Here is a 69,862-nt window from a genome sequence, read left to right on the forward strand (position 1 = left end):
CGTTATTGCTCCAAATTCCTCTAAATTGAAGCCAGAATCTCACCACGAATGACACAGACAATTACAGACCCGATTGTAAGAATAAAAATGCATAAAAAGAACATTGGGCTCTTATAAATCGACTGAATTAAAGCAGTAATTGCTAAGCCAATTATTGAAACATCAAATGAGAAAACACCAAATGTTCATAATACAGTGTACAAATCGCACTAGAACTCTAAATTGATGTTTGAAAACAAAAATTAGGATATAACAATTGATGTTTAAATTAATTTTCAACATTTAAAAATTAATTCCAATTCCTTAAGATCCTAAGTTTGCATGCAACTTTTTATTATAGGTTGACAGTTACTAAATATTACAAAATAATCATTAGCCCTAATCATGCTTTCTATGGTTTATTAATCAACAATCAAATTCTAATTAATAAAAAAATCATATTACATTCATTTCACAACTTTGATATAACAATTATATTAAACTATCGATGTGTCATGCTCAATGCAAATTGATTTTCAACTTTATTAATATAACATTTATATCAATCAATTCATGAAAATAAAACAAGCATACACAAGACATTAATAAATATAATTCTTTATATTTACCTAGGTAATGTCATGCATCTTGCTTTTCCAACTTTGTATATTTAACATAACAAAATACATTAAATAACTCATGAAATCATATATCATGCATTAATACCATACATTTTAACTCATATAATATATTAAAATGCATGAACATGCTTAACCTATGGTGGGATTTATCTAAATGACGTCCATAAAAACATTTAAACGACAAATGGACCGATAATTTGGCCCCTAGGATAAAATTTATCCTAGAAACAACTTATGTCGTTCTAAAATTGAACCAGACCAACCCGAATTGCTTCGACAAAACCTCAAAACCATGAACCGAATCAAGCCAACCCAGCATAAAACTGAACCCAACCAGCTTAAGCCACTCGATTCGGACTAAACCATCCTGGATCGCAGCTGAACCAGATGCATTTCGTTGGCCCTCATGAAATCGCGTCAGCATTGCAACGCTGCGACATCTGGAAATGGATTTGGGAAAATTTATGACTATTCTTTCGATTTGGCCAAAATTACTCTCAATCTTCAACGTAAATTGCCCTAGTTTTAGACATGGACTTACAGAAGACTCAATGTACATGATAAAACGCCCAAAAACACAAGGGCTTTTACAAATCATTTATTCAAAAACCATGTTCCAGAATAATACCATAAACATTTATTCGCAAACCACATTCCAGAATGCAATTCAACCCACAAAACTAGTGCAAATTTTGAATTTCTAAATTAATTATGTGAGTGGCTCTGATACCAATTGTAGGGATAAAACCCTAATGCAGAGAAAAAAAAATCAAGACCCAACTCGTAATTATTTTAGATTCCAAAATATAGTACACTGGGAAAAAATACATAATAACATAGAGGCCTAAAAATCTCGAACTACTGTAAAATTTAGGTTAAGCATGTTGTACTATTTGGGAATTTAGTATTACAGAGAAGAGAGAAAAAATCACTTACTTTCATTGATGACTCAGATGAAATGATCAATTCTCCTTGGGATTGAATGCTCAAACACCACCAATTGGGAACCTCCCTATTCTCTGAGAATTTGTGGTTATTGGTTTGTGGGAACGAATCTCAAAATTAGAGGGAAAAAAGAGAATTTCAGAGAGCTATCCACTAAAACGATTCTATGATAGAATTTTCTCATCGTTGTTTTTTTTTTTTTTTTTCTTTTTCATCTCACAGGTATATTATTCGTGAGAGCCTGAGAGATAAATATGGGAAATATCCCATGTTTCTGATAACTCCCAGATGTGAGAGTTATTTCTTTTTTTAATTTAATAAATTAAATAAAACAACTAATTTAATTAATTAAATCTAATTTAATTAGTAATTTCATTTAAATCATATTTAAACAAACATATCTCATAACCTATAGTTTTAATTCAATCAATTTAATTAAATCAAATTTAATTAAAATAAAATTAATTAATTAATTAATTCTCCTATTATTTAATACCAAATTAAATATCAAATATTTAATTTTGTCTACATTTGAATCATGTTCAATTATATTTCTTTGATAACCTATAGTTTTAATGTGCATCTAATCCACATTAATTTTAACCTATAATTTTAATATGAATCCAATTCATATTAAATTGATATTTGAACTCCTCTAAATATTTAATTCTCTCATAAATCAATTTTGAATCATATCAAATTAAATTTATATCATAAAATTTAATTAAAATAAAAACTTTATATTATAATGTATCGTTATACATTATACTATTTTCCTAAGTGAACATTTCAAACTCTATTCAAGACATAATTACCTCAATATCCTTTACGGACTAAGAAGAGGACCTCATGGATCTATAGATCAGAAGCTCTAACGATATGAGATTAATTGGCTAAACTCATTAACCACATTAATCAATATTTGTTAACTGTGGGTACACTCCACTAAAGACCCACAACTACACTCTTCTCACTACATATATATTTTTGTATCCATAGATATAGACCAATGACAACAAGTTAGTCCTTCACGAGTGTTTGTAACATCAATTGGGTCAAAATTATCGTTTTATCCCTGGGTTATTTCTTTATCACTAAGTATCAGTGCTCCTCTAATGAATAACCTGTTTATGGTTCAACCATTAAACAGAAACCCTTTCGGGCCAGTAAGAGGGTAGGGCTCTTTGTTTAAGTCATGGAGATACCACTTAAGTGAACACTCATCTACTGAGCCTATAGCCGGGAATGAGTGAAATCCATCGTGTATTATTTTTATGTTCCCAGTTCCCTACTCGGTCTTGTCCCCAAAATGATAGGCATATTTAGTCGGCGAACTAGCCACTCTCACCCATAAAAATCGAAGGAAAATCTCTCATAAACATGAGTTTATAATACACCCAGGATTAAGACTAAGTTGTCCAGGTCATCCTATTGAAATAGAAACCTAACTAGTAAACGGAGTTACATCTAATAGTTACTATTTCATGGTCTGGTCTAATGCAAACTCATTGCATAGGATACCCCCCTCGCATGTCACCTACAAGAACATGATAGATCATTACATTTGTGAAAATACGTGGGTCATATCCATAGTGTCACTAGGACAAGATACCTATCCTTATCACTATACTATAGACCCTTTAGGTTGTATCCTGAACATTGATTCTTATATATCTTTACATACAATTCAAGATTCATAAGACAACCTAGGATGTTAATTTATTGGATTTAGGGTTATTAAGACAAAAGAAAATATAATACAATCAACAACACTTATTGAAATAACATTAATAACTCTTTATTGATGACTATCAATTATTTACTTTTTTATTTACGAGTTTTAGGGCATAAAACCCAACACACATGTCTCCACATGATTGATCAGGATCAAATCACTTGTAGCACTTTACAACAATTGTAACAACTACAAAGCGAACCATATTCGTAGTGTCACCAGGACTAGGTATCTAACTATATCCATCTACTATAGACTGTTTAGGCTATCACACTTAAAGATGATCTACCTATATATCTCCACATATATGTTTAAGTTACAGCTAATAACCTTTTATTTTAGTTTATTGGTTTTTGTGAGTTAATGCAACTAAATGTCGAATAAAATACTTTTTATTTTATTAGATAAATAAAAAGTTTGTACAATACAATTGCAAACTACTAGACCACGAGATTTAAGGCATCAACCCCAATACACCTATGCTTATGATTATGACACTTCGGACTCACTACCTATGAAAGCGTGTCTTCGGGTTCATCCCTTATGCCTATGTCTATGCCTATGTAATGTGATGTACACCTTCGATCCAATATGAATGCTAACAAATACTCTAGTAGGCCCAGTAGTGGGTCACTTACTAAGTATTTTTATACTCACTATTTTTCCCTCATGTTTTTTAGGTAAAGGAAAGGACAAGATGAAAAATTACAAGAAGAATTCATGACTGAGCCATTGTGACTTGACATCGCTTTCATACTTATTTTTTCTCAAATTGACATGTTTTGGGTTGGGAATTAAACATTTAATATTCCTAGGTTAAATTACTTATTTATTTGTTTATTTATTTATTAAATTGATTTATTCTAAATTAGAGTCAGGGTACCCAAAACAATGAATTTATGTTTTTTAATCTTTTTTAGAGTTTATTTAATCACATCGATTCTGACCCTTTCTCCTAAATTTATAAAAGATCTATTTTCAAGTTATGCATGTATAAAATAATGTCCTTTGATAAATACTAGAGAATTGGGTTGTTACAATTTAATGTGAATTTTCTAATGTTTTATTAACCTTGAATGTTTAATTGATTTGGTTGGAGCTTTAAACTTTTATTTAGTTTGACGAATATTTCATTAAAATCATTTTATTATTAAGTTTATCACTCATTGAACTTTTTAGCTCATTCTTTCGTTTTCACTTGCCCATTAGGTTACTTTTGAGTTTCATATAGAGGTAGCTATCTAGTACCTGTCACCAATCAAACTACGTGTTGCATAACACCTTTGTATGTACTTTAGCTAGACATTTAACTGTATGTTAAGGATTTTTTTTTCTATGTTGTAATGTGAATGTTAAGTTCGTGAAAGTATGAAAGAAGTTAAGTTTGAAGAGAAGGGAAGTTTCAGCAGTAGATTCCATCCTACACTTGAGGTCTGTTGTTGAAACATTTCGTCTTAGGTTCGATAGGATAATCTAGGGCGGGGTGTCACAAATGTCCATATTGTATTTCATAGTCCAGAGATGGAGAAAGAAAACAAAGAAACCGAAGCACAATTGCAAAGACTGAAGAACAAGAAATTAAGAAACAAAAAAGTCACTGAAAAATATTGTCGTTATCTAGTTTTTCTTTTATTGCATTTAGGCCAAGTTCCCGTTTTTCGTTTTTATTTCTCATTTTTAAAAAATAGATTTGTTTAACAACTGATCCATTTCTTGTTTTTAAAATTTAAGAAATACTTATTTAAAAAAAGGGCTTAATTTAAGAAACTACAAAAGTAACTTTTCCCATTCTATTTTGATTTGTATATTACCGTTTCTTAATTAACTTAATATCATCACTTAATTAACTTTTATTTTTAAAAAATTTATTAATTTTGGCAAAGTTATTCCAGAGCTAATTTTTGCATTGGTCAAACTTTTTTGTTTTTTTTTTTTTTAAATTTTACCTTTTTTTCTATTTAATTTTGTGGACGAATTAGCGAACTCTTTTTTTATTATGGGATCCAATTTAATGAAATTACAAGTTTATGACTCAAATTTATACAACCTCACAAGTCTAGCATTAAAAAAATGTATTTTTCTAAAAAAAAAAAAAAAAAAAAAAACACATGTGACCTTGTTTTTTACTTTCTGAATCTGACACGTTTAGGGTTCAAATTGATATAATAAAAATTTGAGAGACAAAATATAGGGATTTTGAAAGTTCAAAACCAACTTAAAAGTTCAAATACTACAAAAAAAAAATTAAACGAATAAAAGAAACTTACAAATCAATCTAATCATGTTTTAAAATTTCAGCTCCCACAAGCAATCCAAGAACAGTTGCTTGAAAAGAGATCCACATACACGGCCCCAAAGAGATCTCTACTTAAAAAGAAGACTAAATGTCACACCCCGTCCCAGACCACCTTCTTAGCCTAGAGAAAGGCGTGACTGCAGCAGTTACCAACCCTTGGGCTGACACTTACTGCCTAATAACTCTTGCAGAATAACTCTGATACCAATTATAATTCATATGCAACGGGACGTCTTTAGGCCCACAATTTATTAACTTAGAAACTTAATATGTTTAGAGTATTTACAACATTAGATTTACAAGTCCCAAAACCCACAAACCCTAGTCTCTATATGAGCAACAATAACATGTGTACAATATTAATAGTAACCACCTAGTAAACGGTTACAAGTCTTTTCGTTTTTTAGTGGTAGAACAGATACTGAGCTATCTTCAAAGGATTTGACCGCTACCTGTGGGGGGGAAAAACAAAAACATTTGAAAACGAGGTGAGCTTACGCCCAGTGAGTGACCGAGAAAACATAGTAAATTCTCATGCATAATTTCAGAAAATAGTTTTATCTGAAATATAAACTTTTGCAGCATAAATATTTTCCAAGCATAAATTATATAAAACTGTTTTATACATAAAACAGTAAAATCATTTCTCAAGTCAAAGTACTGTATAACTGGTAAAATAATCCCAACACCAACTACTAGTCCAGAGAGAACCCTTTTGCTCAATCTCTGACTTTATTCACCTGTGGCCACACTAAGTACCTTCACACATTATGTACTACTACTCAGATACCTTCTCCTTGTACTTCAGTATCGAGCTACTAGGATACCTTCTCCAACGTACTTCAGTATCCCGTTGGCTTAGTACCTTCTCAAACGTACTTCAGTACCAATAGATACCTTCTCCTTGTACTTCAGTATCTAGTTGGGTGGATGCCTTCTCCTTGTACTTGGCATCGCATTTTATCAAAACTATTTATGAACAACTTTTCTCTTTAAAGCATGTACAGTATAACACACATATAACATGGCTTTAAAGATGGTAACACATGCTAGATAAAATCAATACATATACATATGTAAATAGTTTTTCAACAATATGCATGCATTCAAATAACAATTCAAACTTTCTTGGAAACCACTTTAGAAAACTAGTATGCATGAGAATTATTTTCGCAAACATGCTTTTTGTAAAACGTTTATAATCAAAACAGCTTAAAAACGTTTTAGTTTGAAAACATTTTAGCCATTCACCTCGAACTCTTAGAAACTTTTCACTCTAGTAGCTCCTCGGGTCCTTTTTTCACCCCTAGAATCCAGATTCAACTTTCAACTTAGATTACTCATAGTTTCGAACTTTATTTGGAAATACTTCCTTCTACAAACTTATTCTAAAATGTCTTAGAAATCTTACCCTAAACTTTCAGCTCCGAATTCCTCGTGGTTTGGCCGGAATCTCAAAATCTTCAAGACTGGCTCAGACTGATCTGACAGTCTAACCCTTCTGTCTTCTTCTCAACCTCCAGCCCGGTTCCTTTGAGCGTTTTCCTCCAACAGCCCTACTATGAAAACTAGACGTCTAGAGCTTTCAGATGGCTTTAAAATCACTCCAAACGCACAAGTAGATTGGAAGATCTCCTCGTCCAAAATTGACACATTCCTCTGAACCCCCACTGCCCTCTACTTTCTCTACGAAATTTATGATTTTTGTGTAATTTGAAAATGAAATCCCAACTCCATATTTATAGGCGTTCAAATTGCTCGTGGAATTGACAGCATCTACTTGGCTGCATGACCAAATGTTTAATCCTCCCTTTATCAACGTAAGCTGACTTCACCTTGATTCAATGTGTTCTTCCCAAACACATCCAACACAATTTCTTAGGGTTTAAGAATTTCTCTTAATCGGACACCTAGATTTTAATTGACGTTTGCTCTTACGTCTTCAAGCTTTGTTTATATTCAAATTAGGGTTTTTAAATGCATAATCCACCCCAACACGTCTAAATACATCACCGAGAAGCTTGCTCGGTCGTTCAATCTATTGGCGAGGCGTGGGCATGACGTTTGAATCGGACAAAGCAAGGCTAACGCATAGGCGCTCTCGCTCTTTCCGCTCTCGGCAGTGTCGCTCTCTCCCACTTTTTCGCTGGTCTCGCTCTCTCCCCCCTTCTCGCTCAAAATCTTGCTTTCTTCACTCTCGCTCTCTCCAGCAATCTCGCTGGTCTCACTTTCTCCAGCTTTAACTTTTCTCTCCACTCTCGCTCTCTCCAGCTTTCTCGCTGGTCTCGCTCTCAACGATCTCGCTGATCTCACTCTCAACGATCTCACTTTTAGCTACTGCGAATTGTTTGTCTCCGTGCAACTTCTACACGTTTTTTTTTCTAGATTTTTCCCATTCCTTCTTCACCATTCCACACTAACTTTCTCATCAACCTACTCAACTTATTTATACAAATTTAAATACAGACACACAATTAAGGAAAAAATTAAGACAATTTAAATAAGAAAATACACTTAAGTGTAAAATTGGGATTCGGGGTTCACACTAAAAGAGATCTTGCACAAATAAATAATTTGAGAAAAGAATATAGAATATTACAAAAAGTTTAATATTCCTAAAGTAATTTTTACATATTAAACAAAATTAGTTGCCTTTATATTGGGAAGGAATATAATTCTTTATTCTGATAATTCACTTTGTACAACTCAAATACAATGTAAAAGTGATCATTTGCATCTACAAGTGAAAAGCAGGAGATGCAGTGTAGAAGCAGGAAGCAAAGAACCGATGATTTGAACCAAAAAAATCTTAGAAAAAAAATCATAGAAACACTTTTAATACTAAAATTTTTGGTAAAAATAATATTGTATCCCTGCATTTTCGATTTATGACAATTTTAATCTTTATACTTTAAAAATTGTAATGATTTAATCTCTATTGTGAAACACATTAATAGTCCTAAAACGGAGCTCGGAGTTGGCTCCCAGAGTGTGGTAGAGGTAGTCGCCGATAATGGCCCATGAGTGAGACCACTGAAAATATTGAAAGAAGAGAGAGCTAAAATGAGTTGGGGTGAATCGGTAAAGTATACCAACTCAAATCTATCAATATTTAAGATTGGTAGGTCAATCATTGAGTTGGTGAGCTAAATACCCCTTTCATGATTGTGATTGGATTTTTCATTATAGAGATTAAAATGTTTCAAATATCGAAATCCGGAAATCAATATACCTCATTTGATAACCATGTGATTTTTATTTTTTATTTTTAAAACTTTTACTTGTTTTAATACAATTTCTTTACCATGGTTTTCATCTTGCATAGTTAACTAAATATTTAAATGATTACTCAAATTTTACCAAAAATAAATAAATAAATAAATAAGATTTAATTTAAATTATTAGATTTTTTATTAAATTTCCTAATTTTATTTTATCTAATTTCAAATTAAATTAAAAAANTTTTAATATATATATATATATAACTTTTTTAGGCCCCGTTGAGTAACCATTTGATTTTTTATTTTTATTTTTGAAAATTAAGACTATTTCATCCACATTTCTTACGAATTTGCATCGTTTTTAAGTACAGTGATTGAATTCTTAACTAAATTCTAAAAAACAAAACAACTTTTTGAAAGCTGTTTTTTTAGTTCTCAAAATCTTACTTGGTTTTTTAAACTATTGATGAAAAGTAGATAACAAAGAAAGAAATTTAGAAGTTAAAGTAGTGTTCATATGCTTAATTTAAAAAAAAAACAAAAAACAAAAAATAAAATGGGACTAAATGGGACTTTACTTTTCAAAACTTAGTTTCATTTTATAAAATACTTCTAAAATTAAATAACAAAATGAAGAAACTAAATCAATAGATAGAAGTAAATGCATATAAGCTTGGTTTTTTAAAAATTCAAATGGATATCAAACCAAGTTTAGTTTTTCGATTTTGAAATTTAAAAATTTTGTTTGTTTTCTCACAACGTCTTTATCATAGTCATCATGTTTCAAAATAAAACAAATTTCTTTTAGTTTTAAAAAGTTATCATGGATTTTAAATATATGGGTAGAAAGTAAGTATATATATATAATAAAAAAAATGAAATAGTGTTTATAAAGTTATGTTTCAAAAATAAAAAAATTTAAAATAAAATTATTATTAAATAGAGTCAAATTATGATAAATTAAGGTTGAGATTAAGCGTAAAAATTTTGAAAATTATATTTATAAACACTACTATACGGTAAAATTTTTTAAAATTAAACTAAAATCCTAACTTTTGGTATCCGAAACTTGAATTTTGTTTTGTTTTGGTCTATAAACTTTTAAAACGTCTGTTTTTAGTTATTGAACATTTAAAAAAAAAAAGTACAGAAATTGAAATTAGAAAATAAGCATAAAATTCAAACAAATGAAAAAGAAGAATGCTTTTAAGAACTCTGTTGGAGATGAAAGAAAAATTAGAAAATGGAGAAATATGGTGGGATGTACTTTTGAGTTTGAGAGAGAATAGAAAGCTTATTAGTTATAGAAGCGAAGGATAATGTTATGAATCTTTTGTGAATGCGATTTGATATATATTTAGAGTGTAATACTTGATAGAGCTTTCTTTTTGTCATAAAACAAAGTTTGTCACATAACATTTTTTTATTGATTACTTGATGAGTTGCATAAATATGAGTGCATCTCACCAATTTTTTTTTATATAAATATGTGTGCGCATTAGGGGGTTAATAATTAAGATAAATTAAAATTTTGGCTTTATCAGATGATTTGTGATGCACAAGTTAAAAGATTATGCCAAGGAGTTATATGGTGTGACTTGTTGAGAATCCATTCTTTTTGTTATGTTTCATGTGTTTGAACGATACTTTACTTTATGCAAAAATAGTATCTTGTTTTGTAAAACTTGAGTGGTAATTTAATTTCTTTTTTTTTTCTTTTGTTATATTTATGTATGAACAATAAACTCAAGCGTTTGTGGTAATATAAAATTGATGTATTATTATGACTATTCACGTGTCATTATATTGTTGAAATTTCAAATTTAATCTAACTAGTTTCTTTTAAAAAAATGTTGAGCACCCTATTTCTTGACACATGTAGGAGGAAGCACCATTGGCAAATAGTATATTTCACGATGTTGTAACATGTGCCTTCGAGAGTGAGGAGCAATAAGATGCTCTCTAACTTGTACCAAACTCTTGATGACAAAGATAATTCGTCAGAGATAATGTAACAGCAGGACGGCTTTGCTTAAGACCGGAATGCTACCCCTGCTCGATTAATCGATTGAAGTACAGGTGCTTTAATCAACATGCATGACTAGGTGCTAAAGAGGTGCTAAAGAAATAGAAGCTTATCAACGAATATATGAGACAGTCAGGAGCACGAATACTACCGACGAACACAAATTTCGTCAAGAGAGGGTGTAATTCTTGATGATGGAGTATACACATCGGGAGTTATTTTACTCCTAATGTAGTATGTAAGGCATTGAGAATACTTCTATATCATGATGGTATATTTTGATGCATTAGGAGATAGTCTCCCAACCAATCTCTTCCGATGATAACCTCGACGACATATATATACAACGTCGAGAGATTAATTGCCAACACGTTTTTGGACCTTTGTTGACCATTGTCCATGTTAGGCAGAATTGTATGTCAATGTGAATTTAATCATATAAAAAAATCAGTGAGAAATCTAACTATTTAAGTAAGAAGGTCGTTTGTTTCGTGAATATTCAAGATTCCCTTGGAGTGGACATCTTATCAAGTTTGTTTTGCAGTAATATTAAATGATCTTACATTTGGAAAATTCTGGGTATCATTGGATGCCCTTACAAATGATATTCGAGAGTTTTAGATGTCTTCCTATGACATGAATTTTTTAGATTCTTATGTGGAAGGTTTTCCTTTTTATTTTTCTTACTCTTCATTTTTCTTATATATATATAAGGAAAAATGAATGGTAAGAAATTTCATTTTTTTAAAAATTTATTCTTACCATACCCTTAGGGCAGATCCTCTATAACATAACTAAAAATAACTTTATTATTCGATAAATTATTTAATATAGTATAGAATTATAATATTAATAGGGAATACATTAACCAATTATTCTATAACCCATATATTATATAATATATTTATATTATTATTATATAATTATATTATGTAAATATAAAATAAATATAAGAAATTTCAATATTAATATAAAATATCAAAATAAAAAGAGAAAATCAAAATTATTTAATGAAATATTGTAATATTTTCATTTATTTAAATAGACAGACTAGCATAGAAAAAAAATAAAGAAAAGAGTAAATAACTAAAAAACCTAAAATCAAAATAACCATAAGACCTCGATCCATTTCATTTCCATATCCACCTTATGAGATCCACTATCTAATAGAACAACCACTCTGAATTTTATATGCAACTACAACTGACTCTTCTACTCTATGATATTGACTAGTTTGAATCTTCTTAGATATTCATTTCTTCTATCTCATTAGTCTAGTATTCAAGCTTTGATATAGATTCCCGCTTACCATTGGACAGGCACTCGCTCCCGCTCAAGCTAACTCCCTGATATGCCATTCTATTATCTCAAAGTCTCGCCGGGGTAGCCAGGTTTCGCCCTTTCGAGATTCTTAGTCAAGCCTCAAACGCCTTGCAATCTTTTTAAAGCGCTGTCGTCGTTGACTCTAATATGCCCTTATTTGAGAGAATAATAAACTATGATTTATATTATATGTGATATAACATATGGTTAATATATATATCCTTCCCGATACCTCCCAAGGAAAATTCCAAATTGGTAGATCTTTTTGTTTTGGGTACAAAATGTCACGGGTTCCAATCGTATCATTCCTACCTATTACTTCTCCTCTGAACAACGAAGGATCTATTGAGATCCATAAAAATTGAACATACATATATCAAATCAATTTTTTTTTTTAATTTTATGCTATTCTATATGATAATGTATGTATGGAAGATATATTTGGGTGCATTTAGTTTGATAATAAAACGTTCTTAGTTCAATTCGGTAGAATGCGGGTCTCCAAAATCCGATATTGTAGGTTCAAATCCTACAAGTTCTTCCATTCATTTTGTCCTATTCATCGGTACTTATCACTGATGGGGAAATTTTTTTTTACTTTCCTTTGTCCCGGTCCATGGTCTAAACGAGTTGCATATACACCCTAGTACATATTCCTTGATGCTGAGGGTATCCCCGAAGGGCGCGCGATTTGGTGACATTTTTTATTGACTATCTTGTGTTCTAATAAGTTGTTTAATAGTTGGCATGGTGAATTGTATACATAATGAGTTGGTTTAGATCAATCCTAACCGGATGATTATGAAACCATTGGAAAAAGAGGACGAATCGAAATATAGTTGCTACACCAAAACTAGGCGCAAAGAATCAACCAGACTGACCTAGTGGATAAATCAGGAATACAGAAACAAAAACAACAACTGGGCCTGAGAATGTGATTGCATTATAAGGTCGCAATTGAACAGATCGAGCAAGTTCAAATTGACGTAACATAAAACCTATTAGTCCGAATGCACCATGGAGAGCAACAAAAGTTCACAGACCACCTAATTGACACCAATGAGTAAAATCTCCTTGTGCTACAGGATCGCATAGTAACAACAAAGAGTGGGCAAAACTATTAGCAGGAGTCAAAACCGCGACGATTAAGAAGTTGCATCCTTCCAAATACAAACTTGTCAATCCATGGGTATACCATGAAGTTACAAAGGTTGTACTTGTAAACAAAGAAATAAAGAAGAGGTAAAATAGTCTTCCTCACAATATTCATACTATGACTAGTAATGTGGTACAAGTCATTCCCGAAATACGATAGAAAAATAATATAAATAAAAACAAGACAAAAAATTTTCATAATTTTTTTATCACAAATAATTAACTTATAGAATTGCCGACAAGAATTTGGTTTTTTTTTTTTTATGAACTTGATGTTGATAAATCCGTAGATTTAGAAATTCATTTCGGACAATTGAACTTTTTCAAACTGTTTCTTATTAAGGCAAATACCGATGAAACTTAAGATATTAAGCATAACAATTTTTTTTTCTTTGTTCTTGAAGATAATTGTATTTCTTTTGATTTGATTGAGTGATTAATCCCCTATTATTGCTATGATATAAGGGATAAGGGAAAAATTAATAACATAAAGTAGGTCAAAAAACCTTTCTTTGATTTGAACTCAGCCAATCAAAAATCCTTCAATTCTCCAATAAAAAGAAAATAGAAGAAATCCTACTTTCATACAATATCTTAATGGAATTATATGTAATGATCAATAAATTGAGTTTAATTGGATCTATAAATGTATCCAAATCCGAGCAACTGGAATTGACAACCAACCACTACTGCTATTAGTGTTTATTAGTGTTGAATAAGCTCGTAAGTCCTGACACAAGGTTAGAATTCTAGCTCTTCCAGAGTGGTATCTCACTAAAGGCTAGGGGGCCTTTTTCGCCTTCCACCTAACCTGCACAGGAAAGGCCCAAAGCCAATCCTAGGGAACACTAAGGCTTCATAGGGTCTTTCTGGTGCAGGTAGTCCGCATCTTCACAGACATGTCTATTTCACTGAGCCTCTCTCTGAAATAGTGCCCAGATCATTACGCCTTTCGTACGGGTGGGAACTTACCAGATAAGGAATTTTTCTACCTTAGGACCGTTATAGTTATGGTCGGTGGACTGATTCTACTATAGAGGCCAACGATAGACAATAACTCCCCCCGATCACAGCTTACAACTTTCATCGTACTGTGCTCTCCAAAGAGCAACTCTTCTCAAAATCTCAAAAGGTACAGAGTTAGAATCCCATTCTAACTAAGAATTCTTGTGGTTCCTGAAACCCGAGTATTCTTTTTTTTTTTTCTGTGGACTTATGAATTATAAACACGAAGGTCTGTGTTTTTGGCACTAATGAAATTTCAAAAAAAAAACAAAAGAATAAGAAAAAAGTATTTAAATCATAGTCTAATTGATTTAATAATCTATGGATCTATTTGACATTAATTAGAATTCTATACATAACTTTGAATTTCCTCGAGCCGTACGAGGAGAAAACTTCTTATATGGTTCTGGAAGGCTGTTGAATCAAAGATTGAGGAAGAATACCAGCTTCAACTTATGTTTACCCAGGACGGTGTGGGAGCAAATAGTGGAATTTCCTAATATTTTGAGCGGATGAATATGAAATTACTCGATTCCAATTTGCATCCAACTTTTATCCATGTTATACAATGAGCTTAGAGTAAAAATGTGGTATACTTCTTTGTAAAAAGTAATTAAGAGACTACCCGAAACCAAATTATTACTTAAAGCTAATTTATTCAAAACTTTTGGAATAATAGCTATTATCAACATCAAGAGGATAATTAATCGAGATTAATTTTCCTATTATGCAATCAAGAAAACGTTCATTCCTTTGCAGCCACGCAAGATAAAATTTAAATCTTAGTATAAATCTCATTAGGATCATGTAAAATAATGTAACTAACCCAAAGTTTACATGTAAGCAAATCAAAGATTTTAGAGCTGGAAAATAAATATAGAACCAGGGAAAACAATGTAAGTTGTTGAAGATACCTCAATGCTAGTGGTCTCAATATAGCATTCCATGCACCTAGAGATGCAATTGCTCTCGCTCCCGCTTAGGATACTAATAATCAAAAGCCCTCCAATATAATGTAGAAGACAAACTGGAGTAAAATGAATATAACAATTTGAATCATAAATTTGAACTTGAGTATCAAAATAGTAAAATTATTGCCCTCTCTTTTTCTCCCACTTCCACATATATGTCATTCATTCATTAGAAGAAAGTAGTAACATATTGGTTTGCTAAGAAATGTAAGGTAAAATGAAGTAAAACTTAAAGAATCCTTTGGAGAAAGGAAGAGAGTAGAGACAGAGTAGGTCCATAGAGGAAACAATGGATGGGAGAGAGAGAATTTAGCAACTTCCATCAAAGGACCATCAGGCAACTTCCATTAGCAAGAATTACAAAATTCAAAATAAGTTAATTTGTTTTGTATCTATCAATGGCTACCTTTTTCCTTTTTTAAGATTATGAACACACATATAAAACCTACTTAAAAGAAAAAGAAGGTTTTTCACTCGGATTAGCCAACAGTTGTGAAATAGGAAATCCATTTAATAGCAATACAGGGTCATTCCTAGACGACCTTAAGCTCCCTAAGCCAAGCAGTATGCAGAGGGCAAGGGTCAGGTTTTCCTACAGTAATGGTTTTCTCAAACAGAATATATAGATATCAGAATCAAACATCAACATTGGAGGAACGTTCGAAAATGATTAATAATTTCCTTCATGGGAAATGGAAGAAAGGTTGTGAATGGAATAGATGAGCAGTTTCCTACTCATATTGAATATATAATGTCTTTGAGATCATAACGAATCAAATAGTTCAAGCTAAATGTTGGGAATCTTTCAGGCAATCTGTGATTGATACGTGCTTTTTGAAGGAAACTGTTGAAGAGATAATAAACTCCTTTGTAAGTCTCTTTCCCTTTCTCTCTACCCTGCTGATTTCTCTCTTTCTCTAAACAGCTGGATCTCTATAATTTTATGGACAAATTTGTTTCTCACGAAGCTGATAGCTGGTAGAAATACAAGCTATTGCAACTTTTTACTTAGAATTATAAGGGTTGATGAGCAGAACATGCGTTGATATTGCTAAGAATTCATGTGGAATAATGAACTTGCATTGATCAGCACTAAAAATGCCCGCTAACCCTATATCATGCATTATCTTGCGTCAAAGTGTCTATTTTGTAGTTGTCGTAGGACTCGATCGCATGTGTTGATCTCAAACCATCGCAAAATTGATCGCATGCGCTGATCTCAATAAAGAAAAGTCGATCACATGAAATGTCGCAACTACAGAGTGATAGCCATGATAGAAGGTATGATCGCAAAGAGTGGGTGGATTGCGTTGATCCTTCAAAAGAAACTATTATGAACGCATGCCTCGGGAGTATCAAAGCGAAAAGATCATGGTGGCATTCTCACCTACCGCATCAGTAATAACAGTTATTCAGAGCAGGATTATCAAAGTTGTCGGCGTTTGAGCTCTATAAATAGAGCATTGAAGCCCAAATTCAAGCATCCAGGATTTCTACCTTGGGCAATCCTTGTGATCACAGATGAGAGCATGAGCAGAAATTCTTTGAGAGTTCTTCATTTCCACAACTTCCTCCGATTGACAACCGGAGCTTCGCCAGAGATAGAGCTCGAGAGAGACTACTCCATCGTCCATCCATTGCACCACCAGCAGCCTTGACACACATCTGATGGAAGCAAGAGATTGCCTACATCTAGCCTTCCACCTCTCTTTTCACCTTTGTATTGTATTACATTTTGGCTTAAGACATTAATAAATTTTGTAATCAATGCATCTCTTTATCCTTCAACATCATTTTCATCATCTTCTTCTACTTTATCATCTTTTTCTTCCAACGCAATGAGATAAGTGCATATTGCAAGAGTTATCGCATACTCAATCATGCGGCATAGAGATATGACGCATGTAGTAAACCACCAAGAGGTGTGTGTTGCGCGAACATACTGAATCAATCCCGTTTACTTAGTGCGAGGCTATCACAATGCTTGTCTATGAGCGGAATAGTTATAACCAACTGCCCGCGAGAATAAGTAGTGAAACTCATTAAGCAAAGTAAGCAGTGTTCCTAGAGATAGGAATAATCTTATGCTCAACGCAACCATGCGTTATAGAGATATAAAGCATGTGGCTGACCACCGAGAGGTGTGCGGTGCATTAGTGTGGCGAGCTGGGATTACCCTTACGACCAAACTTAAGGACTTGGTGATATCTTCTCCACAACTCTACTTCTCCATGCATCTCATTACGCGTTAACAGTTGTCGCATCTCTACAGATTTTCATAGTCAAACTTCAATTGTTCAGTCTGTTTAGCTAGGAGTAGGAGTAGTATATAGTTAATCAATTTCTTTCTTTTTATTTTTATTCTCCACCTCAAATACATTACTTTACAATCATCTTTTAGTTGCAAGTCCCCATGTTCGACCTCGGATCATCTTGAGAAACTTGTGATCTCGTTATACATGGCGAGAGAGCAAGAAAACTTGTGACAGAAACGCATGATCATCGCATACATGATTAACGCATACTGCATACTATTCATATCATTCCATGACCATCAACGCATATCGATTAACGCAAACAAATTTATCTCCAACAGAAGCCGAGGCAAGTGTAGAAGGAAACAGTTGGATAGTTCCTGTTTTGAAGGGACTACAGAGATCATCCCCTGATGGATTGAAAATAAACTCTAGAATCGGTACTATATACAAATGTAAATAATTCTCTTCTTTTTGACAACTATGTAAAGTATAATACATGATCATTCCTTAATTTACAGAGAGAATACATAGAAAAAAATCAATCAAAAACCAAAATCAATTGAAAACCACACCATAAACCAAACAGACCTAATCATAAACGTCCAAATTATTGACAAAGTCAAAGTAATCAAAGTTTCAAAGTTTTTTTAAATTTCCTTGATAAAGAAAATAATATATTTTTCAAATATTCTTAATATTCTTTGATAAATATAATATATTTTTCAAAGATTTTTAATAATTTTCGATAAAGAAAAGATAATTATCATAGGTTTGTTTTAATGTCTTTTGATAAATATAATATTTTTTTTCAAAGGGTTTTCGATCTCTCTAATTAATGTAACATTTTTCAAAGGTTTAATGGTCGAAATAGGCCAACTTTTTTTTAGTGAAGTTTTGGTTTTTGGATATTTTGGACAATCTTCTCAATCAAAACTTGAAAAAGTAGGAAATAGGTTAAGAAAATGTAGTTTTTTTTCTTATAAAAAAATGTTTATTTTGAAAGGTGAAAATCTTTTTAGGTTAAAAACAACAATTTTCCCAAACATGGAGGAATGTATTTTTGGGTTGGAGGATAGAGAGAATAGAAGCTTTATTAGTTGAAGAAGCAAAGAAATAGTGTTTGTGAAAATCTTTTGTGAATGAGATGCTACATGTGTCTGTGTGTGTGTATATATATATCTGCATTTGTACATGAGGATTAATAAAAATCAAGACTGAAAAGAGGAGAGGAAAAACAGAATGGAACCTTCGGAGACAACGGAACCGTTTTGTTACGGGGCAGTGATAAAAGAGCAATGGAAGAAAGTGAAGGAAGAATTAAAAGACGAGACGAAGATCGTGGCTGCGATGACAGCCAGCAGAGACACGGCGGTGCATCTAGCGGTGTACAGCGGAGAAGAGGAGCCGCTCAGATCATTGCTGCTGCACATTTCCGGAATGGACGAAGTGTCGTGGAAGAACAGTTCCGGAAACACACCGCTGCACGAGGCTGCCATCGTGGGGAACCTGGCCGCCGTCAAGCTGTTGGTTGAGTTCAACAAAGAGGATCTGCTGGCGTTGAATGATCCCTGGGAAACTCCTCTGTTTTCAGCGGCAAGATGTGGACATCTTCACATTGTTAATTACTTCCTAGAAGATTGTGATGATTTCTTCTCTCGATCCTCCAGGAATTGGACCAATCGGAAGGGTACTCCCATCATTCATGCGCCGCCATTCAACGTGAAAATTTTGGTTTGTTCTTTTTCTTTCTTTTTTAATTCCTTTATACAAAAGTTTTCACTTTATGTTTCCCAGCTGGTTTTAAATATAGATAAAGATTTTTATGTGTGTTTGTGTAGATATTTGTAAATGGGGCTTGCTTTGGTTTACAGATGTGGTTCTGAAACTGATTGAATTTGATAATTCGCTGTTGGAAATGGTGGATCCAGCAGGCAATACGGCTCTTTATGTGTTGGCCAATATGCCTTTCGCTTTTCGAAGTGGATACCCCATGAAACACTTTAAATCAATTATCTATCAACGTAATACTCTTCTTACTCTTTCTTTTAATGCATATTTCAAGTTTCATTTTTTATAACTATATTATCATAATTCAATTATATTTTCCTTTTAATTTTAATTTATGTATATCTAAAGTTGTGATTTTTAATTCATATATTATAGCTTAGTAATCTATATTATATGACTTTTAAGTATGTGGGGACGGTGTTATTCAAACCACAAACATTTTGATCACTCACACATTCATATATTATTTGAGTTTTGTTTGCTTTGATAACATTATATGATTTAAATATTAAAAATTATATTTATATGAACTTATGCTTCCTTACGTAAATTCTTGTGTTTCTTATCAACTCTTAAAATATAAACAATGATTTGCTTTAATTTTATAACCATTTCATTTAATTTTAAAATTAAGCCCATTTTCTTCTATTTTTTTTACAATGATTTGCTTAAAATCAATGAATTCTTAATCAAATTTCGAAAACAAAATTAAGTTTTTAAAAATTAATTTTTTTAGTTTTCAACATTTGACTTAATTTTTTAAACTATAGACAACAAAAGAAAAAAAATGGAGGTGAAAGTAGTGTTTATAAGCTTTATTTTAAAAAAGAAAAATAAAAAAGCAAATAGTTACCAAGGATGTTTAAATTATGTGTTACCCATGCTTATATAATTTATTATTAGATCTATCATTAGTATACCATATCACGAGTATTAAAAATCGTACAACATAATCGTTGTTTGATTTACAGTATAACAATATTTTGCCACCTATTGTTGGAAAATATTTTCTTACATATATTGCCATTGCTTTATTTATTTATTTATTTTTGAAATAATTCGCCATTGCTTTATTAATCTTACACTAATGTCACATTAAACCATATATATATGTACTAGAAAGATTGAAAAAAAAATGATAGAATTAAGAGGATACATTGTGATATATCTTGTGTTATGACAGTGCTTCCTAGTGAGGATATCTACAAATATAAGTATTCAAATTTTTGGTCTTTCAAGAAGGATGGATCTGAAAGCTCCATTATAAAAGATAAGAATGAAGATTTAGATGCTGGAAGTAACTCTAATTCTCCACATAATTACTCTAATCCTCCACATAAATATTGGCATTCAAATTATTGTAAGTTTTTTTTTTTTTTTTTCTATTTTATAGAGTAATTGAACTTGACCAATATTCACCTTTGTTTTTTATTTGAAAATAATCCCTAGATATATGATAAATTAACTCCTTTAATTCTTAAACTTGTCTTATTATAATGCCTATTTAGTCCCTCAATTAAAAAAAATTATTCAATTAAATTCAAAAGCTTAGAGTTTTATGATACATCAAATTCAAATTTATAGTTAACCAATCAATTAAAATTTTGTATTTTTTTTTTTGTCTCTATATTTTGGAACTTGATCTACTTGAAAAAAATGGAAAGTTTATGCCTCGTTTGGTAACCATTTCGTTTTTTATTTTTTATTTTTTATTTTTTTAAAATTAAGCATATTTTCTTTCATGTTTCTTTACCGTGATTTACATATTTCTTAAGTATAATAGTTGAATTTCTAGCCAAATTCAAAAAAAAAAAAAAAAAAAAACAAACAAACAGAAACAAGTTTTTAAAAGCTACTTTTTTTTACTTTTTCAAAATTTGATATGGTTTTTTAAACCATTGATAAAATAAAGGAAGAAATTTGGAGGTGAAAATAGTATTTATATGATTAATTTTTAAATTTAAAAAAAAACAAATGGTTACCGAATGAAGCCTTAAAAATTTATTACACATTTTTAAAAGTTCAAATGTAAAATAAATACAAACTTCAAAGTTTAGACAATAAAGTAATTCAACTAAAAAAGAATACATGTGCCCCTCGACTTTGATGCCGTGTTTAGAATCTCATGAATTTGAGGGATTTCAAGTCATATAGACAAATGAGTTTTGTTGTTGGTCACTGCAAGAAAGAGAATGATTTGAAATCTTAGGTTGTTTTTATGGACTTTCTTGCCTAAAATAATAAGATTTTGCATGATTGTTTAGGATTTAGATATAAATTACTTATTAAACCATGTCCAGTTCTCAATTAACAAATTCAACTAAAAGCCTATACTAGTAATTAATTAAACTTCTCAACTTTGTTTCCTTTTTCTAAACATCCATTTCAAATATTTATACTTCAAAGAAGTAAAAAGTCTAAAATTATTTCTTGAATTTCAAATTGTAGGTTTTAAAACCATTTCTTGAATTTTCTTGAATTCAATCGAACAAAGTGAAAAATTAAATTCTTGTGCAATGTTGCAGGGCTACATACTTTACACTTTTTGATATGCATATTTTGGAGATTCATCTTCTTTGGTAACTCTTCTATTCCATAGTTAATAAATACATATTTGAGAGTCATTTTGAAAGTATTAAAATGAGTTTTGTCCTTAAAAATATAAAAATAAAGCCATTTTGAAAATAATAAAGGGAAATTTAACATTGATAGAATTTCTATTTGGGGTCGACTTGTACGAGATTCTATGAAAAGAAAATTAAAATTTTGGTATTTTGTGTAAATAGTTTTGATTATTTTTTTTTATTTTTGAAAATTTGGGAATAAGGACTTAAAATGGTTATATAAGGATGGGCTACATTGTGACTTAATAATAATATAAGAATGTTTACTGGATAGGATGGCCACATTCGAGAGGGTTGTATGATAAAAAACAGTCACATATTAGCCCTAACCATCACCAAGATGCTTTGTCCCATAGACCGTTCATGGAGCAAAAAACAAACGGAATTGATGAACACCGAAGGCGGCGACATGGGCGACCGAGACCTAGAATTCTTAAGAACCCAACAACCGATCGAACACAACCAAGGAGAAATCGAAGACATCAAATATTACGACTGCCACGAAACCCCTCTCCTTCTCGCTGCTGCCAAGGGAATCATCGAGATGGTCCAACAAATAGTGGAAGTTTACCCTCAAGCTGTTGATTACGTAACAATTAACCAAAGGAATATGCTCCACATGGCCATCGCTCACCGTCAAGAACTCGTCAACAATTGGATTAAACAACATAGACTAATCATGTCAAGGCTAGTCAGACGAATCGACAGCTTGGGATTTACAGCACTCCACCACGCAAGCATCCTGAAATCCTACAGCAGTGGGACTCACGGCCCTGCTTTACAACTCCAAAAAGAGCTCAGATGGTACGAAACTGTACAACGCGAAATCCCTGCGATGTACGACGTCCACCTCAACCACAAGAAAATGGGTGGCTCGTGAGATGTTCAACAAGACACATGAAAAACTGCTTGACGATGCCAAAGAATGGCTCAAGAAAACCTCCGAGTCTTGTTCTGCTGTCGCAGTCCTTGTGGCCACCGTCGTCTTCGCCGCTGCCTACACAGTCCCTGGTGGCCTCAATAGCAAGACTTTCTCTCCTATTCTCCTATCCGAACCTATCTACATTGTCTTTACCATCATGGACACTATCGCCCTCGCCACCGCACTTATATCGGTGGTTCTGTTTCTATCGATTCTAACCTCCCCATTTCAGATGGAGGATTTTCTGAACTCGTTGCCCACTAAACTCTCGATTGGATTTCAGTTACTGTTTATCTCCGTGGCGAGCACGATGATGGTGTTTGCATTGTCCATGGTGTTGACGATGAAGTCGGAAGAAATGAAGTGGAAGGTGAGTTTGGTGTATATTGCAACATTTTTTCCGGTGAGCATGTTGGTAATAATTCAGCTGCCTTTGTATGGCCAATTGGTCAAGGATGGTTTGAGAATTGAATATGCATGAAAATAAAGTGCACCGAAAGTAAAAGATAGAAATGCAATCGACTGAAATCGCTCTAGCTTAGAAGAATAGAAATGCCGAATGTAATTTTGACCAATCGAATTATCAAAGCATGCTTTTAGCTTTTCACCTATGCTTAGTGCAATTGATTAAAATAGCCAATATGAATAGAAGAATCCATTATAAACACTTGAATCAACTGCATTTCCGCTTTATGGATTATGCTAGGATGAACATTTAATTTAATTTCGCCTAATTAAACATTCAATATGGTTTTCTCTAGGTCAATAGAATAATTCTTTTCATTATCGACCACAAATTACAAGTTTATCTAACCTTTTGTTTCTTAGAGATTGACTTATAATTTCATATCACATATAATATGTTAATTTAGAGCATCTAACTATACATTCTCAAAGTAGTTTGTCACACATTCATTAGAAGATACAATCCACCAAGCAATTTAAACAGAATCAAAGGTACGTAAAATTATTTTTATGCCCCTAGCTAGTTCATTAAATGAAAAAAAAAATGTAAACAAAACTTTATTTTCACCAAATTTTTCCTACCAAATTTATTGTTTAACCAAACATTTAAACATTTGATATTACAAGGTTCTCTTCATATTTGTAGAAATCAATCACGTTAATCTCAGAGTTCGAGGTTTATGAGTTTTTCAAGTTATGATTTTGTATAATTCAATAACCCAAGCGTGAATCCCTTCGTTAAAACAATTCCCTCGGTCAAATTCTAAAATTTTTTAGAGTACATTTGGGATTTATAGTATCAAATTCTAAAGGTTAATATTTCTCGTGAACTAAAATTGATTTTGGAGTGTAGATCGAAGTATCAAACAAATTGATTGTTATATTGTTGAATGATCACTGCTTTAAAAGCAAACTACGACTTGATCTTAATGTTAAATCATTTATTGCCTATTGCTCCTCAAGATTAGCACTGATGGGATTAAACCATTTGATCCTGCAGCGGAAGCGATTGAATCTCAATCTTTAATTCTGTACTATAGCAAGATCTCCAGAAAATCTTCGCTATGAGGGAAAAAAAATCAGACTTCTGGAGAACTGCTCTCTATATGATAATATTAAGAATGAAGTTTCTATTTTTTTTTTCCTTCACTCTATAAAACCCTTTATATAGGTTAAACCTAATTAATTATAATTATTCATTTTAATGTCTCATATTAAAATGATTAATTATTTAAATCATATTTAACACATTAATTCTCCTATTTTAATTTGAATCTCATTCAAATCAACATTATAATAATGTATTTTACAACATAAATACTTATATTTTATCCAATACAACAAAATATATTGAATGACAAGTTGAAATCTACTAAAATCTATTTAAACAGTAAAATAAATATAATTCAAGTTGATATATATTAACTTTATAGCGGAGGTTCATATCTACATACCTCATTTGTTGTACTAACTAAACATTTATATTAGGATTATCCAAAAAAAGAAAGAAAGAAAATCTAGTAGGATAGCAATTTATATGTCAAGTTTCAAATTTTCCTAAAAATATAAGATTCAAAATTATTCTCTACGTATATTTATAACATGATCACAGAATATATTGAATCATGAGACGAAAAAAAGGAATAAGTCTGATATGATATGTTATTAGTGGGATATTTATGGTATATAATAGTAAATAAAAACATGTGCTTCAAATTATAATAATATATTTTAATACATAAATACTTATATTATATCCAATATAAATGCATTTTCCCTTATTTAACACATAAATTTGAACATTCCAAATTATTTTTTCAATACCTCAGATCTCCATCGATCCCTTGTGAGCTAGCAAGGGTAACCTACATATTAAAAGCTCATGAGGAGCTTGAGAAGTGGAATATGTCCTTTGGTTGCAAACCACTATAAAACTTTTGGTGTCAAATTTTTTATTTTTTTCCTATTTAATCTTTCAATTAATTTGTTATTATATTTCATTAGATTAGATTAATTGTAATATTTGTACTTCAAGTTAATTGTTCATATTTGTTAATTTTGATAGGTAGCTTTTATATTTTCATATCCAAGCTTGTCATTAGAATCATATAAGGTGTTTTAAAAGGGTTAGTTTTAATTTTTTTTTTATTATTATTATTTTGAAATGAATTTATTTGTATAAAAATTTTTCTTGAATTAATTACTTAGCAAAAGTATCCTATTTTATTTAATTAGACCCACATTAAGAAAATGTTTTAATTAGTTTGAATAAATTCTATTCACTCTAAGATTGTCATACCAATAACACAATTCACCATTGAGGAATGTCGTCTTTACATCTATTTGATATATTAGAAAATTCCAAATAGTTCCAAAGGCTATCTAAGTTGTATAGTAGTTAATTTAGTCATATAAGAGTATGTATCTCAATATTCAACCTTTTATTTTGCGTACACCCCACATCCACTAATCTAGCTTTAAATTTGACAACTAAACTATTTGGTCTAAATTCCTTCATAAACCTAAAGAGATCGTACTTGAAGAACTTCTAGATTTCTCCATAAGATGCTACATCAAATAACAACCCTAAATCATCAAATCAAAATTTTTCCTTTTCAGGATCACATACATACTCAATAGTAGAAAGAGAGAATTTTCTAATTTCATATCATCCTTTAGCAATCTCAAAAATAGAGAACCAAAATATATCCTCTCTCAAAATTTCTGCCATGTTTTAAGCAGAGTAAGTTAAGAGATTTGTCTTCTCTGTTATACTCCTAATACATTTTTTATTTACAGTCAACCTATGGCGGTTTCAAAAAATCAAACTAAATCAACTGTATCTATTGAGGATGTTTGTTATAAAAGCAAATATGAATAAATGGAAACAGTGAAGAGGCTTGGGGCATGATTTAAAGGAAGAAGATGAAGGTTTGACGTCAACCCATTTTCCTTTCCTTTTTCTTCTCTATAATCAATTTCACATTCTCTTCTTCAATCAACTCATTTTCTCTTTCTTCAACGATTTTTATTTTGATCTCAATTTTTCTGCTGTCATCTGCTATATTGCAACCATGGTTGACAGAATTTGTCGCCTAATTTCGAACCAAATAATTTAAGTGTTTCTATCTTACTTTGTAAAAGTGATATTACAGGTCGAACTTAGGGAAATCGTCAAATTTCTTTATTAAATTGTTTATAGGCCGAAGTAACCGAGTGGAATTTGGAATTGGTTTGTTCAATTGCAAGAAAAACAAATAAAAATCAAATTCAATGATTAAGTAGTTTAGCCTAAGATTTCGAGTTATTCCCCATATTGTAACTTGATCATAGATTCATCGAATTAGTTCCTATATCGTCTAAGTTTAGTCAACTCACCTAGAAAAGCTAGGTGAGAGTCCAATTATTCCTATATCGTCTAAGTTTAGTCAACTTACCTAGGAAAGCTAGTGAGAGTCCAATTATCTAATTAGTAAATTTAATTAGATGAAAAGTATCCTAATTAATTTAGACTAACTGCATTAAGAATTGGGATTATGCTAAGGTGAATATCAAATAGGAAAAGCCTAAATCGATATTCAACACGATTCTTCGTAGGTCGATTAGAGCATTATTCACTATTAAAAGCAATAGTAAGTTAATCTAACCTTCTGATGCCTTATATCAAATACACAAAAAACATAACTCAAAGATAATTCATGGAATTATAATAAAGTGATCAAAATCTCACAAGCTACAATATCGAGGAAAATTTACTCCACCTAAGCTAGATTTAATACCTGAGCCCACAATCTTCATGATGGACATTGAAGAATCGTTTGGATACATTTAGAACCCAAAATATAGAAGAAAGTAGAGAGAAAATTGGGGGAATTTGGTTGGAATTCAAACTTCTTAACCTAGGCGACAGAATTGTGTTTTTATATATAATCGAGATAGCATCGCAGCACTGACGAATGGATACGTGCGACATTACTTCAAAGCATTGTGACACTCTATGGCAGTGATGCGACATTACACGTTTTGCACATAATAGTCCTCTCGGGTAAAAGCACTAGGCATGACACATTGCTGCATCACTAGCCATGGCATTAGGGGCAAACTTGTAATTGCATCACTCTCTTTCTCAATTGATGCAATTAAGATCCGTTTTGACCCGTTTTAGCTCCATTTCGTCACTACGCTTCGTTTTACCACTTAGATGCTTGATACCTACAAAATAATGAAATAAAAATATAAAAACTAAGAATACCCCCGAATTAAGTAGAGCAAGATAACATATTTTTGTGCTATCAACCCCTTAAAGCTTCAACTCCTCTATCATTTTGCCTCTTTGTTTGTCACAAAAGTTGCCTTTAAGAGATGACCAAACATGAAGAAATAAGTAAAAAAATAGAGTATACATGTATGACACACTCCATTCCAGATTACCCTCCCTAATCTAGGACATATATAACATGTTGACAATAGACATCAGCTAATCTAAGGAGTCCATTGTCAAATTCTAATAACTTTTCTGAAAAGAAGTAGCTAGCAAAAACATTCTTTGTAACATTATTAGGAACAATCTTTTGTTAAATAAAATTCCATAAGAATTTTGCCAGAGAATCCTTTGAAAACAAGAAATTACACATCTAAATAGATTATGTACACTTCCAAACATTTGGTTTCAACTCACATTCTACCATAAAGTGTCCATAACACACACCACTTAAAAATCAGTTTATAATTAACAACGCCAAAGCAAAATCTAAAATTGTTAATCATGACACATAAGGGAGTGTTTGGCCTCCCAAGTTGGGTTGGGTTGGGTGGGTAAAAAAAACCACCCACCGTTTGATTCACTAATTATTAAAGAGGTTTATTACCTTGTTATTCGTGTTAACTCACATTTCTCACCTCGTTATTTGCATCAACTCTCCCAATTACTCTCCTCCTATAATAATTATGAACTCGACTCAACTCTGAACGTCAAACACCCCCTAACTAGAGTTAACAATAATAACATCCCAGAAAATCTCAAGCCAACAACCTATATTTTCAAATACATTCCCAAAACAATGTACATATAAAAATGATGTGTAGTATGTCTATCAAGAAAGATGGCAAATATTAGCTCTAGTAGGCCTACTTGAAACTATAGTGGAAAAAATAGGAAGAAATGATGAGTTAATAAGTCCAATGATTGGTACTTTTAATTAAAAAATTGTTTATTGAACAGCATGCTCCGGAGGTAGGCGATGCCATGCACGGTACCATAACCTAGGAGGACAAAATTTGTATGGCGCTACAACACCGTGTAGCGATGCAGTGCTGTCTTGTAGTGTCACACGGTGTAGCATGGTTATAAAATCTACAGTTCATAATTAGGTCATAATTTTTTTACTAGGTAGTCATTTTAGGTAATTCACCACTCGTTTTCTTCATTTTGTTCATCCTCATTCCAATATAAAGCATTATTTTAGCTTTGAAGTTTGTTTTAGAGAGGTTTTCTTAAGGTTTGTTTAGGGCCTAGAGCTAATTTCTTCGCATAGATGACGTCTAGGAGCATTCGAAAAAGTGGATGATCGAAGAGATCGCTGGAGGGTGGTCTCAAGCTTGAGGACAATAGTCAAGAGTCCGACTTGCTTCTCTTTTCCTTTTCTTTGAATTTTGGATACGTTATGAATTGTCTAAATTTTTATCATACTATTGGTTCCTAGGTTTGTAGTCCTTAGGGTTTTTTAATTAATTTTTGGATTGTTGCAAAACTTTGTTGATTGTTTCTTGGATTTAATTTATGCATAAATTATTTTAGTATGCTTGTGTTTATTACTTTCAAACAATTGGCCATTATTTAGATGATAATTACTTAACGTCTTGCTTGAGAGAGAGGGCGTTACATTAGATATTACATGTTAAACTATTTTTCAATTATGTACAAAAGTGATAGAAGATTAATAGAGATCTATGATGAAGAGTTTTAATGTTGTAACTAATTAATTATCTGCACGAAAATGAATTAATAGTTAAGCATTAGAAAGATGTTGGTCTTAAGACGAGATACCTAAACATTAGACTTCTAGGTCTATAGTTAGCAAAAGATCAATCTAAAGTTAAAACAATTAACTTAGGTAATCCATCAACAAAGTCATTACTTTAGGAAGTTTCTTTGTCTAGTGTCGTTTCGATGTTATCATTTATCGGCTTTATCTAGATTTAATTTAGTTTAGATCTTATCACAGTTTGGTTCCATAAATAAAATTACAAGAATCTCTGAATAGCTAAAAGTTTATCAAACCAATTTCATTAATGCAATAGCAAATAGAAATAGAGACCTTGAAACTGATTTTTTATAAAATTTGACACTAAAATGACTAAGTTAAAATTTTAGGGACTAAAAGAGTATATTTAAAACTGTAAAGAAAAATTGCATTTTAGCAAAAATGTTTATGAACTTCAACAAAGTCATTCTAGAGTAAATTTGTGCATTGACTCAATTTATTTGTGTTCAAAACTTTATTTTAATTAAATTAATTACTTTGTGATGATCTTTATATTGTTTTCTATTAAAATTTGTAGACGAAATAGCAATAATTAAATGAAGGGGTCAAAATTTTCCACTCTTATTTTAGTATAGGGTCCAATTTAATGAAATTGAAAATTTAGAACTTAAATAGATGTCACTCGAAAAGTCTAGCATTATATATATATAATAAAAGAACCCATTAGACATCTTTTTTAATTTCTCGATCCGATAAATGTAGACTTCAAATTGATATAATAAATTTATCATGTCTTAAAGTTTAAGACCTAATATAGACATTTTGAAAGTTGATATGAAACAAACTTAAAAGCTTAAATTCTAAAATAAAATAAAACTAACAAACAATAATTAAAAAATTAAAATGATATTTAAAACTTATAAATCAATCTAATCATCAATTTAAATTTCTCCCACAAGCAATCCAAGAACAAATGTTGCTTGAAAAGAGATCCACATACACATGATAATCTCCTAGTAAGCAAATCTGAAAAGAGATGTCCACAAATTAATAATTTGACAGGAAAATATAGAATATTAAAAAAGTAAGAGTTTAATATCAATTCCTAAAGTAATTTTTATATTTTAAACAAAAGTTACCTCTATGCTGGGAAGGAACAATTGTTTATTCTGATAATTCACATTTATTTGATTTAAAAAGATTTGAACAATTCAAATACAATACAAAAGTGACCATTTGCTTTGCAAGAAAGTGAAAGTAGAAGATGCAGTGTGGAAGCAGGAAGCAAAGAACAGATATGATTTGAACAACAAAATCTTAGAAATTATTTTTTAAGAATGTTTAACACTTTTAATCCCGACACTTTCGGTGTATAACACTATTTAGTCTATATACTTTTTATTTGTAACAATTTAGTTTTTAAACTATAGTATATAAATGACAATTTAGTTTCTATATAGTTATATGTTGTAAAATTTGTAACACTTTAATCTTTAAATGGTAGCTATGTATACTTTAAAATTTATAACGATTTGATCGAAATTGTGAAACATATGTACATCTATAAATCGATTAGGAACTAAACATGTTTAGAAAAATTAATGCTTCATGATTTTGATAGAATTTTTCACATCGTAAATTATGAATTGGTGCAAATTTTGAAATACGGAAACTAAGGCTCCATTTAAAAATCCATTCGGTTTTTTATTTTTAATTTTAAATATTATGCTTGTTTTCTTACTACTTCTCTATCATATATTTCATAAATAAACATTTAAATTTTAGTCAAATTTCATTTCAAAATAAGTTTTTAAAAACTATACCTAATATTTAGTTTTCAAAACTTGACATTATTTTCAAAAGCACTCCTAAATAATTGATAACCAAAATAAATAAATAAATAAAATCAACTGAGGAAAGTAAATATCTATAAACTTAATTTTTAAAATTCAAATGGTTATTAAAATGAGACTTAGTTATTGAATTTTTAAATTTTAAAAATTGAATTTATCTTCTAATAATTTTTTTTTTACCATGGTAGCCATCTTTCAACCTTCTAGTTTTAAAGACTTTGACATGGATTTGAAACATGATAAACATGGATTTTGAAATATGATAATTAGAAAGTATAGAACCAAAAAAAAAATGAACTCATGAAGTGAAATTAGTGTTTTTAAGTTTAATTTTCAAAAACAAAAAATCTATACTATTATTTAAACAAAAAAATTTATACTATATATAAACGGGGTCATAAGAAAGAATCTTTACATACTTGTTTTACTACTACATTTACAATTAATGTCTATTTTGCCCTTTTGATGAACTCGTAAATGTCTATTTTGCCCTTTTTAAGCTAATAAGGATATGGTTGTTCAAGTGTAGATGTATCTTTAAGTCCAAGAGATACTTTTTTTATTTAACAAGATATAACTATAGACCAGCACCAGAATAAATTCAAGATATAAAGTTGCTAATGATGGAACTTTCTTGTTCACGAAAAGATAGTTAATAATGAAATATTGCATTCATTCACATATAGGAAAAATTAGAGAGATGACTATTTAGTAAAAAATGGAGAAAGTATTTAGAGAGATAAATAAAGTTTGAGAAAATTTGAAAGAAGATAAGTTAGAAAGGTTACACAACATTTTATTAAAAAAAAAAATGTTAAGATTAGAGTGTCAACAAAATTTTTTGAAACGAGGGGGCGAATTTTGTAGAGAGACATGAGGCAAATAATTTTAAGATGGACAATAATTAAGAATTCAAATATATTTTAAAATTTTGTATCTACTAAAATATTTTTGTATTTACCTTCGTATAATTGAAATTGGTTTATTTTACTACTTTTAAAAATTCATGATAACAAAAATTAAGTTTAAATAATATTTAGTTACTACATTTATAAAATTTTATATACAATTGAATATTACTTTAAAACTTTAAATAAAAGTTTCAAATTTCGCGTCTATTACTAGTAGTTATAAAATGGAGTCAACTTATTACAAGCTAAACTAAAATTAGAGAATAAAATGTCATTTCATGAAAATTTTAAAACTTAAACTTATAAATAAGGGAGAATTTTGTTCTATTTTCGTAATCTCTCAAAATGTAAATATAAATCCCTAAACATTAAAAACAAATGGACTACGTACGTGGTATAAAAAATTGAAATTAGAAAATAAGTATACATTTAAAACGAATGGAAAAGGAAAAAGGAGGGAAATATGGTGGAATATACTTTGGAGTTTGATAGAGAAAAGAAAGAATACAAAGCTTTATTTGTTGAAGAAGCAAAGGAAAATGTTTATGAATCTTTGTGAATGAGAGATGCACTTATCACTATATAGATTTCCGAAAAACAATGTAAAAACAAGACGGATTGAATAGTTGAGTATAAGGATAGATAGATAGCAGCATGTATTGATTATATATACTTGGTGTTCAAAATTAAGATCCGAAAAGAGAAGAGGAAAAACGGGATGGACATTTTGGAGATAATGCGAGTGCCTTACAGGGCAGTGATAAAAGAGGAATGGAAGAAAGTGAAAGAAGAATTAAAAGACAAGACGAAGATCGTGTTTCCGATGACGGCGAGCGGGGACACGGCAGTGCATTTGGCAGTGTACAGCGGAGAAGAGGAGCCGCTGAGAGCACTACTGGGGGAGATTTCGGAAATGGACGAAGCGTTCTGGAGGAACAGCGCCGGAAACACGCCGTTGCACGAAGCTGCCACCGTGGGGAATCTGGCTGCCGTTAAGCTGCTGGTTGAGTACGACAAAGACGATCTGGTGGGGGAGAATATTTACGGGGAAACTCCTCTGTTTAGGGCTGCAAGATGCGGACATCTTCACATTGTAAATTACATGTTGGAAGATTGTGAAGATCTGTTCTCTCGATCGTCAAGGAATTGGACGACTAAGAAGGGTAATCCCCTCATTCATGCCGCCATTCAAAGCCAAAAATTTGGTTCGTTCATACACTCTTTTCTTTTTCCATTCAAGTTAAAGTCACTCAGTTGTTGTTATATTATAACTTTACATCAACCAATTTTAAAATTTGAGGACTTAAAGTTGATTTGGTTACAGAGGTGGCTTTGAAACTGATTGAATTTGACAAGTCGCTGTTGGAAATGACGGATCCAGAAGGCAAAACGGCTCTTCATGTATTGGCCAACATGCCCTTCGCTTTCCGAAGTGGATACTCCATGAAATTCTTCGAATCAATTATCTATACTCGTAATCCCTTCTAACTCTTCTTTTCTCACTTCACATTTTCAATTTTATTCTTTTAAAATTTTTTCACTATGAATGAGATCCAAAAATACCTACCTAAATTAAAGTGTATTTGAACTACTCATTTTAGAATAAGGGATTTAAGCACAATTGATTTTTAAACAATTAAATTTATGTTTGGTTTCAAACTTTATTTTAAAATATTTATAACTGATTTTTAATTATTATGTTTGGTTCTAAAAGTAAATTAGAGTTAACCAATTACTCAAAATTATATTTTCAATTTGAGAAATTATTATTTAACTAAATAATTAAAGTAAATATCTATATTTAAAAATATTTCCAATTTGAGAAATTACTAAATAATTTGAGAAATTTGAGAGAGAATTGAAGAGCTTGAGAGAAATTTGAGAGAGTTTTGAAGAGTTTGAGAGAAATTTGAGAGAGTTTTTGTTGGAAACGACTCCCCGACAGACAGAAGAAGACAACAGTCAATCGGTTCAAACAACGTTCATCGAAAAAACAAAACCTGCAAAACGAACAAACGATGAAAATAAGCTGAGCTGCGGATCTTGCTCTCTTTAAGATGTTTCGTGGCTCTATCCTTTCAGTTGAGAGTAAGGCTACGCCATCTCCAAGATAAAACAAACCAAAAAACATTTGTCTTCAATCGAAGTTGCACCAGAATTGATTGAAAATCTCACACCTTTCAAGACTAATACACTTGAAAAACATGAAAGCAAAATACCGAGGAGGAAAGCAGGGAGAGTAGAATCGATTGGTTTATATGTCTTCCTTCTGAAGCATTGAAGGCCAATTTATAGGCCTTAGCAATGTGTGAAGAAAGGGAAGCGTGCGAACGAACGTGCAGCGCGGGAACAGACCGAGCGTGGCAGACGACCACGTAAAGTGGTAAAGCGTAGACGACAACGCCAATTACGGGCGACTAAACGAATGGATGAAGAATTTGTTTAAATAAATAAAATAATTTAAAAAATATAAAAAATTATTATTTTAATAAAAATAATTCCACACTTACGCTTGCACCACGCTCGATCGGACGGATGGCGGTGGTAGTGCGCACATATGGGATGTCCACCATACCCACATTTGCCTATCTCCTCATCCTTCTAAAACATGGGTACCCTTTAGGTCCTAAACCCAAAAGCAAAGATGGGGATAGATGAGGATGCTGTCCAATGATAAAATAACCAATATGGGATTTTTTTTTCTATTTTCCATTTTAAATAAATTTTCACTAACAATCTCCCACTTGAAGATTTAAAACAAAAGAAAACCTTTTTTCATTGAGCAATATCAATATGTACAATGTTGTGCATAAGTAAAGGTGTCTTACGACTTGAACCTTTACATAATGAAGATGATTTAGAATATACTAAAGTAACCTTGATTTTGAACTCTACCTCTAACAATATCTCGCACACAACATTATTAGGGTGTAGTTTGAAAGCCTATGCTTTAAGGCCTAGCACATGTATCTCGGTTTAGTGAACACTCTAGAGAATTTGCCTAAAATTCCATTGGAAACGACCCCCACTTCCACATTCATATAGATAAGTCTATTAATAGTACTCCTATAGCTAAGTACTCCACTTGACATCAAGTATAAATCTCATTAAGAACTAAGTTCTACTTTTCTTACGCTTCAGGATATCATGCTCAGAGTCTAAGTCATAAAAAGGAAACTTTGTGTTTGTTTCAACATGATTTACCTCATATCACATGTGATAAGTTATTACCCGTTGAATCTGTTTCTTGGAATCTCAAGTCTACATATTGGGTTTTCCTCACAGTAATTCATCTTTCTATAGGCATGCATCCTTTCTGAGATTTTGAAAACTTTCTATCTGGCTAGTTCTTTCGTCAAAGGATCTGCCAAGTTTTCATCAGTCCGTATGTGATCCACCTTAACTGCACCAGTAATAAGGCGCTCTCTAATGGTACTGTGCTTATGACGTATTTTTCTTCTCTTTTCATTGCTATAACGGTTATGAAGTTTTGCAATTGCTATAGTACTATGTAATGGATCGATATGGTTGGTACAGTTTTTTTCCATAGGGGAATCTTTGATAGCAGACTTCTAAGCCAACCTGCTTCTTCACTAGTTATTGCTAGTGCTATCATTTCTGACTCCATTGTAGATTTGGCTAAAATAGTCTATTTTTTGGACTTCTAAGAAACTACTCCACCTACTATATTAAAAATATAGCCATTAGTAGCTCCATTTAATCATCTAAGAGGGAGTTCCAGTTAGCATCGTTGAACCCTTTCAGGACAGTGGGAAATTTTTTATAATGTAATCCTAGGTTTTGGATTTTCTTCAAGTATTTCATAACCCTTTCTACAGTATTCTAATGCTCTATACTAGGTTTGCTTGGAAACCTACAAAGTAATCCTACAACATAAGTTATATTAGGCTTAGTGCAGTCGGCAACGTATCTGAGACTACTTATGATGCTCGCATACTCGGATTGATTAACACCGTATTTGATGTTCTTGAACAACTTAACACTAGGGTCATAAGGAGTACATGCTGGTTTACTTTCAGAGTAATTATATTTCTTTAGACTTTTCTATATAATGAGATTGATCTAAAGAAATCCCCTTTTTAGACCTAATTACTTTTAAGCTTAAGATTACATATGCTTCTCCTAAGTCTTTCATATCAAAGTTTGCACTCAACAAGGATTTCACATCATCTATAACGTGCAAGTTTGATCCAAAAATTAACAAATCATCTACATACAAATATATCATAGTGCATAGATTGTCTTCAAACTTATAGCAGATGCATTTGTCACTTTCGTTAACTTTGAACCTTCAAAGGTGATGAGATTTTTGAATGTTTCATGTCATTGCTTAGGAGCTTGTTTCAAGCTATAGAGAGATTTATCTAACTACAAACCTTGTTCTCTTGCCATGGACTACAAAGCCTTCAGACTGTTTCATGTAAATCTCTTCTCAAAGTTCACCATTCAGGAATGTAGTCTTTACATCCATCTAATGAACTATAAGGTTGTTTAGGGTAGCTAGAGAAAACAACACACAGATTAAGGTGATCTTAGTCACAAGGGAGAAGGTGTCAAGGAAATCCATGTTTTCCCTTTGTCTGAAACCTTTAGCTACAGTTTGGCTTTGAACTTGTCAACTATTCCATCAGGTTTGAGTTTCTTCCTCAGGATTTATGAATATCCTATTGCTTTGCAACCAGGAGGTAGGTCAACCAAATGCCAACTTCTATTTGACTCAAGAGAGTCCATTTCATCATTTACAGCTTCTTGCCATAAATTGGCATACTGAGGACAATGCATCTTTTAGGTTTTTAGAATCTTTTTCTACATTGAAAGTTTGGAAGCCATCCCCAAAGTCCTTGACAGTATGTGTTCTCTTACTTCTTCTAGACTCTCTTTCCTCATTTGGAGTTTAAGTTCTAATTAAAGGAAAACCACTAGAACTTGAACCCCCACTATTTCTTAATTTGAAGGGACACCTATCCTCAAAGAAATCAGTATCATTGGATTCTATAATCGTTTGAATTTTTAGATCATAGAACTTATAGGCTTTAATATTTACTACGTATCCTATGAAGACACATTCGTATGCATTATTGGCAAGCTTCTTCTTTTGGAATCTAGTATTCTTACATAGGCTAAACACCCTCAAATTCTGAAATATGACAAGTTCAGTTTCTTATTCTTAGGGATTTCATAGGGTGAGGTTGTGTTTTTAGACTTTGGTATTCTATAAGCACATAACATACGGTAATGATAACTTCACCCCACCAATAAGAGGCAACTCCTGAATTAGTTAAAATAGCAACTACTAATTTACACAGAATTCTATTTTTCCATTCAGTTTTTCCATTCATTTCAGGAGAATAAGGTGTCGTCTTTTCTTGGATTATTCCATGTGAATTATAGAAATTATTAAAAACATCTTAATCGTATTTAGTTCCTCTATCACTACGAAGTCTCTTAATTTTTTTTGTTAAACTAGTTTTCTATTTCAGTCAAAAACAATTTGAACACATCAAAAACATCACTTTTATTTTTCAGCAAATATACAGAAGTGAAGTCAGAGTAGTCATCAATAAAGGTGACAAAGCCCAACATGCCAAATACTGACTACAATATTCGCATTTATCAAAGTCTGAATTAATTAAATCTAGAGGTTTAGATTTTTTAAATACAAATTTATGCAGAGTTTTAGTTATTTTAGTCTGACTACAATATTCACATTTATCAAAGTCATTCATGGATAGTTTATGAACCATTTTCAACCTACTTATGTTGTTAATTATCCATTTATTAACATGACAAAGCCCAACATGCCAAATACTAAAAGAGCACAACATATAAATGGAAGACTTAGTTTTAATCGAGTCAAGATTAAGTCTAAACATTCTATCAGTAGATAGCCCTTTCCCGCGAAGACATTATTTTTTGTAAGGGTATACAAGTCGGCCCTATGGTCTGAGTAAAGCCCACTGTTGAGGAGATAGCCCGAGACCAGATTCTTCCTTATCTCTAGATTGTGCAGAACTTCCTTAAGAGTAAAGGTCTTCCTTGAGGTAAACTTTAGTTCCACCTCGCTGATTCCAACAACTTTTGTTGAGTGATGATCCTCCAATAATATATTTTTATCCTTAGTTTCATAATAAGTCTTAAATAAACTAAGGTCGTGACAGACATGGCGCGTAGCGCCAGTGTCTATCCACCACTTCTCAGAGCCACTGATCACATTTACTTCTATGATCATGACTACTAACGGCTCTTCTATCAGGTTAGCCTGTTCAGCAAGATGATGCTTATTCCTATAGTTTCTGGTCATATGTCTATGTTTGTTATAGTTATAGCAAAGAAATTGTACCATTTCTCTGGGATGGCGACTTCTGATTCTTTTGGTTGTTGGATCCCCGATTCTGACTTTTCCTCTTAGTTCCCTTTGACTTTGGTTCAGGTTTTATCAGGCAGGCCTTTCTGGCATGATGTTTACCTCCTCCCTTTGGTCCTGCTTACAGGCTTCCTCCTCAATTCTTAGATGTGTTATCAGACTCTCTAAGGAGAATTCCTTAGTCTTGTGCCTTAGTATTTTTTAAATCCTTCCACAAGAGGAGCAACTTGTCAATAATAATAGCAATTTGAAATTGCTCACCATGAGGCATACCTTCACTTATTATCTCATGAGCTATTTTCTGCAGTTCATGGGATTGAGCCTCCATAAATTTTTCGTTCGTCATTTGGAACTTTAAGTAATGGATTACTGCAAATTTTTTTTAACCCACTTCCTCGGTATCGTATTTTTTCTGCAGGACATTCCAAATTTCTTTTGTTGTCTTCATTATACAGAAATAGTCATAGAGATCATCAGTTTAGCCCGTTTGAAAATAAAGTTTCTGCAGAGAAAATTATTTTCTTCCCAAATAGATGTTTCTTTGATTTGTTCTTCAGTAAGATCTTCTTTTGGGATAGTTTATTTCTCTATGGTGCAGGCGTGAGCAACCTTTTTGACGATGAGGAAGAACAACATTTTCTGCTTCATCGTTTGAAGTGCACCCCTTCGAAACGGAAAGGATGGTTGAGATCGGAAGACATGAAGTCGATCTATGTTGATAGGCCATCATGAACTGTGGCTGATGCAAACATTTTAAAATTGTTGGAAACGGCTCCCTCGATGTACAGAAGAGGACATTAATCGATCAGCTTGAACATCGTTCGCTGGAAAAACAAAACTTGCAAAACGAACAAATGGTGAAAATAGGCTCTCTTTAGGAAGTTTTGCGGCTCTGCCCTTTGTGTAAGCAGTTGGAAGTAAGGTCACACCGTCCCCTAGATTAAAACCCCCCCAAAAAAAAAATCGTCTCAATTGAGGCTACACCAAAACCTTTTAGAAATCTCACATCCTTCGAGACTAATACGCTCGAAAAATGTGAAAGAAAAATACAGAGGAGGAAAGTAAGGAGAGTAGAATCGATTGGTTTCTGTGTCTTCCTTCTAAAGCACTAAAGGCAGTGAAGGGGAAGCAACGTGGGAACGGACCGAAGGCGACCTCGCCTCGCTCGACCGGACGGGCGACAACAGCGCACGTGTGGGATGTCCACCATACCCACATTTGCTTATCTCCTCACCCCCAGGGTACCGCTTGGGATCCAAACCCACAAGCAAATGTGGGGGTATATGAGAAGGTTTTCCAATAATAAAATAACCAATGTGAGATTCTTTTTTTCTATTTTCCATTTTAAATAAATTTTCACTGACAATTTTGAAGTGGGAGAACTTTTGCCATATTTTGTAAATAATTTGGTCCATTTTTATATTTAAAAACTCCCTTTTTTTTTTTTTTTTCATTAAGTGACTGTTGGGTATTAACCACTAACCACTTTGCTCATATATACTATTAGGTGTATTATTGAGATATCTTATATCTAAAAATAAAAATTTTTATACTATTAACAATATTAGGTTTTGTTATATCTGTTAATAATTGTCTACATATTTACTAGTAGGTCTATGGTTAATAACTAAATCAATAAGTATAAAAAGGTATATGAGTAATATTTTATTAATAAATACTATTTTGGTTCCTTAACTTTTACTCTTATTTATTTTGGTCTCTAAACTTTCAAAAACATATGTTTTAGTCTATGAACTTTTAAAAAGTTTTTATTTTGGTATCTATTGTTAAAATTATGTTAACTATTTAAAGACGAAATCTGTTTAAAATGCATCTAGCTTAGGTTGAACAAGATGAATGTGAAGTAAGATATCAATAACCAACGTGCAAAAATAGTGAACAGTCAAAATCTTTGATGCAAAATGACTTTTGAGATCGCTTATAAAAAATTGTTTTGCCACCTAATTTAAAATTGAAACCCTAGATTGTTTAACTTGATTAACTTATTTGGCAGTCTAATCATTAAAAAACTATAAGTCCTTTAACCATTGTATTTAAGAGTTAATAAAATCTTAATAACATGGACCAAAGTAATCACTTTCTAAAAGTTCAAAGATTAAAATGGATGTTTTTTAAAGTTTAGAAATCAAAATAGAAAAATATTAAAAGTTCAGGAACCAAAATAGAATTTACACCAACTTATTTTATTTTTTCTACTAGCTAAAAGAGATATTAGCAAAGTAGAAAGATGCTATAATAGTTGCATCAAACTTTCCTTTTTAATTATACTTGTTTTCTCGTCATTTTTAATTATGTTTTCACTTTTCTTACATAAAGATTTGAAATCTTAACCAATAGATTGAAAGTTTTATTTGCAGGCTTAATTAAAAAAAAAAAAAAAAAAAAAAAAAAAAAAAAAAAAAAACCAAAACTCAATAATCAAACTGTGCTACCAAACACAACTTTAACATGCTTATTGGCATTAGTCCTATAATAATTTTCCTAAACAAATCATTGTAGGAAAATATTTTCTTTGATATATTTAAATCTCAAATTGGTGTCACGTTGAGCACATATATATATATATAATAGAAAGATAAAAAAAAATATATATATATATAATGTGATTTCTTTTGTGTTGTCACAGTGCTTCCAAGTGAGGACATCTACAAATTTGATTATTCAAAATTTGTGTCTTCCAAGAAGGATAATGGTTCTAAAAGCTCCATTATAATAAATAAGAATGATGATTTAGAAGCTGGAAATAACTCTAGTCCTCCACATAATTTTTGGCATTCAAATTGTTGTAAGTTTTTCTATTTTATTAGATTAAGTGAACTTGATCAATATTCACCTTTGTTTTTTATTTGAAAATAATCCCTATATGGATGATAAATTAACTACTTTAATTCTCAAACTTTTATTATAAAGGCCTATTTTTGTCCCTCAATTTTATTAGAAACGCCTATTTTCGTACCTCAACTTAACCATTTATTAAATTAAATTCAAAGCTTAGAGTTCTATCCTTTATAAAATTTAAATCTATAAACAAAATCAGTTAGATCCTGTTTGGTAACTTTATTTTTATTTTTGAAAATTAAATCTATAGACTCTACTTTTACATCCAAACTTGTTATCTATTTTTTTTTCAATGGTTTAAAAAACCAAGCCAAACTTTGAAAATTAAAAAATATATATAGCTTTTAAAATTTTGTTTTTATTTTTAGAATATGACTAAGAATTTATCCATTGTACTTAAGAAAGATGCAAATCATTTTAAGAATTGTAAAGAAAATAGACTTAATTTTCAAAAATAAAAAGCAAAACATGAAATGGTTACTGAACGGGGCCTAATTTTTATTATTATTTTTGTCTATATACTTTAAAACTTATTCTATTAGACAAAATAAATTTAAAGTTTAGAAGTTTACCAGACATTTTAAAAGTTGAAATCCAAAATAAACACAAACCTCAAAGCTTAGACATTAAACTTATAATTGAACTAAAAAATAATTTTGTGCTCCAAACTTTGATGTTGTATTTGGAACCTCATGATTTCGAGGGATTTCAAATGATTTCTATTGTCCAATACTACAAGAAACAGAATGATTTCAAATCATATATTTTTACGAACTTTCTTATAGTTAGATTTCACCGAATTTCACAGGATTTTGAGGTAAATTACTAACCTTATCATATTCTAGTTTTCAATTAACCATTCTAAATAAAAGTCTATATTAGTAAAGTTTTAACTTCCTCTCATTTTTCACTTACCATCCAAACAAAAAGTTTTAAGTATATTCATTTCAAATCTTTCTCGTTCAAAAACCGAAGTAAAAGATCTAAAACCATTTCTCGAATTTTAAATTACAAGTTAGATTGATTTGATTAAATGAAATCACTACCATTAAAAATTCATGGGTACTGATTAGTTCTGGTGTAATGTTGCAGGGCTATATCTTTTACACTTTTTGACAGGCATATTTTGGAGATTCATCTTCCTAGGTATTCTCTTCTATATTCCATGGTTAATAAGTGCATGCAGGATGATTTTTAAAGTGTTAAAATCACTCTTATCAGATATATGAAACATATTTTTAATAACTTGAAATTAATTTAACTCTTTAAAACGTAATTTTTATATCTCAAAATTGATTTCAAACAATCAAAATCATGTTTCAAAGTGATTTTGAAAAATGACAAAAATGATTTTAACTATTTTAAAATTACTCTCAATCATGTCAATCATGTCATGTAACAATCAAATTCATTTTAAATCCTGTTTGAGAATGATTTGAAAATTATTAAAATTACTTTTGTCATATTCAAAATGACTTTGAAACTTTGAAACACGCTTTTCTAGTGATTTTTGAAATACTAAGAATCTTACTCTATAGGATGGCCACAATGGAAAGTTTTGTATGAGAAAAAGCAGCAGCACAGATTAGCCCTAACCATCACCAAGATGCTTGCTCACGTAGACTTTTCATGGCGACAAACCCAACTCACACCGCCGGAGAATACCGAAGTCGACTCCTTAGGAATCCATCGTCCCAACGAAGGCAACGGCGTAAACCTCAACATCTTAAGAACCCAACCATCATCCGACCAGAACCAAGGAGAAGTCGAAGACATCGAATATTACGATCACCACGAAACCCCTCTCCTCCTCGCCGCTGCCAACGGAATCATCGAGATCGTCCAACAAATCGTCGAAGTTTACCCTCAAGCTGTTGACTACTTAACGGTTCACCAAAGAAATGTGCTCCATGTCGCCATCGCTTACCGTCAAAAAACCGTGTTCAATTGGATTCAAAATCATAGACTAATCATGACAAGGCTCGTCACGCGAATTGACGCCTTAGGATTCACCGCACTCCATCACGTAGGCATAACCAAATTCTACCGTGGTGGGACTCACGGCCCTGCTTTGCAACTCCAACATGAACTCAAATGGTATGAACGTGTACAATCCGAAATCCCTGCGCTTTACAACATGCACCACAACAGCATGAAATGGACGGCTCGTGAGTTCTTCTACAAGACACATGAAAAAATGCTTGAAGATGCAAAGGAATGGCTCAAGAAAACGTCCGAGTCTTGTTCTGCTGTCGCAGTCCTTGTCGCCACCGTCGTCTTCGCTGCTGCCTACACCGTCCCCGGTGGTCTCAATAGCCAAACTGGCTCTCCTGTTCTGCTCACTGAACCTATCTACATTGTGTTTACTATCATGGACATTGTCGCGCTCGCCACTGCACTCACTTCCGTGGTTTTGTTTCTATCGATTCTAACGTCGTCGTTTAAGATGGAGGATTTTCTGCACGCGTTACCGTTGAAGCTCTCGATTGGATTCCAGTTGCTGTTTTTCTCAGTGGCGAGTACGATGATGGCATTTGCATTGACGATTGTGTTGACTGTGAAGTCGGAGGAGATGAAGTGGACGGTCAGTTTATTGTATATAGCGACGTTTTTTCCGGTGACCATGTTTATAATAATTCAGCTGCCTTTGTATGTGGAGTTGGTTAAGAATATTTGGAGTTATCGCCATAATATTACCAAGTTTCTTCCCATGGGTTTTCTTGCCCTTTTTTGGAAGCTTCCTTCCAAGACATTTAGTAGGAAAATTGTTTGATTAGCCTTGCCTTTGTATTTGCAGGTGTCTATTTATAAATGACATGTTCAAATTTAATTTCTTACTTAATCATTTGCTTTGTCATTTTATGTTCAAATCATCAATTCAATTTCATGGCAATCATTAATATACTTCTCTTTTTTTAAAAAAAAAATACATGTAGGTTGAATTGTACAAAATAAGTGGGAGATTTGAGATAGGTATCAACGCTAAATACTTAGGTGGCACATTAAGTACGTGACAAAATATTGGTTGGACTGCAAAAGTGAGTATAGCGAAAAATGCATGTAAATATTTTTCTGCGTCTTGGACTTTGAAGAATTTTGTTTTTATTCATCCTTGAAATTTGAATTCATCTAGCATGTTTAGCTAATTAGGTAATTAGGACCATTGGTTGGATTTCCAACCAATTGGGCTATGCATAGTTAAGAAACTAAGATTGCAATCGAATAATTGATGAACAAGGTTACATTGAGTCATTTCAATCTTTATCCTCTAAGCTAGAACATCTCTAATAATTGCATTTGTATCCTTTATTTTCTTGCACTTTACTTTTATGCATTTCCACTTATCCAATCCACACCAAACCCCCTCCCTCTCGATTTACTAAAAATGAGCTTCGAGGAACTAATTTTCTGTCTTTCCCTGTGGTTTGACCTCGGACTTGCTACTTGTACTACTAGTTAGTATAAGTTTTTTTGTTCTGTGAATTATAAATATTATTTGATTTGCGGTCTTTAAGGAGCAACACCAAAAAGGTGAGTGATCAACATTCCTAATATTTTTTATGGTATTCCTTACATGAATCCTTTAGTAACACAATGTACTCATCTGCTAGCTTGTTTGTTGGCCTCCCGCATGCTCCCAAGCTTAAATCACTTTTTTGAGTGACTGTTTAATTTTTTTTTTCATGCATTAAGGACAATGCATAGTTATCTAAGTATGGGGATGAAGGCGCACTTTGTACTTTTGTGTTTCATTTTATCCTATTATGCATGTTAATGATGATTTATGGATAATATGCATGTTAATCTTAAAAAAAAATTCCAATTTTTAAGTAAGATATGTTGAGGGAAGATCTATATGTATGTCATGATGATTGTCTATGAGTTATTTTGGATATATGTGTTAGATGATCTGCTATGAAAATGGGATAATATATTCTTGAGTTATGATCTATTTAAGTCCCTGTTGAAGTGGTGACAGATCCAGGATTTTATGTAAGGGGGACGGAAATTCATATAAATACAATTTTAGATGCATAGATATAATATTCAAATTATATAACATTGCCAAAATGAGCATAAATAACTAACATATGAACAGTGGCAGATCCAACATTTCCTGTTAGGTGGACACAACTTTATATAAGGTTCAAATACCACTAACTTCTAAATTTGTGTCATGTATACTTCTTAAACTTTGAAAATATACATTAGATCACTAACATCTCGATTTTTGTGTCTAATACGTAATACCAAACATTTTTCTAAAAAAAAAATATACTATGGCTACAAAATTGAAATTTTAAAGTTGAATTATAAATAGACATAATTATTTGTCTTATATAACAGTAAACTTTTAAACATTTTTAATATTTTATGAGATCTTTAGATACTAAATCGAAAGTTTATATATTTATTTAACATTTTTAAGAGATTTATTAGAGTTAAAATTGAAAGTTTAGATATTTATTAGTCATAATTTTAAAAACTAAGGATTAGAGTTGTACAAATTTGAATGAAATATTAAAACAATGGTAAAATTAAAAAACAAAAAATTATATTCGAAAATAGTATTTATATGCTTGGTTTTCAAAAAATAAAAATTAATAACCAAATAGTTAACCTAACATTTCAAAAATATTTGTCTATAAATATATACACACACGTTGGAATTAAGTTATTCTATATATATATACATATATATAATTTTAAACAACATTATATAAAATTTGGTTAATTTAGAAAAAGAAAAAGCAATTACCTTTTGTCAAATTAGAACTCCAAACGCCAGGGTACGTACTTGGAGATTCACCTCTGGACTACTGACGCAGGCTCCATTATTGGAACTTGGGCCACGCTTTAATCTATATTCAAAATATAAATACATATTTTATATATTTAATATAAAATAGACTACAAATATTTAAAACTACAGATTGTGAAGAGCATCCCTCCCTTTCTTCATCCTTTCATAGATCCGTCTCTGTGTTGAATTTTGTCTTCCATTGTAGTTGATAATATTATACTAAAAAAAAATAGAAAGAATATATTTTCCTGTTGAAACTATGAGTATATTCGCCTGCTAAAACAATATTTATGCACAAAAGAATGAAGGAAGCAAAAGAATATAAAAAGAAAGGAAAAAAACCTGCAATTATATATGCATGACTAGGGGTAAAAAAGGTTGCCTTTGTTGTGATCAGTTAAGACACCCATCGAGCCAATGTTTTGTGTACGATTCCCTATGGTAAATGTGTGAAAGCTAGTACCCTTAGGTAAAAGAAATATAAGTTAGGATTCCTTTGATGTTGTTTGAGGCACCTTAGTTGATATATTATCTTCTTGATTTTTTGGATGTTTGATAATTGGTATTTGAGTCAGAGTATGGCAAAACTGGAAAAGCACTCTTGAAGTCAAATTTTGACTTTTCGAGTTTTGAATTGAATGTGACTACACACACATAGGAGATAAAAAGATTTGGCCTTAAAGTTTCTCAATAAAGGATGTGCTTGCATATTTCTACTTATAGATTTAACATGTTATTTTGGATAATGAGGCTTAAATCATTGGTATGATCATTTAGAAATTAAATTCCTTACAGTCTACTTCTATTTTTGCTCATGACTAGCAAAATTTCAAGTTTTTGATGGTGAAATTCACTTAAAAAGTGCATTATTTGCCTTTAAGTTAGTTTTTCTTTTTTTAAAAAAATTTAATATTATAAGATTTGATGTCATTTGCTATTGAATTTCAAGATATGAGCTAAAGAACCATATTTAAAGTTCAATAGAGCGAAAATGGACCAATTTTTCCCAATAAAGACAAGAAGGGGTTGAATCTCCCTTTTTATATTTGATTCTTCTTTGTTTTGTTTTTTGTTTTTTTTTTAGTTTTTGTTTTTTTTTTCATTCTAAATTGATTATGTCTATAAAAGTCATGTTAGATCGATCTTTTATTATTCTAAGGCTAGATAAATTCTTTGGGTTATTGGTAAATACTTTTGTAGATCTTGAATGTCAATTTGACGTTAATAATTTTTGGCACGTTTGTGCTTAATGCCTTTGTGCTTGATCAACATTTGTATGATTTTACGATTTCTTATTTTGATGTAACAAGAAGATCTAGATTAGATTATGCATGCTAGATTATCGTTAGAACATATTGATGTAATCGGATAATGATAGAGATTGTTGATGAAGAGTCTTAATGCTTTACTTAATTGTCTAGTTTTAAGAGATTAGTAATTAGTAATTAAGTGAAAGAAGGGATGATCGATTTCGAAAGAAGCAATCTTGATAAAAGATTTCTAGATATAGTAATTTTGATAACTAGTTAATAATTCCATTGATGAAGTCTATTCCCTAGAACGTCTCTTTATTGAAAATCTGCATGCTTGATCACTTTAATTATTTGCTTTCTTAGGATTAGTCTACTTTATTTTGCATTAAAGTCGGTCCTCTAAATAAAATTAGAACGATATCTAAATAGTTAAAAGATTATCAAACTAATTATTTGAAGACGATATTTAGTCAGAGTCGTTGTACCTATATTATAATTTGACGTGTGCGATGTACTCCATCCGGCATCTAAGAGGCTACAGTAACAACACCCACACCGCATGCCAATATTTCTAAAACAAAGTTGGAAGACCGTCGGGCCTTGACGCTTTGGAGGGGTACATTTACTTGAGAGCAAGTTTGACCTCTTTCCTAGTGACAGGTTTGTCTAAGAGATTATTCATTACCGGAGTTAACACCTAAGGCGTGGCTTGCACAATTTCGTTAACAACCTACAAATTCAAACTAGACGGTCTAAAATGGCACGAGTAATATTCAAGAAAAACATTAGTAATATCTTATCATTTTGTAGTTTTATTTCCAATTGAATATGTAGGGGAAGAGATTGTATTCTTTTTTCCTCTATTGGAGAAACCACCTCATTTTGAAGGTAAATTGAGTCAAATTGAACGTTCAAACTTACATAATTATATAAATTTTAACGTTTACATCATTTTGAGGGTTCAATTTTTAAAATTGAGAGTTTAAAGGTATAATTGCAACTAGCACCACATTTTAGGAGTGATTTTTACAAGTTGTCCAAAAATAAACAAAAATAAACCTATTGACAAAATATAAAAAAAAAAAAAATTATTATTTTTTTAATAATTTATTTAACATCATTTGAGGAAAAACATATCATTCCATTCAATGTAGGTCATTTTCCAGAAAAACACTCTCTAGTGATGTTTCAATTTTGAAATTGTTAATTCATATTTTCCAACTTTGATTATTGGATTTTGTTTTTTAAAAAATAAGTTATACTTATTAGAGTAAAAAATGAGAGTTGATGTGGAAATAAAATGTAAAACAACAAATAAAATAATTTTATATTATTTATCATTTATTTTTATACATAAAAATAATAGAGATTATTGTTATAAAATATTACGAAACATGCCTTTTCTATAAAAGAAAAAATAAAAGAAAATAATTACCAACGGAAATTTAAAAGCATACAAAAAGAAAAAAAAAAGTATTTTTTAAACATAATAAATAATAAAAGTGAAGAAAGATGTTCAGAAAAAGCCAAAAAGTAGAACTAACCTAACGATCAGCGTTAGGAAACGACGCTTACTCTTAACCAACCTCTACCTTCCCTTCCGCATTCCGCAAGACGAAAAGTTCAAAGTTTGGAACAAAGTCCTTCTTCTTCATCTTCTTGACCTTGTCGAACACTCAATTTTCCACTTCTTTCATTGATTCGATCTTTCATTCCTCTACCTATCTCCCCATCTTCATCTTCATTTCTCTCCTACCAATGTCTCCGCCTTTCATCGCTAATGCCGATGTTTCCCCCCTCATTGCATCTTCTCCGCCGGAGATCGGCCGTGTTTCCACTGTCTATAGCCAAGTCCAAGCCCACCGTATCGATCAACCTCTCCCTTTTCCCTCTGTTCTCAAAAACCCCTTCAAAATCCTCGATGGCCCTCCTACCTCCGCCGCCGGCAATCCGGGTGATTATTGTCCTTTCTCTTCTGTTTTTGGAGTTTTTAGCCTTCATAACGTTTTTTTTTTTTTTTTTGTATTCTGTTTGGTAACTGAGTTGATTGATGTCTCAAAGGAAGAGTAATGACATGCATTGAGTTTTGTTTGTTCTTTTACTGTGTTTTGCTTTTGATTGTAAATCTCGCTTGTGTTTGGAACTTGAATTTTACTGAATCCGTTTGAAGCCTGTTGCTACTTCTTAAGGTTTTAGAGTGTTTGAGTTGTGTGTTATATGCGCGTGCAGATGAGATCGCAAAGCTGTTTCCTGGTCTTTTCGGCCAACCGTCGGCACGGTTGGCGCCAAGTGATTCCAGTTCAGTGCAGGTGAATAAGAAATTGAAGATCGGAGTTGTCTTGTCTGGTGGCCAAGCCCCGGGAGGGCATAATGTGATTTCTGGACTATTTGGTAGGGTCTCATTGTGTCCACATTTATAAATCAAGAATAAATGTTTGTTTTTCTGTTCAAGTTGTGGCTAATTAGCAGCTTCTACGATTTTGGTGAAGATTACCTACAGGTTCATGCAAAAGGAAGCACCTTGTACGGTTTCAAGGGTGGTCCTGCAGGGATCATGAAATGCAAATATGTAAAACTGACTGGAGAATTTATCTACCCATATCGCAATCAGGTTAATTTTTTTGAATGGATTTCTAGCTCTCACTTGTTAGAATTGTTAGTGTGAATATGTGCAGCCTTGATGCGAAATGATTGCCATTTGAATGCAATTCTTGATTTAAATGCATTTTTCTTTTATCAGGGTGGTTTTGATATGATATGCAGTGGGAGGGATAAGATTGAAACTCCAGAACAGGTGAAACTCTTTCTTCCCAGAATTTTCATTTTGAGACGTCTTAGTTGTAGTCAAGGCATAAATTGACAGTTCGGTTCTATTTTCAGTTTAAGCAAGCTGAAGAAACTGCTCAGAAGCTTGATCTGGATGGCCTTGTTGTAATTGGTGGAGATGATTCCAACACAAATGCCTGTCTCCTCGCTGAAAACTTTAGGTATTTTTCAGAACTATGAAATTTGTTTATTGCCTCCCTCCTTTTTGCTCTTTCTTACTCTCATTGTCATATATGGATAAGCTATTATATGTGATTTTTATTGTAGAAATATAAGGTTGGGCAATTAATTACTCTAGGGTACCTTTTATTTTTGTGTTCAAAGACTCTGTTATTTATTTTCCCCTTCTTTTTGTTGTTTTCAAATTAGGAGTAAGAATTTGAAAACCCGAGTGATTGGTTGCCCAAAAACTATTGATGGTGATCTCAAATGCAAAGAGGTCCCCACAAGTTTTGGATTTGATACTGCTTGCAAGGTACTCATTTCTCTTCGTAACTGCTTTAGAATTCATATTTCGTTTGGAATCAACTTTGGAAAGTTGAAGTAGTTTCTTCAAGAATTCAAGGAAAAAATGGAATGTCGCATTCATGAGATGAGACTCTTAATAGGCTCTGTTGATGTTTATGCAGATATATTCAGAAATGATTGGTAATGTGATGGTTGATGCTCGATCCACAGGAAAATATTACCACTGTAAGCATTTTGCTTAATGAAATTGAAACTAAAAATGCATTTTGCTTAATGAAATTGAAACTAAAAATAGTTCTGATATGCTGACATTTCATAATAACATTGACATTACCAGTATTTCAAGTTCAGATATGTCTACTTTTTTAAAATATATATTTATAAATAAATAAATAATATCAATAATAAAGCCCATCTTGTTGCTTCATCTCTAAAAAATAGAGCACTTCTCTCTGTTAAATTTTATTAACTATCTCTATTTGGTCTACCTAATGTGAGATTGTACTTTTTCATTGTTGTGATGTAGTGATGTTGATACCTTTTTCTTTCTCACTCAAGTTTCAAGTTTATTATCATATGGCATTAACAGTGTACATATATCCACAGTTGTACGGCTTATGGGTCGTGCTGCTTCTCACATCACATTGGAGTGTGCTTTACAAACTCATCCAAATATTACTATTATTGGAGAAGAGGTAGATGCTTTATTTAAACTATTTAAGATAGAAATCTTTGTCAAGGAGAGCATTTATCTCCACGTGCTTTACCAGCTAGAAATCTTTGTCAAGAAGGGAATTTACCTCCACATGCTACCTAGGATTGTTTATTCTCTTTGAGAACTAGATTTTGTATCAGTAATAACTAATAATCTCTGCAACAGATACTCACGTAACCATGAAAATTGAAATTGTTGGGTCAGTTAATATATCTTGTTTCAGAATTTCATCTTCTTGCATTTTTACATAGAATGGTAAATATCAAAAAATGAAAATTTATGATAAACAAAGGATTTATGGAATTAGGTTGAAACTTTTAATATGGTGCAATGGAACTAAGTATTGACATCCCATATCATATTCAATTACCTAAGTGATATCGGATGCCTTTTTTGTCAGCTTTGAAAATTTTGTTTTCTACCACCTAGATGTAGTGACTCATGGAGATTTATTGGTTTTGAATGTATGTAGGCGAAAAAATTTCCAGACATCATGTATTTTCATTTATTAATAGAGCTTTAGTTTATAGGGTATATCAAATTTACAATGTGTTTTGCAGGTTGCGGCTAAGAAGCTTACCTTGAAAAACGTTACAGACTACATTGTCGATGTAATTAGTAAACGTTCTGAACTTGGTTATAATTATGGTGTTGTACTTATTCCCGAGGGTCTGATTGACTTCATTCCTGAGGTATTTCTCTTGTTATTGTAACTAATTGTGTTTATTTCTTTTGGTTGTATGTTCACTATCCACTAAACCCAAGATTCTTGGGATCAATATGTCATTCTTGAAGTGATATCATTTATAACCCGCTTTTTACAGGTGCAGCAGCTTATTTCGGAACTCAATGAAATTCTTGCCCATGATATTATAGATGAGGATGGGTTATGGAAAAAGAAACTTACTACTCAATCTCATCACCTTTTTGAATTTTTCCCACAAGCAATCCAAGAACAATTGTTACTTGAAAGAGACCCACACGGAAATGTCCAGGTAATTGTTTTTTCATTTTGTTTTATACGTCTTTCCATAGATTCCTTGTTTGATTAACTACATTATATCTTATCATACATATCAGGTTGCCAAAATAGAAACTGAAAAAATGCTTATTCAAATGGTTGAAACTGAGTTGGAAAAGAGAAGGCAAGAAGGTGCATATAATGGCGGCCAATTCAAGGGGCAGTCACATTTCTTTGGGTACTCATTCTATTCGTGCTTGAACTTTTGCTGTTTTACTTAAACGATCCTGTTTAATAATTTAGTGATAACACATATTATATTTAGCACTTGGGTAGTAGGCTTAGTCCATATTACACTAAATCAGTTGAGATCTCAAAACATGCATGTTGGTAAATGCATTAAGATCTTTTAAATTCATATTTGATAATTAGGCAGTACCAAGTATCTAGACTTCCATTATGAACTCGTAAAAAAAAGGGCCAATGAAGTGATGGGTTAGGCTTACAGCTAATTGATTTTCTAATGGGAACTTACGAATGGTACGAACGAATGGCCACGAGATGATACGAAAGAAATTATACTTTGCTAGTTAGTGCTCTGTGTGTTATCTCTATTTATTTCTTCTTTTGACTTATAGGTATGAAGGGAGGTGTGGTTTACCCACGAACTTTGATTCAACTTATTGCTATGCTTTGGGTTACACTGCTGGAGCTCTCCTCCAGAGTGGAAAAACTGGACTAATATCATCGGTCTGTCTGTCTCACTTCCTGTACCTTTTGATCATTTTAGTCTCTAACCTTTTAACCTTTCATTCTTTTTCTTGTTATCAGTTTCCTCCATAGATTTTTACCTCATTTCTATTACTTATAAGTTAGTTATGCATACCAGGTAGGAAATTTGGCTGCTCCAGTTGAAGATTGGACGGCTGGTGGAACTCCATTGACTTCGTTAATGGATGTGGAGAGGAGACACGGTATGATTTCTTCATGAAAATGTGCATTCCTGTTCTCATGTTTTCTTGAATAGCATGTTAATAATTTTTTTCTAGAATATTTTTTGTGGGGAATAAGAAGGGAAATGACCGAGAGAGTATCAATAATCCATGGAGTTGACTAGAAGAAAAAACAATGAAAGATGAAAAGAAAACTCCCCAATCTATATTAAAAAGAAAACAGTTTTCTAGTTGATGAAACTTAAAAGTCATTATTTTCTTTTTTTGAGTATCTAAATATCTTACTGATTACTAACACAATACTATAAAGACACATGCATGTAAGATCAGAAAAACAAGGATAAAAGTGAAGTATCATCATGTATTCTGCCTAGTGACTGCTATGTTTTCTCTTAACTTTGAAAGGCTGGACTGAGAGAACATTTTCATGAAGTCTAGTTTAATACTTATCATTTGATGATCTCTTTCTAAAGGTAGAATTCGTTTGGCAGGTAAGTTCAAGCCTGTGATCAAGAAGGCAATGGTGGAACTAGATGGTAATATTTCTCAAAACTCTCAAAGTTAGGAATGCCAATATATGATTCTCTCTACGAAACTAAGTATTATACTAAAATTCTATGCTTCTGTGGTTAGGTGCACCTTTCAAGAAATTTTCAGCGTTAAGAGAGCAGTGGGGTGTCGAAAACCAATACATCAGTCCAGGTCGGTATTTTCACACTTTAACATTAAGGACTTATTTGAATTGACTTTCTAAGGGCTTAAAAACACTTTTTTACGTACATAAGAGAGTCGCAATCCAAACATGCCCTGTACCTCTCCCATCATTTTTCCATCTACTTCGTATCTTGTTGGTAATGGGTTCTTGAAAGCAATTTTTATTCTGAGTTCAATTCTTTAGGAAATGCAACCTTCAAATCTTGAATTGTTCTATCTGGCTTTGATCTCCTTGCAGGTCCAATTCAATTTGTTGGTCCAGCGTCAAATGTGATTAATCATACTTTGTTGTTGGAACTCGGGGCTCAAGCGTGATCATATTTCACTATCATTCTCTTCCCCTCCAAAATAAACTGTATTGAACGTATTGATTTTGGTATTTTTTCATGCTTCTTATTGAAACTTCTATATTTTTACTTACTATTTACAGTGTTCACTATACATTAATTTGTAGAATAAGATCTTTTGGAATGAATGAATATTAGATTCTTAAAACTTTGTTCGTTGTGTTACGTTACAAGTTCTAAAACAAATTGCTGTGACTTTGACAGCAGAATCATATTTGAATGGTTAAATTTTACCAAGAGAAATTATAGCACCTTTTGTACACAAAATCGCACGAATGGCCGTATTTACCAAAATGATCAACTTTTGCATTCTCCATATCTAACTACATATTTATTCCACTGTTATTCCCAAAGTTTTAGAAAATTCTATTTCATGTAATTTTTTAATGAATTTAAAATGCCAATACTTATATAATGTCAAATGTATCGTTAATAATAGGGCCTGTTGCACCATTAACAAAAAAATATGTTTGCAAACTACCCACCAACCCAACTTGGGGGCAAATGCCCCCTAACATTTCCGGATGTTTGTTCTCTACACCTGATGGCTAGTTCCATCATTCAATCTCTCTCCCAACCCAAGCAACGGGTAGCATATTGAGTTTTTTTAGTCCTTCAAGCCTACGAGTTCTGCCACCAGATGCATGATTTCACCATGAGGTATTACAAATCACACGAACATTTCAATAAAATTCAATTCTTTCCAAGACAATGTAGGATCTTAATGCTCTAATACCAATTTGTCACACTCCATCCCAAATTATCCTACCAAATTTAGAACGTGTCAAGATGACAATAAATTCTAATTAAATTATGAAATCTATTGTCAACTCTAAAACATTTTTCAAAATAGGTGGCTAATAAAATACATTCTTTATAAAAGTTTAAATGTTTCAATAGAGTTTTCCCTAAAAATCAGATAAAGCACATATGCAAGAAACTAGATAACACTCAAAATATTTGTTTCAGTCAAACATCAAATGTGTCCACCACACACTCTTCCATATAATCTAGATCATAGCACACCAATCACATCATGAAAATTTAGTAAGAAAAAACACACAAATTTTCGTTTACAAACCGTTTGAACTTAAGGCTAGCCACTCTCGTTATAAGTCAAAACAAAAAAAGGCAAAGTACATATGCAATAATGTGAAATCTACATGAAACTGGTGACAAATCTCAACTCCCATAGGCCGTTGTTGAAACCTCAAATGCTACTTGGTGAAAATTTTAAGAAAAAGAATGGTGTATCTAAACACCAATTCTCCCCAAATTTATTTCTACATTTAAATTTAGTATTTATCTCCTCGAGAATTGTTTTTGTTCCCACAAGGTTTCCAAAGAAACTTGTTTCGTGGGGTTAAACTTGTATTGATGTAGATTTGAGTGGATGTAGTTCGATCTCTAGTGTGAAACCCAAACCCTACTTTTCCTATTTAAATATGTTTTTTGTTGAGATTAGTAAAAGGAGGGGCTAGAAATTTAAGTTAATGTGGAATTGTAAGGAAACGGGTAAAGGATAAGGAAATGAAGAAGGAAAATGCTTAAGTATTGGAAACTTGGCTCTCCCGGGTGTTTATAAGTTGGCCTAGCAAGAAAAAATTTTGGCTAAGTATTGGCCGTGAAAGTGATGGCCAAGCATCAAGTAAACACTAGGTGAGCATCGAGTAAAGGCCATGCATGATCGAGGAAAGGATCATGCATCGAGTAAAGGTCATGCATGATCGAGGAAAGGATCGTGCATCAAGTAAAGGCTATGCATGATCAAGGAAAGGAATGCCATCATGCATTGAGTAAAAGCCATTGTGCATTGAGGAAAGGCCATCGTGCATCGAGTAAGGGCCATCGTGCATCGAGTAAAGGCTCGGGCGCGAGCGAGGAAGTGCTCGGATGGGCACAAGGCGCTGAACGCAGGGGCGTTGAATGTGCGTTGAGGTATGGGACTGATGGGTTATGCAATATCAAAGACCATGCGATGAGGCTGGGAGCTATGCAATAAGACTAAGCTGATGCGTGCAGCAAGAGGCCTTAGGAAAAGGCTTGTGCAAGCGGTTGCCACACATGGGTGTTGGTATCCATTGAAGAAATATGCGCCAACCATGAGGCTAAGCGTTGAAAGAAGAAGGCAGCCATTGGACTATGCATTGGTCTTGAGAAGTTAGTTGGACGCAAGGTGGGTCATGACAAAGGCTATGATTCCAAGTGAGGCCAAATGAGATTAGGCGTTCAAGGAGGCTATGCGTTGAAAAGGGGGATGCGTTCAAGAGATGTTATGCGACCAAAGAAGAAGAGCATGCAATGAATTGAGGAAACTTGGAGATTAAGGCTAGCATCAGGACAAGTGGCTAAACCAAGTGAAGTTTGAGCTTAAGCTAGAAGGAGGTGGAAGCATATTAGGACATGCAAGAATGACCTATGCGGTTGACAAAATGGGGGGAAAATAACTTAAATCCATGCAAGTAGGAGGTGGGAAGTGTTTTGGCCCCGTTGAGGTTTGAGGTTTTTTAAAGTTTTTGGGAGATGTCGAAGCACGATTGAGGGTTGTGGCCAGAGCAAGTTTTGTGGCTGTTTTGGGTTGAGACGACCTCTGAGAAGCGGAAGATGAACCATCTTGCTGCTTGGCAAAGTAGGAGGCTTCGACATGGGGGGAGGCGAAGAGGCAGGGGATAATGAAACAGACGAAAAAGAAAACGAGCTTACCGATAAGTCTTCGGCGAAGCTCATCGATTGATTCTGACTGTCCTACCTGGTTGGACGGTGAGGGTTGGGCAATTTTTTCTTAAACACAAAAGGCTCGAGAAAGATGGAGAAGAAAAAGGCAAAGGGTTTGGGAGAGAAGAAAGGAGAGCTCTAATGTGTCAGTTGATTAGGAGTTTGGATTGCCCATTAATTGCAATGTGAAGAGACGCGTCTTGGGCTTCCAAACACTCGAGTGGTTGATCCCCCCCGAAGAACGTCTTTTCAACCTATAATACATGGCTATGTGTTGACCTAATTCTAACACATTTACTTTTCAAGTTGGTTCAAACAGATTCAAAAGTAAGCTTTTTTTTTTAATTTTTTAAATTTAATTTATAAAAAGCAATCAAAGCAAAGAACAAAGCAAGTAGAAATTCAAACAAGAATGAAAACAAATGTAAATCAATAGCATAAAATATAGAAAGCAATATATATGTATATGTGTATTATATATAAATATACTAAATAATATAATATATATATATATATATATATATATGATGAGGAAGCGTCGCTAGAATATGTGTCTGGTCAAATGCAGAGAAGCTTCAAACGTGAGCTTCAGATAGCTTCACGTAGCTCGAGGGATGATTTTTTATGTTCTAGATTTCCTTCAAGGTAAGGCTTCACCTGCTGCTCATTTACCTTGAATACGCATCCTCTCGTGTGAGTTCCATAACTCCGTGAGGAAAGATTGTTTTTATGATGAATGGACTTGACCACCTGAATTTCAATTTGCTTAGGAACAATCACAAATGTGAGTTAAATAGCAAGACCTTTTGACTAGTATAAAATTCTTTCTTATTGATGTGTTGGTCATGTCAATGTTGGTCTTTTCTTTGTAGATCTTGGCATTTTAATATGGGTTAAGCCACCACTCATCGAGCTCGTTGAATTACAACTTGCGATGTTCACCAGTGATCTCTAAATTCCGATTTAGTTTTTTCACTGCCTAAAATGCTTTGTACTCCAATTCCAAGGGTAAGCGACCTACTTTTCTAAATACCAAAGAATAAAGAGACATACCTATTGGCGTCTTGTAGGCAATGTAAGCCCATAGTGCCTCACTCAGCTTATGTGCCTAGTCTTTCCTGGATGTGTTGATCACTTTTTTCAATATAGATTTGATCTCTCTGTTGGATACTTCAGTTTGACCGTTGGTTTGGGGGTGGTATGCAGCAATGACTTTGTGACTAACATTATATTTAGCAAGTAATTTAAAAATGATACGGTTAATGAAATGTGTGTTGGGTTGTATGCCTTAAAACTCGCAGTTTGTAAAGTTAAACATATTCTATTATCAATAAAGATGTTATTCAACATTTCTTCAATAAAGTTGTTATTAAGTCTTTAAATTGCATTCGTAAAGTCTAAATCCAATAAACTAAGATCCATGACTATTACATACTTGAACTTTATGTAGAGACATAAAGATGGATCAAGTTCGAGTAAATAGACAAAACGGTCTATAGTATATGAGTAAGGTTTGGTGCCTTATTCTGGTAACACTATCGGATGCGGCCTACTTTGTAGTTGTTACAAATTGTTGTAAAGATGCTACAAACGAAGTGATCCTGATTCGTTCATGTATTGACATGAGAAGTAGGGACATCTTATGCAATGAGTTTCCATAAGATCGAACTAAGAAATAAGTCACTTTTACTTTATAACATTGTTTACTGTTAAGACTAACTATTTTGCTTAGATGACCTAGGTACCTCGATTTTAATCATGAGCTAACTATGATCTCCTGTTTATTCGAGATTATTCTTAGATTTGCATAGGTGAGGGTTGGCTCAATAAGCCTTCCATTATAGGGGTAAGACCGAGTAGATAACTGGGGACATAGGGTACAAGATGAACTTCACGCCTACCCGATTTAGCGATAGGAAAAAGGTTATTCTCTTAAGTACTGAGTCCAAGTCTTGAACAAGGAACCCCACCCTCTCACTGGCCCGAGCAGGATCCGATTTATTGATTGGATCATAAACCAATTATTCATTAGAGGATCAGTAGAAACTTAAGGAGCAAGACGTAATATCCAGGGTAAAACAACAGATTGACCAAGTCGTTATTACGAACAACCTATGAAGGGTCGACTTACTAGTTATGGTTAAATCATGTGGACACAAATATATCTACAGAGAGGAGAGTGCAACTATCGAGCTATAGTGGTTTGACTTGATAGTTAACAAATACTGATTAATTTGGTCTAAAGAGTTTTAGCTAATTAATCTTAAATCGTTGGAGCTCATGATCTGTAGGTCCATAAGATCCCTCTACTAGCTCGTAAAACCTGAACACCTTGAATTAATAAATTGAGTGAATTTTGAACGATACCAATTTGAATTGTTCAAACTTAATTTCAATTTGAAAATGTTCAAATTTAAATTAGGGTTTGAGTTTGAATAAGTTCAAATTCAAATTAGGGTTTGTATAATGTAAGTCTCTATTATTATTCGCATTATATAAAGAGACTAATTATTTCGGGTCTGGTCTTATACAAACTCTTCACATAGGATACTCCTGCTCACATGTCTCCACATAAATGATCAGGGTCAGATCATTTGTAGCACTTTACATCATTTGTAATACCTACAAAGCGGGTTGAATCCGTAGTGTCACCAGGATAAGGTACCCAGCCTTATCCATCTACTACGAACCATTTAGGTTATTATTTAAACAAAATCCACTTGTATGTCTCTACATACTTGTTTAAATTACATGAAATAACTTCGGATTTTAGTTTATTGGATTGAGTATATGCTTATAAAATAACACTTATTTTATTAACAATAATATGTTTATACAAAGTTTACAAATTACGAGACTACAAAGAGATTTAGGATACCAATCCCCACAATCTTCCACTTGTCCTAAAGATTAGGAAGCCTAATCTACAATACAAATAAAGTATAAAATCATAATAAACTAGGGCATACACTATACCCCGTAACATCTCCCACTTGCCCTAGACAGTATGTCACATATCCCGTACACCTAGACTTTCTACATAACCATCAAACACTTTAGCCGTGAGAGCCTCTATAAACAGATCAACAACGTTATGCTCTGAAGAAATCTTCATGACAGTCACGTCACCTCGATGCACAATCATGAATCAAATGGTATTTCCATTCTATGTGCTTGCCTCTTCAGTGACTCCTAGGTTCCTTAGAATTTACCACAGCACCATTATTATCATAATAAAGTATGATGAGCAAAGACATATTTGGAACAACTTTTAAATCAGTAAGGAACTTCTTAAGCCAAATAACCTCTTTAGCAGCTTCACAAGCAGCTATGTATTCAGCTTCCATAGTGGAGTCTACGGTTCATCCTTGCTTGATACTTCGCCATACTATAACTCCTCCATTCAGAGTAAACATTGACCCTGATGTGGATTTCCAAGAATTTCAATCAGTCTGGAAGTCAGAGTCTGTGTATCCTGTAAGGACCAAATCCTTATCTTCATATACAGGCATATAGTCCCTTGTTCTTCGAAGATACTTGAGGATCGTTTTGACCGCCGCCCAGTGATCTAATCCTCGATTGGATTGATAACAACTGACAATCCCTACTGCATAGCAAATGTCAGGCCTAGTACATAACATTGCATACATAAGGCTACCAACAGCCGATGCATAGGAAATTTATCTCATTTCCTTAACCTCTTTAGGAGTCTTAAGACATTGTTACTTAGAAAATACAATTCCATTGCCTGAAAGGTAATAAACCCTTCTTGGAATTGTGCATCGAATATCTAACAAATATTTTGTCAATATACGATGCCTGAGACAAGGCCACCTTTTGTTCTTATGATTCTTTATAATTTGGATCCCTAGAACAAACTGTGCCTCTCCCAAATCTTTCATTTGGAATTAGGCGGCTAGCCATTTCTTTACATCAGTCAAAAAGCCTATGTCATTCCCAATGAGTAGAATATCATCCACATACAGCACGAGGAAAGTTACTGAGTTGTTGATGATTTTCTTGTAAACACAAAGCTTATCAATATTCTGATCAAAGCCATAAGATTTGATCGCAGTATTAAATCTTATATTCTAAGATCGAGATGCTTGTTTCAGTCTATAAATGGACCGATTAAGCTTGAAAACCTTTTGCTCTTGATCTTGTTCAATGAATCCTTCTGGTTGATTCATGTAGATGGTCTCTTTAAGATTACCATTCAAAAAGGTAGTCTTTACGTCCATTTTTCATATCTCATAGTCATAATATGTGTCTATGGACAAGAGAATCCTGATCGACTTTAACATGACAACAAGTGAGAAAGTTTCTTCATAGTCCACTCCCTCAACCTAGGCATAACTCTTTGCCACAAGTCTAGTTTTAAAGGTCTGTACCTTTCCATTTACATCTCTTTTCCTCTTGTAGATCCATTTACAACCTATAGGTTTTACCCACTCATATTGATTTACAAGCTCCCAGATAGAGTTAAAGTACATGGACTCTATTTCTTGAATTATGGCTTTAATCCATTCATCCTTATCAACATCATCCATTACTTGTTTATAAGACAATGGATCATCAACTCCATCATCAGTTATGATGTTTTGGACTTCTGTTAAACCCATGTAGCGTACAAGTGGGTCCATAACCCTCCCACTACGTCGAGGCAATCTCAACTTTTGAGATGGATGACTAGATGAACTGACTCAACAACCCTTGTTGATGTATGAGTTTGTTCAACAACTCTTGTTGAAGTCTCAATAGATTCACTAGAAATCTCACTTAAAACCAATTTACTTTGTGGTTTATGATCCCTCATGTGGTCTTCTTCTAAGAAGGTAGCGTTTTTCGATACAAACACTTTATTCTCACTCGAATCATAGAAGTATCTACCTATCGTTTTCTTGGGGTAACCTACAAACAGGCACACTTTTGAATGAGGTTCCAACTTTTTTGGGTTTGCCATTAGCACATGGGCTGGACATGCCAAATTCTAAAGTGGCGTAATACCTTTATGATCTCTCAATAACTCAAAACGTATTTCAAAAACACTATTTGAGGGAATGTTGTTCAAAATATAAACTGCAGTCTCTACTGCATATCCACAAAACGAGTCAGAAAGATGAGTATAACTCATCATAGACCGAACCATGTCCAACAGGGTTCTATTTCTCCTTTCTAATACACCATTTTGTTGAAGTGTACCTGGGGCTAAGAGTTGGGACGTGATTCCATGTTCTATTATATAGTTTTGGAATCTTAAGTCCATATACTCTCTACCACGATCAGATCGTAGTGTTTTTATCTTTTTACTTGACAAGTTTTCAACTTCAGTCTTGTACTCCTTGAACTTTTCAAGAGCTTCAAACTTATGTTGCATTAGGTATAGATACCCGAATTTAGAATAATCATCTATGAAAGAGATGAAATATTCATACCCACCTCGTGCTCTTACATTCATTAGACCACAGAGATCTAAATATATAAGCTCCAAGGTTTCTTTGGCTCTATAACCTTTTCCAGTAAAAGATCGTTTGAGCATTTTACCTTCAAGGCATGACTCACATACTGGTAAAGTGTTTTCTTCTAAGCCATTTAGAAGCCCACTTTTTACCAACCACTCAATCCTATTAAGATTGATGTGACCTAACCTTAGATTCCAAAGATGGGCTCTTTCTTTAGGAGAAATTTTCAGTCTTTTTACGGTTGTTATTGTTTTGAACATTTCAGTACTAAGCACAGCTTTTATGACTAACAACCTTAGTATATATAAGTTATTTTCCATTGAACTAAAACCTAACTCCATTCCATTATTAAAATTAAACACTTTATTCTTAGAGAAGGATATGGAATATTTTTATTCAATTAGACAGAAAACAAAAATTAGGTTCCTCTTGATATGAGGAACTACATATACGTCATCCAGTAACATATATCATTTCTTGTCCAAAAATAAATTAAGCTTGCCTACAACAACAGCTGAAACGACCTCACCAGTACTAACTCTAAGAGTCATCTCTCCAGCTTCCAACTGTTTTCCGGAATTAAATCCTTGATGGGAAGAACACATGTGGTTAGTAGCTCTTGAATCAACTATCCAGACTGAATCATTATTCTCTACTAAGCACGTCTCTAAGACAAATAAATCAGAGTTATTTTCTTTTGTGTTCTTCCTTTTCTGGAGAGTAGTGGGATCAGCTCCATAACCCAAGTCATAAACTCTAAGTTTCATCTCAGAGGACAATCCTCGTCGGTGAACTTCATCAGAGTTGGCAATGATTGCTTTCTCTGTTAGTCCCTTAACATTCAATATGGACTGGAGATTATCTTGGGAACTGACACTACTGGTATCATTGTCATCAATCTCGTGCACGAATCGTGAGAACTTTCATTCAAACAATTCTCGCACTGATTCCATGATCTCATATGCAATGACCATAATCTCAAACCTTTTGGCCAACGCATCAGGTATGCTTGCCAAAATCTGAACTTGGGCATTTGAATTAGCCTTTGTCCACACCTCATATGCATTACGAACATAACGTGGTACATCAGGGGTTGGGACTTGAGGACAATCCTCAATCATGACAATTTTGAGGTCGTTTACCATGAAAAACATTTTAATGGATTCTTTCCACGTTGTGTAATTGAAACCAATCAAACTAGAAAAGGCAACGAAAGGAAAAAAGCTATTTGACATATTTGCTGAAAAATAAACACAATGATCTACATTAAATTTTAGCATAACTCTTAAAAAATCCAATCAGTTTTAGCAAAATCTAAATAAATCCCATTTAACATCTAATCTTGCAATGATGCTTTAGTGATTTAGGACAAAAGCCACCGAAGGGTAGTCAGTTGTCCCTTCATTGAATTGAGACACTTTCAGCCAATCATTACACCAGAATATCTCTTATTCCTATAACAATCAGTCATCATTTATTTGGTCAAGAAATCATTAACTTGCTTAATAATTTCTCGTAAGTGTGACCCTCCATTTTAGATCCTAGAGTTCTGCCCTAATGAGCCAACCGAAGGGAAAAATCAATTGGGGGCAAAAACTAAAGCGATCCTATCCATATCTGAAGTTTGCCTTGATATTGATGATAACTGGTAGAAATACACATTATTACAGCTCAAATAAGTAAAACAATGAGAGAATGAGATGGTAAAATACGCAATATCATGTCCGAAAGCGCTAAACTGAAAGGAATTGCGATCGCAAGCGCCCATTGCATAAAAACAGTTAATTTACTTATTTTGTGCAGGAACAATGCGATGGCGCATATGAAATTGCGATCCAAAAGAACAAGGTGTCAGCACACTTGAAGATTGCGATAATAAGACATGCGATCGTGAGAAGTTTCTTAAAAAGGCGATCGCATAAAGACTACATATCAAGGAACAATGCGATGGCGCATATGCGTTGGCAAGGAACAATGCAACCGCAAGACATGCGTTGGCGCATGAGAAGTTGCGATCCTGAGAAACAAGGTGTCAGTGCGCTTGAAGATTGCGATCGCAAGTCATGCGATCATGGGAAGCTTCTTAAAAAGGTGGCCACATAAAGACTGAGCATCAAGGTGACAACATAATAAATCATGATGGGACGAAAAACTGATAATGGTCGAATCTAAATTTAGTTGACAAGCTATTATAAGCCACACTGTAGCAAGTACACTAAACTTTCGATGACCATTAATTGGTGCATTAGAGCAGGGGAATTAATGTCGCTCATCATTGTAATCATAAGCAAGAAAGGCTGCTTCACCTTGAGCTCCATAAATACCAAAGGCCACCAATGTAAAAAAGGTTACGAGCTTAGGAGTAGAGAATCAGTTAGTCTGTTCACGCACATACTCATACATATACTTAGAGGACGGAGAAGAGCAAGGAGACGAGGAAGCCGAAAGATCATTCCCGGACAGATCGAGAGACTGCCGAAAAGCGTTACAAGGGAGAGAGGGCCAACACTTGTGAGATCAAGAATACACATCTTGAATAGAGTTGGAGTGAACAAGAGTGGTGTAAAAGGCCACGGGAAGCAAGACATTGTTTACCGGGCTTCTTATCTCTCAAATCCATTTGATATTTTGTATTCAGTACTTTATTTATAGAAAATGAAAATCTCATTTTAATAAAATTAATCAATATTAATTTAATAAAATTAAACTAATAATAATTATACATATAATAACTTTATTATATGTATATAAACTATATGTTATATCCCATATAATACATAACCTATAGTTACATATTATATCAAATATAATATATCTTATAGATGTACTTTCTCTCAACAATACATGGTATTTAATATAAATCACTTTTATATTAAATTCACTATATGAATCTCATTCATATAATTAATATTTGAATCATATTCAAATATTTAACTCCTCTCAACTTATTTATGGTATTTAATATAAATCATATTTATATTAAATTTAATTACATGAATCTCATTCATATAATTAGTATTTGAATCATATTCAAATTTCTCTCATATTACCTTGTATTATAATGTATCAAATACATTATATTAATTATATCCCATATATAATTAATTTAATTAATTATATCATAAATAATTAATTCCCTCAATTAATTTGAACACTTCAAATTAATCCAATAGTTCTCAATTAAATCCCTATTGAGCTATAGAGGGGACCTTATGGACCTGCAGATTGAAGCTTTAACGGTACTCAGATAATTAAATAAACTCTTTAGTTAAATTCTAACATCTGTTAACTACCGGTCATTCCAGTAAAGACTGACAGCTGTACTCTTTGCACTACAGATAAATTTCTGTATCCGTTGAATATAACCAATTAATAGTGCGATGACCCTTCACAAATTGCTCGTAAGTACAGCTGAGCCAAAAAAAAACCGTTTTGCCCCTATAGTTACATCTAACTCCTTAAGTACCATTGATCTCTAATGAATAATAAGTCATAGTCCAACTATGACCAAGTCCCTCCCGGGCCAGGAGAGGGTGTGGCTACTATGTTCAAGCCTTGGAATTAGCCCTTAAGAGAGAAATTTATCTACTTGCCCCTATATCGGGGAAAGAATAAATTCTGTCTTGTGTAGCCGTGTTCCCAGCTCCCCAGTTAGACAAATCTTCAAAATGGTAGACTTGTTGAGTTGACAATCTGGCCACTCTCACCCATATAAATCAAGGGACTGCCTTCATGAGCAGGAGTTCACAAATCACTTAGGATTAAGGTCATGTCACCTATGGTCATCCTAGTGAAATGTAAGTCTCTATTATTAACAGCGTTATATAAAAGGACCAATCATTTCATGGTCCGGTCTTATTACAAACTCTATGTATAGGATACCACTACTCACATGTCTCCACATGAATCAAATCATTTATATTACTTTATAACACTTGTAACACCTACAAAGCAGGTCGTATTCGTAGTGTCACCAGGATAAGGTACTGTTGCGGGAAATGTAACTCTTGTTTTGTTGATGATTTTATACGTCAATGGTCATGCACTGATCATGCATTGATAGGAAGAATATGCGTTAATGGTATATGCGATGATCACACGATAATTTAAAGGATATGCAGTATGTGTTAATCGTTTACGCGATGACCATGCATTCCTACCACAAGTTTTCTTACTCTTTCGCCAAGTATAATGAGAACACAAGTTTCTCGGGTTGATCCAAGATCGAACACAGGGACTTGCACTAAATGATGTTTGTAAAGTAATGTGTTTGAGGCGGGGAATAAAAATAAAAAGAAAGAAGTTAATTAACTATGTGCTATTTCTACTCCTAACTAAATAGACTAAGCAATGGAAGTTTGACTATGAGAATTGGTAGAGATGCAACAACTATTAACGCGTAATAAGATGCATGGAGAAGTAGAATTGTGGAGGGGATAAATTCACTGCTTCATTAAGCTTGGTCGGAAGGGTAATCCCAGCTTGCCACACTAACGCATCGCACACCTCTCGATGGTCAGCCACATGCTTATATCTCTATAACGCATGGTTGCGTTGAGCATAAGATTATTCCTATCTCTAGAAACACTACTTAATGAGTTCCACTACTTACCTTCTCGAGTAGTTGGTTGTAGCTACTCAGCTCATAGGAAAGCATTTCGATAGCCTCGCAAGAGGATTGACTCACTATACTCGCGCAACGTACACCTCTCGGTGGTTTGCTACATGTGTCATATCTCTATACCTGTCTCTTATACACATCTAGATGTGTATAAGAGACAGCACTATACTCGCGCAACGTACACCTCTCGGTGGTTTGCTACATGTGTCATATCTCTATACCGCATGATTGAGTATGCGATAAATCTTGCAATCAACACTTAACTAATTGCGATGAAAGTAAAAGATGATAAAGTAGAAGAACATGATAAAGATGGTGTTGAAGGAACTAAAGAGACGCATTGATTATAAAATGTATTAATGTCTTAAGCCAAAATGTAATATAGTACAAAGATAAGAAGAGAGGTGGAGGGCCAGATGTAGACAATCTCTTGCTTCCATCAAATGTATTTCAAGGCTGCCGGTGATGCCACAGATGGGTGGTGGAGTAGTCTCTCTCGAGCTCTATCTCCGGCGAAGCTCCGATCGTCATCGAAAAGGGTTTGAGAATGAAGAACTCTCAAGGACTGTCTACTCATGCTATCATATGTGATCACAAGAATCTGCCTAAGGTAGAGACTTAGATGCCGTGAATTTGGGCTCCAAAGCTCTATTTATAGAGCTCAAAAGCCGACAACATTGGTAATCCACTCTGAATCAATGCCATTTCTGATATGGTAGGTGAAATGTCATCATCATATTATCTCTTTGATACTCCCAAGGTATGCGTACATGATTGTTTCTTCTGAAGTATCAACGCATCCCACCCACTTTGCGATCGACCTTCTATCACAGTTATCACTATATAGTTGCAACATTCCATGCGACGAATTGGTCTTCATGAAGATCAACGCATGTGATCATCTTTGCGATGGTTTGGGATTAACGCGTGCAACTGATTCTTGTGATAGCTACAAAATTAGACATTTTGACACAGAATAACGCATGATATAGGGTTAGTGGGGATTTTCATTGCTGATCGACACAAGCTCACTTTTTCCACATGAATTCTTATTAATATCAATGCATATTCTACTAATCAACCCTCATAATTCTAAGTAAAAGGCTACAATAGCTTGTATTTCTACAAACTATCACAGCCCCAAATTTAGAATCATGCTTGTCCTCAAGCATGCCTTATACTAAGGAAATTCAAAACTTTCCCTCTAATTCTTCCTTTGTGTTGACTAGCTTCTCAGAATATAGTTCACTTGCAGCTCTAACCTTGGCAGTAGCAATCTCCCCAAACTTTACTACTTCTTCTAAGAGATATTTTCTAAATTTAATTCTGGCAAGTCTCTGCTCAAAACTTCTTACTCATCGTAGAAAACTTTGCTTTTAGTTTTTTACAATGTGGTCGTTAAAAAATATTCAAAGCTTTGTGACTCATTATTAGATTGAGGCGTTGAACCTGGTTACACTCTTCGTTTTGGCTCGCCCCCACGGGTGCCATGCGGGCATCCAACTTCGGTTGCATGCCATATTCAACTCAACTCTTATTTAGCCAAATTTAATTTGCATCAGACAGAGAAGTTGTTATCATGCGTTGATTCTACTCACCTACTTTCGTTTTGGCTTACCTACAAGGGTGTCATGCGAAGTATCCAACTACGGGTAGGTACCTTTCACAACTTTAACATTTATCAGCTTGGGTCTCCCTTTTGCACTGACAGTGAAGTTTTTATTATTATTTTTTTGAAAGATTATTACAATGTTTATATTGATTGCATTTTCTCGGACCGCTCCCACCCCCAAACTTAGAGAGTGGCAGGGTACTTGCCAAAAATCTAAAGAAAAAATTATTCCAAGATGCGGTAAAAGAGGTTTGAGTAGAGGTTTGCACATAATAAAACTTAAGACTGTCAAACTTTGAAGAAGCTATTAAAGTGAGGTGAGCCATGTGACGTTTAGTTAGTAGATTTAGTGAATTTACATAAGTATCATCATGGATGCTAATTCATGAATACAAAAGAAGTCAAGCAGGCAAAAGGGAATTTCAAAAGAATTACACATGAAAGATAACAAGAAAAGAATGATGCGAGCAAAGTGTCAATTGCATTAATAACTTAGAGTTCATGCAGAGGAAATAGTCATACGTTGAATAAGGGAGAGAATTCTTCTTTTGAAACAACAAGCCGAGAGGAAATTATTATCGCACCAAGAAGAAGCAATCGCAACACCACCTCCGATAAAAGCAACCGTAAATCCAAAACGGCAATAATCAAATAAATCAACTAAGAAGTTAACTAGGAAAACTAAGTAAAGATAGGGTAGAAGATGTCCCTAGAGGAATTAGAGTGAAGTCACTGCAAGAATTCTTCCATGCAAGGGATCGAACTCGCCTTCTTAGGTCAATGAACTCATTTTCCCGACCACGAGAGCTTCCAACATTCATTGGTTGCATGGCGGTTATGTTGGGATGGTACCAGCACGCAGCAGAAGCGACGAGGATTGATAAGCACTCTAGTTGATTAATTTTGGACGAAACGAAAGCATGCTCAAGCAGAATTTAATGGGTTTCAAGACATACCTTTGAAGAACCGTTGAAATCTCGATTTCTAGCTGCTAATTCCTCCAAGTCTTTGTTCTCCCACGATTCTTCCCGTTTAGAAACTAAGGAGAAGGACAGGGGTCGCTAG

The 69,862-nt window shown here is 32.9% G+C and overlaps 3 protein-coding genes across 7 annotated transcripts; all 3 read left to right on the forward strand.

Annotated features, from left to right (window-relative positions):
- The first annotated feature begins 18,782 nt into the window (after positions 1 to 18,782).
- Positions 18,783 to 19,566, forward strand: LOC120082401 (serine/threonine-protein kinase TNNI3K-like). The gene is made up of 2 exons (XM_039037563.1): positions 18,783 to 19,286; positions 19,427 to 19,566. Exons 1-2 carry the CDS (start codon positions 18,795 to 18,797, stop codon positions 19,436 to 19,438), a joined length of 504 nt encoding a protein of 167 aa, XP_038893491.1. The 5' UTR covers positions 18,783 to 18,794; the 3' UTR covers positions 19,439 to 19,566.
- A 13,136-nt stretch (positions 19,567 to 32,702) lies between these two features.
- Positions 32,703 to 44,176, forward strand: LOC120082801. 2 transcript variants are annotated; one of them, XM_039038121.1, is made up of 5 exons: positions 32,703 to 33,307; positions 33,427 to 33,576; positions 41,135 to 41,293; positions 42,439 to 42,492; positions 42,885 to 44,176. In XM_039038121.1, exons 1-5 carry the CDS (start codon positions 32,821 to 32,823, stop codon positions 44,117 to 44,119), a joined length of 2,085 nt encoding a protein of 694 aa, XP_038894049.1. In that variant the 5' UTR covers positions 32,703 to 32,820; the 3' UTR covers positions 44,120 to 44,176. The 2 variants fall into 2 exon arrangements, with proteins under 2 accessions (XP_038894049.1, XP_038894050.1); XM_039038122.1 differs by lacking the exon at positions 41,135 to 41,293.
- A 4,759-nt stretch (positions 44,177 to 48,935) lies between these two features.
- Positions 48,936 to 54,515, forward strand: LOC120082655 (pyrophosphate--fructose 6-phosphate 1-phosphotransferase subunit beta-like). Of its 4 annotated transcripts, none has more exons than XM_039037912.1 (16): positions 48,938 to 49,357; positions 49,633 to 49,794; positions 49,893 to 50,014; positions 50,144 to 50,197; positions 50,284 to 50,390; positions 50,584 to 50,704; positions 50,859 to 50,922; positions 51,304 to 51,392; positions 51,973 to 52,104; positions 52,237 to 52,407; positions 52,493 to 52,611; positions 53,012 to 53,123; positions 53,263 to 53,347; positions 53,818 to 53,862; positions 53,960 to 54,028; positions 54,279 to 54,513. In XM_039037912.1, the coding sequence occupies exons 1-16, from the start codon at positions 49,162 to 49,164 to the stop codon at positions 54,353 to 54,355; spliced, it is 1,725 nt and encodes a 574-aa protein (XP_038893840.1). In that variant the 5' UTR covers positions 48,938 to 49,161; the 3' UTR covers positions 54,356 to 54,513. The 4 variants fall into 4 exon arrangements, with proteins under 4 accessions (XP_038893842.1, XP_038893840.1, XP_038893843.1 ...); XM_039037913.1 differs by having other exon boundaries at positions 48,949 to 49,357; positions 50,599 to 50,704; positions 54,279 to 54,507; XM_039037914.1 differs by lacking the exon at positions 50,144 to 50,197 and having other exon boundaries at positions 48,936 to 49,357; positions 54,279 to 54,515.
- Positions 54,516 to 69,862: the final 15,347 nt, after the last annotated feature.

Source organism: Benincasa hispida, chromosome 8 (genome assembly GCF_009727055.1).
Source record: "Benincasa hispida cultivar B227 chromosome 8, ASM972705v1, whole genome shotgun sequence".
Classification (NCBI taxonomy): domain Eukaryota; kingdom Viridiplantae; phylum Streptophyta; class Magnoliopsida; order Cucurbitales; family Cucurbitaceae; genus Benincasa; species Benincasa hispida.

Bases quoted from the DNA above. Each gene is read 5' to 3' on its own strand.
- LOC120082655 (XM_039037912.1), top strand. From the start codon at position 49,162: ATGTCTCCGCCTTTCATCGCTAATGCCGATGTTTCCCCCCTCATTGCA. The intron at 49,358-49,632 runs GTGATTATTGTC...ATGCGCGTGCAG, and splicing joins CTCCGCCGCCGGCAATCCGG to ATGAGATCGCAAAGCTGTTT. The intron at 49,795-49,892 runs GTAGGGTCTCAT...ATTTTGGTGAAG, and splicing joins TGTGATTTCTGGACTATTTG to ATTACCTACAGGTTCATGCA.
- LOC120082801 (XM_039038121.1), top strand. From the start codon at position 32,821: ATGGACATTTTGGAGATAATGCGAGTGCCTTACAGGGCAGTGATAAAA. The intron at 33,308-33,426 runs GTTCGTTCATAC...ATTTGGTTACAG, and splicing joins CATTCAAAGCCAAAAATTTG to AGGTGGCTTTGAAACTGATT. The intron at 42,493-42,884 runs GTATTCTCTTCT...CTTACTCTATAG, and splicing joins TTGGAGATTCATCTTCCTAG to GATGGCCACAATGGAAAGTT.
- LOC120082401 (XM_039037563.1), top strand. From the start codon at position 18,795: ATGGAACCTTCGGAGACAACGGAACCGTTTTGTTACGGGGCAGTGATA.